We start from the raw sequence: 72,089 nt of genomic DNA, 5'->3' as shown, positions 1-72,089 counted from the left end.
TCGTATCAATTAACGAGTCAAAACCAATCTACCCAAATAAATACTGCTTGAAACTGTAAGATTGCTGTTTTCTTCCCGTGAGCTTTTTACTTTTTCAGAATTCAGAACAAGAAGCAAATTCCCCCAACGAGGAGAACCAAAAATCAGTTACAACCAACATAAACAAACATTACTTCAGGGCCCAAATCTCTGTTGTAGGTGTTTTGTACACATGTGCCAGTGTCTTGAAATGGCATTGAAACGACCCCCTTACTGTGGTATTCAAGTTCAAAGGTTTAGGGAAACAATTCCCCAAATACCAAAATTATCCAATTAAAGAAGGGTAAAGGCCATGGCTTTGGAAATATTGAGATTTTGTTTCAATGTTACAATTATAAACAAAAACCAGAGATCACGTTTAACTTCTTTGGTTTGTTATTTTTCACGTTACAAGAACAAAAACATCTGTTACAAAACTCAACTCAGACCCTCATTCTAATACCCATGTAACATTACAAGGAAGGAGAAGCTGCAGCCGTGGTATGTGTAGAGGAAGACGCAGAAGGTGAATTGGAATGAGCGTCATCATCCCTCTGCCCGCTGCTCCTCCCTTCTGACTGTAACGACGACTGTGGAGACTGCTTTTGCTTCTTCTGCTGCTGAGAGCACGATTCCGGCACCGGTTGTGGAGCCACCGGAGCATATATACCATTAGCAGCAACGCCATTTGCCTCCCTCTTCGTTGCCGTTACTGCGGCATAATCAGGGGGTGGAACCCATAATCCTCCCACCACCACAAACTGTGGCGGTTGCTGGTTGCCGTTGCTGTGAATCGCCGGACTCGGTCGTCTTGTATGCAACCGATATTTCTGAAACAAACAGTACCAAAAAAAATCAATATTCCCCTTTTGCAGTAAATGGTAAATAATCAAAACTAATTTCAATAATTAATGGGTGATAACTTGGAAAGATAGTAATTTATTGAAATATTCCCAGGAATCTTTTGTGTTCTGTGAAACCAAATTGACCGCATCAACAAATAATGGCGCTTTCCAAAGTAGTAATGCATTTCGTTTAGCTTGCAAAAAACAAAAAAAAACAAAAAAAAAAAAAACAAATTATGGCGCTTTAATTCTCTGTTAAGCAATCCTATATCATAGACATTTTACTATTGAGAGAAAATCCATGGCAAAGATCAAGTGGGTTAGAACTCCGTGCCATACGAGGACCCACAAAGGCTGGTTAGGTCGAAACCCACCTATTGGATAATCCCAATGATTCGATCCAATTCCCTCCCAATCCCTATAAGCGACTGGATTCAATTGTTTAGTTCTCTTCCATTTTTAAGCCATTAATGGCTTATCAACTAACCTTGCTACTGCCTAATAAAATAAATCTGAAATATAAATAAACAGCAACTGGAAGGAATCCTATGTGTATCTTTCCCTTAGAAGTGAGAGTATCAAAACACGTTCGATTCTCCACGCTTTTCTTCTGATAAGAAACGTTAATTAGAAGATGCTTTGTGTTTAATCTAGAATTTAGAGATAATGAATGATACAGACCTGTAAATGGCTTTTGACTTCATCGTTCGTAAGCCCGTCTACCTTCATCAGTTCCCTGATCTGCTTAGGCGTTGCAGCTGAGGACAGATAAATTAAACATTCAACATATTAGTCGTTAATTCACATTTACTCGGGAAGTTAAATAATAGTTTGTTTAATTGATTTACCCACCAAGAGAACCACCGAGCTCTTGAAGGGCATTCAAGAACCGCCGGTGTAGCTCCGGCGACCAACACCGCCTGGCTTTCCTGTGCGACTGTCCTTCTTTCCCGTCTCTTCTGCTGTCGTCAGTGATGGTCTCGGCAGTGGAGCTTGTCGTAGCAGTTGCTTGGGCTGTGGATGGTGCCGCCACTACAGATGTCGCTGTGGGTTTTGTAACCCGCATAGTATCCCTCTCAAACGGATGAAATGCGCCTCCACTTTTCTTTGTCTCCACGACTGATAGCTTCGGACCCAGATCCTACAAATCCTTCCGATTTTAGTTTGATCGATCAAACAGGAAAAAAATAAATAAATGGATGCTTTCCATAAAGATCGTTTTCTTTAACCTGTTTGAGGGGTGGATCTGGCGCTTGATTCCATAATTGGGCAGATTTCAACCAGTCCGCCTTTTTGTCATTCCTGTCTTTGTTATTGGGCTTGTTTAATTCTTCCTCCTCTTCAGAAGAGGAGCTCCGTTTTAATGGAATGAATTCCTCCAACACAGGACCTTCGCTTGATGTCTGTTCTGAACATTCAATCGGTCCGGGAAAATACTCAGTGCTGGTCGCAAGCTGCTGTCTGCATGTCTCAATGGCTACAACACAAACAACCCAGAAAACAAAACATCGTTATATTAAGAACCCACCTCACAGAAAAGCTAAAACAAGAACAGTCGCAAGCTGATGTCTGCACGTCCCAATGACCACAATACCAACAACCCAGAAGAGAAAAACATCATTGCATTAAAACCCACCTCAGAAAAATGAAAAAACAAGAATACTAAACAGATAATCTCTCAAGGATAACCCAAATCCACAACTGGGCAATGTATGGTGAGATGGGTATGAGATTACGAGAGAGTACCTTGAGTAACAAGCTCCAAACACAGCGGTAGCTCGCGCTGGAAGACCTGGATCTTGCGACGCTCTTCCTCCAAGGCTTCCATGTAAGTCTGGCATCTCTGCATTTTCTCAGCGAAATTATCCATGCTCATGGCGAATTAGTTGGTGACTTGGTCCTCCAATGGACCAGTTTCGACGAAGAAGCTTAGAAGAAGAGAGAAGATCTGACGGGATGGAAAAGAAGAGAGAACAACAGGTCATTAAAAGGAGGGCTTTGTTTTACAGCATCGGCAGGTCCGTAAAATTGGAAAGATCGAAGACGGGGATCGAGGTAGTATCAGGAATCCGAGAAAGAATAATCTTGGAGAACACAGAAGCGATCAGAGAGAGAGATGAGAACTCAGGGGTAGGCTTAAGAAGAGATCGGAGGGCGTAAGAGGGTCGAGGTCGGGGCGTCGCGTACACAGCGAATCTTTGATTGATGGTGGGGGATGGGATATTTAGGAAAGAAAGGTTGAATATTCGAGGAGGCGGTTCCCTACCCTCTTCGCCTCTCTCTGTGTGCTGGCACTGACGTCAGAAGATAGAAGAGAGAGGAGAGAGAAAGTGGAGATAAGATCGAAGCGACGAGAAGGAAGACCCATATCTGTCTGTCGAGATGTGAGTTTCTCTCTCCGAATATCCTCTCTACCTCTCTGAGCGAGGAGAGAGAAAGTGCGGAAGAATCATCGGTCGACGGTTCCAAAGAAAGAGAATCTTCCTGATGTGCGCACTGCGCACCCGCCAAGTGCCAACCCCACGTATGAGGCGCACGAGACTTAAATTAATGCGTTTCGAGCGAAACGAGCCCATAGCATCCTCTAAGAGCCGCGTACTGTGTCGTCTGTAGTGTATCCGCGGTTGCTTTGCTTGGTTATTACTTATTAATGAATAGCAGCAGCCGTGGAGTTTGATTCCATGGGATTTGCATCACGTGAGACTTGGATTCTGAAAAGTGAAAACCCCTCGATTGGAATATTCTTGCTCCTGTTCGGGGTGGACCCGGATTTGGCTTCTGGTGGTGGGACAGCTGCATCGAAGTCGTATAATCATGAGATTCATCCAATACCTGTAGTTGGTCCGATGTCAAATCCATAATACCGTGATTGGCGCTCACGTAAAGCTCGGATTTAGACCAGAGCCCAACAAATCCCACTTTTTGAACCAGTTCTCCCTGCAGATCAACTCTTGAAAGTAATTTCCATTTAGAGCATACAGAATTAATTCGCATGGGTGCATTGTTCTTGGAATATAACTAACTATAAATTAACCTTTGTGCCTACAATGTGAATGGATTGGTGAAGTCTAAGGACTCGTTTGGGAGGTTTCTGACAGTAGCTTTTGATGTTGCACGTATCATGATATCCGGAAAGTTGTAAAACCCCTTTTGGTAAAAAATCAAAAAGCCTAAAATAAGCTTACATAAGCCTAAAAATAATCATTTTTTTTGGAAAAGTTATGGTCGGTGATGAAGACGGATTTGGCCCTCAAATGACATTATGACACATGGCACCTCAGAACAACTAGATGACACTCGGGACTACTTTGGCAACAATTTATCTTTGCTAAGTTGATGGTGTTTCACCATGCGTAGCCTGGCACAGGCATGGTCTGGTGGCATGGCCCTCGCGCGATCTGGCACTGACACGAGTTGGTAGCCTGGCCCTAGCATAACGTGGCCCTGGCACGAGCTGGCAGGTTGGCCCTGGTGCGACCTTGCCCTGGCACAACCTGGCGGCCTGGCCTAGGCGCCAACCTGACAACCCCGAGGAACTCACCACCGTACCCCGCATTTTATGGGATTGTGACTTGTAACGGCTATATTAGCTCACCAACTCCCTGAGTCAGGCGGAAATGGGCAACCTTACCAGTTGGTGGCTTTATCCCAACCTAACACGAAAACAGGTCCCATCACAGTGAGAATCCAAGAACTACTCCACATAACCCACGATGACTCCAGTATAAAAAGACTTCACCCCCCAGGGTGAAAGAATGATAGGTAACATCTGCTCTCTAGCTCTCCCATTCTCTAGTATCATTCTCATCTCTCCACTAAGTGCTAACTTAGGCATTGGAGTGACCTCGTCGGGTTAGCCACCCCAGGTCCTCTAACATTTGGTTCCATGCAGGCCTCTAAAAGAGCAACACAGCTTATCAAGGTAGCTCACCACCAGGCAGCTCACCTCCAAGCAGCTCATCAAGGTAGTTCATCACCGGGCAATTCGCCACCAGGTAGCTCACCACCAAGCAACTCGGCACTAGGCAGTTCGCCACTAGGTAGCTCGTCACCAGGGAGTTCCACTTCAGCCTCTGAGTCACAAGCCACTTGGGAGCAGACGAGATGACGAGGTACTTGGCCAAAAAATTGGCACATCATGAAAAAATGATACGTGATCAGAAATCGTTACATCAGTAGGTAATCATTGTATTAGCACTTCAAACCAATGAAATTTATAAAATTAACCAATTGGACCCAACTTGATCAGAGATTATCGGTTTTCTAATATTTTCAATCAGTTTTGGTTTACAATTTCCCCAACCCGATCAGGTCGGGTTGATTTTTGGTTTGGTTGTTTATAAACTGACTAAAATCAATCCGAGCCAATAATAGATATATATTAGTATTTTTATATTTTAAATTTAAATTTTTTAATATGAGAAAGTGGGCAAATTCCTATATTTCCTAATTTAAAATATTTTGTATTGCATATTTAAAATTTTGGGTAAAAGATTCAAACCTCCCCTAATATTCATGCTAAATACTAGGACCTCCCCTCAATTAGGATTTCGTTAAACAATGTTCAAAAATTCAAATGGACTAATACTTCCCCTCTTTTCATCATGTCGACCTCGTATCGCGACCATATTGAGGGCGTATCGAACCTGTATCGGGGCATATCAAGACTATATCGTAACTGTATTGAGGTCTATCAATCGATACATTACAATTTCTTATAGGTAAAAAATGAATTGATTTTTTTTTTGAGAAAAAAAAAAGGCTTATAACTCCCTCCAAAAGCCCTATTTCTCTCCTAAACTCACTAAATCATCACTACACATTCTTGGAGTGTAAAATCTTAAAGAAAAAAAACTCTAAAATTCAATATTTTTATAGGTTTTTTCTTCAACTTTTTACAAAAAAATGCAAAAATATATACCTTTTTCAATTTATTCTATAGTACATTACAATAGTTTGTGCTTTTTTAATGATTGGAAATGCTTTATATATACACATTCCTTATGTTGAAAATCCTATATTTTTTGTGCTTTAAATAGATCTATTTAGTTATTTGAAAAAAAAAAGAAAAAAATAACAAAAAAACAAAATTTTATATTTTTGGTGCAATCTTCCCATGGAGAATAATTGTGTTATACAACTATAGATGATCTACCATATCCATAGATGTATTGAAATTTCTGAAAGTTTCATTTTTTATTTTTTGTAATTTTTTAATAAAAAACATTTATTTTTAAATTTTAGTATAAAAAATATTTTTTTTTTACTTTTTGTAACTTTGAAATAAATTTTCCAAATTTTAGTTCAAAAGTCTATTGAAATTTATTGTAAAATAACTATTTTTTTATTTTTTTGTAATATTTATTTTGTTTCTAATTTTTTTGTGTGATCTAACCATAATGTTTACCATGTTGTAAATCTATGGATGTTCTGCCACATCCATAAAATTATTTTTCTATTACATTTTTTTTTTAATTTTTTGAATAATAAATAAATTTTTTTTTTTAAAATTATAGAAAATGTTTCATTAAATAATTATTAAGCTTATATTTTGTAGTTATAACCTTATTGGAGAATACCCTTATGTTTCCATATGTTGATTATGACATACTTTTTCATTAAATAATTATATACACCTCATTTTATACCCTGTATTTAATGTTATTGTTGTATATTTATGATTTATTGGAGTATTTATAGTATTTTCATGTATATCTTAATTTTTCGTTTATATCCATATGTATCAAAGGTGTATCCCAATTCGTCTCTTAAATATACACTATTCTTTAAATATTATCGTTAAAAGACCACCATATGTGACCTCAAGTATGCGTTAAATATTCCCCAAACCCAATTTTGCCCTTTTTAAGGTTGGGCTAGTAGGCTTTAAATACCTGTGTGAATTTCATTGGACAAAGACCCACCGTTGTCAACATCCAATTCACCAGTGCAAAAGTACTAACAAAGAAAAACTATTGCTTTGTATCATTATTCCCTCACTATATTCGTCGGTTTTATTGTTTACCCTTTCTACGACCAAAACCTTGTTTATCACCATAGTCTACTATCCCTCCCATCAATGAGCAAGCACAATATTCTTAAGACATGTCTTTAAAGTTACAAAGAAAAAAAAACTACAAACAAAACAAGTAAAAATAATATTAACTCTCAGGTACAGGTACTGTTGTAAATGAATTGAAAAATCAAATTGAGAATTTGGAGGAAGAATACAGGGAACGCATGAGTTTTCAACCTCATTGACCACTATAAATGAACTCAAACCCGGGTTAAGCACTTGGAAAAGGAAATTGAGAAGTAAATGCAAAAATTTGAAGTTGATCTAAAGTCGTCATATATGCAATCAAGGAGAAGCAAACAACCATGGATGCACACTTCGAGGAGAAGGAAACAACCATGATCCCTATAGCTTCAACTCCTTGAGGAATGCAATCATCATGCAACATATTCTTCAACTTCTGAAATCATGCTTCAACATTTTAAATATGAAAACAACCCCAAGATTTGATATACAAGATGCACATCATACCACTGTCGCATTTTTTTTATAGGGGTGTCAATGCTATTCGAAAATCTGATTTCAAATTCGAGATTTGATATAATTGAATTGAATTCGGATATGACCTGATTCGATTCGATAAATATCCGAATTCAACCAATTATTTAATTTTCGTATATAATATATAAATTTTTTAAATGTTTTATATAAAATAATTAAATTATATAAATAATTTATTTGTTTATATACTTTATATAAATAAAATATTTATTATTACCTAAAATAATTAACTAGTCAAATTCGAATCGAATCGAATATTCGAATATTTAATTGGATTCGAATTCGAATATTATTTTTCAATATCTGTTGGATACCGAATCGAAGTCGGATATCAAATTTTTTAATCGGCTTCGAATTTGGATATTGCATTATCCGATTTGAATTCGATCTATTTATATCCCTACTTCTTTCTTCTTTCGTCTATCTCTTTATCCTCCATTCACTTCTCAAATCAATTAAAAAATTAGAATGAGACACTCTACATTTTATTTTATTTTGTAGAGCTTTACCAATTGGTTTTGAGTTCTACTTTTTATTTTTATTTAAATTATCATTATATATATATATATATATATATATATATATATATTTTTTTTTTTTTTTTTGCAAAGTGTTATTTTATATATTGAGTATAATCGTGAGTTCATGATGGAGACACAAATTCTCTAATTTTGTGCACATTAATACTGTAAGAGTATGCTTGTCTTTTTTATCATTCTGTTAAACACAAGAGATAAAACATTTAACAAGGGAGGCATTAGTCCATTTTAAAAATATAAGGAAGATCTTAGTATTTAGCATGAATATTAGGGGAGGTATAAGTTTTTTATCCTAAAATGTTATGATTTAATGTATTAATAATATCATTGTAATTTTTAAAATTTAAATTTAATTTGTAATTTTAAATCTTTTAAACCGACCAATCAAACCAAAAACCAATTCAAACCAATACAACCCAAACTAGCTGATTTTCATTAATGATCAATTAGTTCCGAGTGACTAACTCCCCAACTTGATTAGATCGATTCGGTTGGCCAAATATCGTACAACTGACCGAACTAACCGATGAACACCCCTACTTAAGAATGGGCTCTTAACTTCAGTGTAAAATCGATTTTCAACTCAATACAATCGTTTTTGGGATTTTTTTTTTTTCAAATATAGTCTCACAACTGTCTATGTGGAGCCTACTTTGCAACACTACAAACCTGCGTGAAAGCCCTTCCAAACGGGCAGTAAAATAGTTGCTTGATTCTCTACAAACCGACCTGTGAACTAAAAAATTATTCCCACTTCAAATAATTCAATAAACAGGATTGATTATTCTTGATGGTCAAGCATTGGGTGAACCGGGCCATGTGATACTGTGATGTAATCAATCATTCCAATTGGACCAGGCTGGTTTATTGACTTGTCTCGGAAGCCTGGTGCATTAAAGGCAGTCAACGGTACCTGATTGTCCATGCATGAATTCGAAATTCAATTCGATCGAACTGGATTTGGGTTCAAAATTTTAGTTTAATCTGTAATCGGATCAAATCAAGACCCACCCCAGTCGGATCAATATTAAAATTGGTGAAGTAGCGCGTGTTTATTAACAAACAAAGTTGGGTCGAATATCATCATGTTTACACTAGGGCGTCACAAGTTCACGTCTCATGAAATTATTTTTAATTCATTTTATTATTAAAAACCAACATTTTTGTCATTTTATTTTAGTTTATTATTGATATACAATATTCGAATTTGATCAAGTCTTACAAAATCGGTCGAATAAAATCCGATTCGTATTTGAATATTAATATGATCAAATTCAAATCTAGGCAGGCTTGATCGAATGCACCAGTGACCAGTCTATTGACAATAAGTGATGGACACAAGTTAAAAGAATTGACTCCTTAAATGCAACAAGCCCGATTTTTGGGCTAGGGGGGCATACGATCAAATTCAACTAGTCTCTGGTAAGCTCAATAAAAACTAACACCCTAAATGCAACAAGCCCGTTTTTTGGGCTAGGGGGGCATATGATCAAATTCAAGTATTCTCTTGTAAGCTCAATAAAAATTGACACCTTAAACAAGCCTGGAGGGGCATATCATCAAATACAAACAATCTGCATGTAAATTCTAGTTTTTTTTTTTTTATTTTATTTGGATTTGATTTTGTATTTGTTTATGATAAGTAAAAGGGTGTTTGATTATTTATCAAATAAATAATGAAAAACATAAACATATCAGACATTTGGAGAAACGTTGAATTATTATTAAATGATTATGTGGCACACTCTTATGGAGTGTTAATAATCTGTAATGAAAAATAAAAAGCGTTTAAAATAATGTCCAACCAAACAACAAAAGCAAAAAAAAAAAAAAACATTTAACGTTAAGTTATACAAATAAACGTTTAAAATAATAAATGGCCCATCTATAACTGCCCATGAACCAAACATATACTAAAATATGAAGTGAAATGAAAGAATTCTTACTTTATATGAAAAACATAGAGGTAAGAGTAGAATTTATGAGTTATTCCAGTTCAGCATGCGAAAAATCTTGATTCAGCTTGGTCTAAACCAATTTTCAAGTCAAGCTTCATCCCAATAAAGCTTGGTTCATGGGACTACTAAGCTTTTACACATAAACACACACACATACATGGGTGTATATACATTCTTTTATTTGTATATGAAATTTGGTTCACAATCGAGTTCAAACTTACGAGCTTTTTGAGTTGAGTTGAATTGGAACACAAGTATGTAACTTGAATCAAGCATTATAGATTTTTGGCATATTGAGCACAAATATCCAAATATTTGGCTTGGCTTGACTTGAATCCAGCCCCAATGAGGTGGAGAGTAAGATGATTCAATCCCTATTTAAATAAATTGAGATAGTAAGAAGATGGTGCAGATTTTGCATCGTTTTTAATGCAAAATTTGTACTGATGGTGAGTGCAAACAAGGCAAAATGCATGGAATTTATATCAGAAAAGTGCTAAATTAAAATTACAAATAAATGGAGATGCAAAACCGAACTAGTGCAAATTGTGTATCTAGTCCAAATTTGCACTGCAAACAAATAGAGCCAAAACATAATTTATTCACCCTACTTAGGACTCACCGGCCTATCTATGTACTGAGGGTGAGGGTGGGGGTGGGGAGCGGCTAATTGATTGATATCTCAATATGACTAACTAAGCAATGTGACTTAGGTAGTTCTACAAAATCATCAACCCGTGGTCCTAAGACATCCATCGTATTGAGCACCTTGTTATTAATCCATTCCTTTGGGTTAGGGGTGCAAATGGATTGGATGTGGATCGAATTTCAATTGTATTTGTATTCGATTATGAAATCTCTAAATTTATATCTGTAGATTTATCTTGTAAATATCTTATTATTTTTAAAATAATCAAAAAGAAAAGTTTTGAAAATTTAATTATTTTTAAAAATATACATAATAAATTATATAATTATTATAAAATATTAAATTTATCAATTATAAACTTTATGTAATTATACATAGCATCTATATGTATACATAATTATAATGCATATATACATAAAATAATAAATTTTTATTGGACTAAGGTTTTAATCGGATTATTAAATCCACATGTAATCCGTTTATTATTAATTGGATGCAAATTCTTAATCCAAATCCGGGATAATTAGATTTGGAGTCGACCATGTATAAGACTTTTGGAGTCCATTCATAGATGGCTTAATTAGGGCTATGTTTGATATCATTGTTTTTTTTCTATATAAAATATTTTTGAGATGATGAATAAGAATTAACATATATATAACATTGTTTTAATTAAAACAAGCATACCTAAAAAATGAATGTGTTAGAAGTTGTGTGCATGGTTTTCAAAACAGGACCGGACCAGATGGCCAGACTAGAAAACCGAGAACCAGTCAGGCCGTTTTCCCAAAAAAACTTATTTTCCCCCAAAACCATTGATTTTGGTCAACGAACCGCTGAACTGGGTAATTAACTATTTGAGTCGTTTTAACGGTTTTGACCGTTTTTATTTTTTTTATTTTTAATTTTTTGTCAAAATGGGGTGAGCATTTGGTTTGAACGATCTGACCGTTCGACCCGGTAACTAGACCCTTGTTCGGTCTCCGGATCGGTTTTAAAAAGCATGGTTGTGTGTATAGATGCCAATTTAACATTTCAAGTAAAAACAACAAATTACTAATTAGTTTAGCTGAAGTGACTATCATATTCATGTCAGGGCACCAATGTAGACATCATATATGTAAGGACGCACATGTTTTAAAACATTCAAATCTTTGGAATTGAATAATAAAAGACATCACTGTAACACTTTTAAAATAAAAAATAAAAAAATAAAAATAGCATTGATCATATCAATATGCAACTTTTAATGGAAGTTTTTATTACAAAAAAAAAAATGCAACTTTTTGGTATTGGATGTATCAATATTTTGATCCTTGAACACAACCCATGTCCAGCATATAGCAGTACCTAGCCTTATGGGTGCCAAACAACCAAATTTTCTTCACTAACACTAAAAAAAAAGTATATTAAAAAGAAGAAAAAGAAAAATCATCAGCCTATCATCATAGAAAAGTTTTTTTTTTTTTCATTTTATTACACACACACACACAATACACACACACACACACACACACACACTAGCAGGGACTTGCGCGATGCACGGGCTTTGTTGAGTGAAAGTGAAATAATGGAAATACATAATAGTAAACACATTTTTTCTATTTTCCATTTATTGTAACACTATAAACTAATATCATAGGCAAGAATTGTAATGTTTAAATTATATAATTTATAATTTATATGAAAAACAAATGGATTTTAAATACACTACGAACTAATTACATTTATTTTTTGAAGATTATTGATAATTGGTACATATTTTAAAAAAAAAGTAGTTTTAATGGTTATATTCCATTTATTGTAACACTATAAACTAATATCATAGGCAAGAATTGTAATGTTTAAATTATATAATTTATAATTTATATGAAAAACAAATGGATTTTAAATACACTACGAACTAATTACATTTATTTTTTGAAGATTATTGATAATTGGTACATATTTTAAAAAAAAAGTAGTTTTAATGGTTATATATATATATATATATATATATATATATATATATATTAAATTTTGGTAATTTATCATATTTATTAGAAATCATTTTAATCCATTTTGGTAATTTATTGGATAATTTTTGGTAACTATGACAAAATTATTGGTACTTTATTTTTGGTTTTGGCTAACTTTTGTTCATTAAGTGTAATTTTTTTTTATATTTATATCTTAAATTTAATTTAGATATAATTACTTTTAATTTCAGTTTAACATTTAATTATATTACTTACAGTTTGAAATATAATTCAAATAATATTTAAAATACAATTTAAATTGTAACTTACATTAATTAGTAATTTAAAAATGGTTAATTAACGAATTAAAAAATATTAATATTTTTTAATAAATACAGTATTTTACTAAAACTATTAATTTATAAATATTGTAATTATTTAAAATACTATAAAATCTGGTTAATTATTATTACTGTTAATAAAAAATACATTATTTTTAACAAATAATGTTAATTATTAAAAGTGTAGTAATTATTAAAAGTACTATATTAATCAAAATTACTGTTAATTAATAAATTTAGTATTTTAATAACTACTTTTAATTAATTAATAATACCGTATTAATTAAAAGTACAGTTATTACTATTAATTAATAAAATACTGTAATTATAATTATATTGTAGATTTTAAAGTGAAGTAATTATTATTACTCCCTCCCTCCCTCCCTCTAATAATGTGTAGTTTTATTAATCTAATCAAGATAAGCAACGATTACTTTTTATAATTTTAAAACAAAAGAAAATAAGAAAAATGCAAAATATTGAAAAAATAGATGAATAACTTCTCTCAAAGGAGTGGCATCCTGATATAGACGAAAATATAAATAATATGTAGCACTTTTATATTTTTTTCCTGGTAAAAACATCAAGTAATTAATTCATATGTAAAAGGAGCTGAACCTGCACTTTACGGATAAAATATAAATATAACATTTATATTTATTTCCTGGTAAAAACATCAAGAAATTAATTCATATATTAATGCAAAAGGGTGTGGCAGAGATTACTCGTCTTTTTTTTTTTTTTTTTCCTGAAAAGAACTATAGATGTAGATCCACATTTTTAAAAGTTTGGTAACCTTATCGGATCATATCTCAACTAATGTGATAGGATATCCAAAATCAATCCAATCAATAAATTGATACAATATTGAGATCTATATCCACTTAATAGGATCATGATCTAATCCATTCACAGTGCAGTCAATTCTTGTATCCTTTTCTTTGGCTATCAGCATCAACCTTTAATTGACTGTTCGATTATATGCTAAGAACCAAACACAGAGAGGGATTCGGGAAGAGTCTTACAAAGATGGAGATTGAGATAGAATTTGTATCCATGTGAGAAAGGAAGAAGAAGGTATTGATAAGAACAATGGAATTATTAGTAGAAAACCCTCAATAGTCAATAGTAATTTGTATTTGTTAGAATGATAGAAATAAACAGTGCTCCATTATTCACGACTTTGGTTGCATTTCTGAGCTGAACTATGGAAAAATTTCCTGATTCTCAATTGTCAAGCTCTCTTCCTACTCAGAGACGACGAGGCTTTTGTCATTCTTATCTAATGTTTGTCTTGCTTGTCTTTGTCTTTGTCTTTATCACGAGCAAATTGATGCAATAAGAGTATGAATTCCTGTATTATATTGCACCTCTCTTTTTTATTTTTCTATACGAAACAAAGAAAACAAAAACAAGCTTTGAACGTAAGATAGCAATCCAGGTGGGCAGGTGGCACATTGGGACTTAAGAAACCCGTTGCCCATGAGTTCTCATGATATGATCTCACCTCCCATGGTGGTTATTAATGTGCATGGTGGGCCATGTCATGAAAGCCCAGTAATGATGTTAGCACTGCACGGCTAGGAAGATAGCTCCCTTTGAATTGGATTGATTGATGTAAAAAGGATCAGTTACGTTGGCTAAAGCAGATCATTACGCCCTCCGACTAAGGGCTTAAGGCTCTTTTTGGAAAGAATATAAATATATGCAGTGCAAAATCTTATATTTACATGTGTTCTTTTCAAACTGAGCTTAAGGTCAAGTTACTAATTATAAATCTTTACCTTTCGCCAGTTTTATTTTGGAGAAGCTGAATGCTTTAGTTGCTTCTGATGATAGATAGGATGTTTGGTTCTATGGGCATTTATTCAATAGATGTTGTCACATATGTGTCACTTCAACAGTTTTCCTCCTTTGTTCTCTTGTATAAAAGTGAATTTTGGTTTTTGTGCAAATTTCTCATTTGGGGAAGTTTTTTTTTTTTTTTAATTTTCTACAAGTAGTTAGGCATTTTTTCACTATTATGTTGATGTAGAGTCTAATGGTACCTAATTGTCACAAACAGTTCTAATTATTACTTTTTTCGATTTTACAAACAAATAAAATAGAAACATTAAATAAAAAAGTGTAAATAGAACCTAACACATACATAATGGAAGCAGCCCAAAGATAAACGTTTATCCAAAATAATGGAATAGAAGGAAGAATAAGGGATAAAAAAGGAAATGAAAATGTGAAATGAGTAAAGAGATAAAAAGAAAAAATAAGACTTGGGGCATTTAGCCCGATTGGGTACAAGTCAAGTTAGCCCTTTATTACTTGATCACCAAAATACCCTTGATTACTAGGGGTACAAGTCAAGTTAGCCCGAATTAACAGTTTACACTATTTTAGGCTCGGGCTTCAGGTTGGGCCTATTAGAATTTTGACAAAACCCCAACCCTAACCTGGAAAAATTGCACCCTTATTGGTTACTTGTTATGATGCCTTTGGGGTTGTTCCATCCATAGAGGCATGTATTAAAAGAAGGCCATTACTTAATGTTGGTCCCAATTAAGTATGTGTTCCCTAAGAACAGTGGATCGGATACCTTAGTAACCTTTGACATTTTTTGCACAAAGTGACTGTCCTTAGATTCAAACTTACGTTCTCAAACCTATCAGGCCAATTTTACCTTTTACACCAAACAATGGCCCTTCCATTGAAGCATGCCCGACAACCAAAAAGCATGGAAGATTAAGCTTTAGGAGTCGTACACATGTTAAAACTATTCTATTTATTTCTACTGGCTCTACATGTGCATTGAGCTTGCCATCTTCACAACCATTTTGTTACAAGCTAAGGTCTCCTATCCATAAATTATTCTCACATTCTTATCCAAAAGACACTACAAGCGTGTATTGATATTATCTCCTTTTATCATTCATGAAGAGTAGGGGTGAGCATGGATCCATTAGTTTCAATTTTATGGCAGAACTTGAAACCTATTATATTGGGGTCAGTTCCAACTTTTTTGAACCAGAACCTAACCTGTGAAGGTCAGTTCTGACCTTAATGGTTTTGGGATCTATCCATGGAACATGTTCTTTGTTTATTCTCCACCTTTAAAAAAAAAAGCATATTCTTTAAAAACTTGATTTTCAATAAATAAAATATATATAATTTAAAACTTATATTATTTTTATTAATTAATTTTAATAAAATTAATATATAGGCTATCATTGTATGGTCCAAAACTTTACGTGTGGTGTCAATAATGTTGGAAGGGACGAGGAAGAGCACTTAGTTCTACTTCAAATGTGTTGCGACATGAAAGAGAAAGCTGGAATGATGACAAATAATGGAAACATCTAGATAAGGGCGCGGGATTCTCTGTTTTTCTATCCTGTCCTCTTTCCTTTTTTTATTTTTTACTATAAGGGAGTGACACCTGTTCAAGGCCCTACTCTCAAGAGTCGACATGCTGATCAGAAGAGACAGATAAATCCAATCCGTTTGGGCCCATTGGATAAACTTGTCTTAGGCCCCGTTTGGTTTGTAGGAATAGGGGTCGCGAATCAGAATATCTAACTGTTTGATTGGGTGGAATTAGAACTTTATTTTCATTCCTGTTGGAATGGCGTTCTTCTATTTGAAGGAATGGTTATTCCCTGTCTCACCTTTGATAATGAAATCTCATCCCTGTTAAATTTAATTTTTATTCTCATTTCTATCCGAATCAAACAGACTGTAAAAATAAATAATTCCAATTCTAATTTTGAAGGATTTCAATTCTGATTCAAACTATAAATCAAACGGACCCTTAATAACATTAAAACCCATGAAGTAAGTTGGAGCCCATCGGCAAATCCATCTATGGACCCAATATGGTAAGTAAATGAGTTATGAGGCTGCTAATTTGCTAAATGAAGAACGGATATAACAGCTAAATGGTATCTACATAATATAAATGCTAAGAATGGACTGAAAAACTTGCTGCTCAGTCTTTTAATGAATAAGCTTTTAATTAAAGAGGTTGTGAGTTCTTTAACGGCTGTCGGCTGAAGTTAAGTTCGGATAGATTACTATACCATTAATTAGTTAGTACTCATTTGGTTTGCGGGAATAGAGTTCAAATCAGCCCCCCACAATGTTCCACGGCACATTTCCATCGTGTATTGGAAATAATTCCCGATGATGATATCGACATTTCTGATATTATCTTCGGGAGATGTTTCCAAAACACGGCGGTAATGTGCTGTGGGACATTGTGGGAGGCTGATTTGATCTCGCGGGAATAAGGGTCTGGAATCAAATGCCGTTTTGATTCCAACTATTTGGTTGGACAGAATATCCCATTCCCATTTCTGATGGTATGGCATTCCCTTCTCTTTGCTTGGGAATGATGTCCCATTCCAGCTGATTTCAATTGTTACTCTGATTGCTCTGGTCTGTGAAACAAATAAATCCCTAGTCATTTAATAATTGTATTCATTAAAAGGCAAAGTATTTCAAATCAACCATTTCACATGTTAGTAGGTGTTTGGCATCATGCGGTTGATTAATAGCCATTTTATGAGAAAATGGTGATGTATGGATGAGGGTCTGTTGCACCATTTTTTCAGAAAATGGCTCTTTTTTTTTGGCATCAGTGCTGCTTCATATGATGTTTTATGGGGAAACAATACTGTTTTTTTTTTTTTTTTTTGTATCAGTGCTGCATTATCCAATGCTTTAGATAATGCCACATTGGTGCCATGTCATTGCACCATTGGCAGCAACGCATTGAAACCTGAGAAAACATTGAATTCAAAGTTTCCTCATACCACACATTCTCAACTTTCTAGGTATGATTTGGGGCAATGTTTTTTTCTCTAAAATAATGGAATCAAACATGAGGCCATTTTTTTTTTGTATGGATGTAATAGGCACATTAGGTAAGCACAATGCGTGAGCAAGTAATAGCTGTGTGATACATGTCCCAGTTAATGTGCCTTTCATCCAAACGGTTTTGCTCTGTTAGATAGAAATGATCCATTATTTTATTATCTTTGTCAAAATAATTAAAAATAAAAAACAATGAAAGAGGAAAACATAAATGAATCCCAACTCCCAACACGTTTACATGCTCATTTTTTATTATTTTGACAAAGATAATAAAATAATGGATAATTTATGTCTAATGGAGCAAAACCATTTGGGTGAAAAGCACGTTAATTGAGACATGTGTCACATAGCTAATACGTGTTCACTCATTGTTCTTACCTAACGTGCCTAGTACATCTGAACCCCATTTTTTTAGGGCAATGTTTTTTCTGATGTGGCACCAATAAGGCATTAGTCAATGCCATCCATTTTTGGTTGAATGGTGATAGAGGATGATTTGACATGACCTATGAAATGATGACATGTGGAGCTGATTCAGCACGGGCAACAGTTCAACATCATAGCCTAATCACGACTAAGTAATGAATCCATAAAGCAGCTCGCTATATCATAGGTCGCTGTAGGAAGAGCTCGCTATAACACGAGCTACCCCAAAGGGGATACTCCAAGACTACTTTAGCTTGCGAGCTAGGGAAACCAGCTCGCTCTAGCCCCTAAGCGAATAAGTCACCCTAGAGAACAGCCTTAGTAAGGGTAACCCCGAAGTATTCCTAGGCTCGCTACAAAGTAGCTCGTGAATGAGTAGCGCGAACGTTTCTTAGGAAGCTTCTACTTGACAAACCATACCGATCAAACTGCGTCACGTCTCTTAACTGATAGCGTAGTCCCTGTCCTTTTGATAGTCTGCACCCACGTCTCTCAGTAGGCGGAGGCGTGCCTACCCCCTTTAAGACGTGTCACTCATCCAAGCAAGGGGTACATTGCAACGATCACCTGTGCAGCCCTGGCAGGTAATGGCTGCGGCAGGGGCCCAGTGGTGGTTGCACCCGATTTGACAGTAATTCCTCTATAAAAGCCCTTGAGACAAAGGAGAAAAACTCTCTTAGATTTTTTAATACTTCCACACTCTCATATTCTCAACCAGAGTCTTTACTTGCTCGTGAGCTAATCTCTTGAACACAGTAAAAAAGTGTGACCTACACTCTTAGCTTTCGCACTCTCTTTTTTCTCCTTCTCCAATGTTATGACTTAAGCTTCGGAGTATTCCCACCAAGTAAATCCCCGGGAATCCTTATTTCTATATTCTCAGGTGCTATCCGTTGCCAACAAGGAGTCAGTCAGCAGCCAGCCAGGAGTGCCCGGATCGTGCCACATCAAATGATGAAACCATGACTAGGTTTCTTCAAACAAGATGTTGCTGAGTCTTCGATGCATTGAGTCAGTGTTTGAGGTAATAGTTGAACATAGTGGTTTTTTTTTTTTTTTTTCTCATTAGACAGGTACTAGACAAACAAGGTTAAGACCTTAACCATAAGATTGATTGCTCTCGTTGTAGACTTTGTTTCATTGTTTGTAGCAATGAGTCTTTGAGCGCTTGATAACGGTTGAAGTAGCTGAGGCAATTAACCCAACATGTGAATCTGTAACTGAGGAACTTTTAACCTCTTTAATAATTTATTTGGTTCATAGTCAGACTTGAATCAGAATCGGAATCAATATCCACTGGAATTGAAATCGGAATAGTCTATTTCTCCTACCTATTTGGTCCAGACAATAAGAATTGGGATCTGTTGAATAGATTTTTGTTCCAAAGTGTGGGTGAGGGAATGACCATTCCCTTAGACGGGAAATGCCATTTAGAATGAAAAATGGGAATTCAAATCCATTCAACCAAATAGTTAGAATTATAATAATCTAATTCAGTCCCCTAAATCAAACGGACCATTAATGTTTTTTTCATAAGCGATATTGGCTGTTGAAAAATTTAGATTATAATATTAATCTTACCCCAAAACCAAGTTTTATTGCGTCTCGTTCCCAACTTGGATCCTTTTGAGAGGGCTTCTGCATAGTTACATTGATTGAGTTGTATCGTTGAGCACCTCACCTAAGTTTCGGACAAGCTCTAGAGTAGCTTTAATTCACAGTAGTATTTCTTTTGTTCGGAACACTAATATTCGCTTTCCAGATTTTCACTAAATACAATTTCCATGAAGTCCGTGTGAAGCCAACATCGAAATGCAAGAAGCGGCATTCAAAAAACCCTTCCAAACGGGCACTATATTGGATCAGTTAAGTGAACTCTTTTCATCATGATTTTAAAAAATGATCCGGAAATATAACTATTTTTGTCACCGGTTTTTGGGTTGATAGTTCGACCACCCGATTTGAATGGATGGTCCGTTCTAACAATAAAAATAAAAAGCGCCCAAAACTGTTGAATGGATTAACGGATTGATCGCCTAGTCAACAGGTCATTGATCGATTCAATAGTTTTTGGCTAATAACCAGGTTTGGGGTAAAGTGAAACCGATTGTCTGAACAGTTCCTAGACCAAACGGTCCAACTGTTCGGATTGTTCTGATTTAAAAAATAAAAAAAACAAGAAAAATATTGTTCGAATTGATGGTTCGACCATCTGAGTCAGCGGTTCATTGATCAAATCAATAGTTTTTGGCCAAAAAGTGATTTTATGATTAAATGAAATCGATTACTTGACCGGTTCTGTATCAACCGGTTTGACCATCCAGTCCGATCCAATTTTCAAAACCATGTTTCTATTAGTTCAATGTCCTCAAACGAAAAAGGATTTTTGTCGGCCTCTATTCCTAACACCCCAAACGTGCCTAAGAACCTTTCACATGGCAAAATAGCTTGGAATCTAATGAATTTTACACAGTAGGGTGCAAATGGATTGTACCACGATTCAATCAAAATTAAAATCCAACCCTATTTTATAGAGTTCGGATATCCCCGAAACGTATAATAAGATGGGATCTAGTTCGGACCACCCCTATTCAATTAATAGATATTTGGCCCTTGGTTCCAGAACGTGTCTCTTTTTTGACATCTCTCCTTTGGTTGAGATTAGGGGTGAGCATTCGGTTAAAAATCGAATTGAATAAATTGATTTTTATTTTAAATCAAAATCGAAACCGATTTTCAATAAAACTGAAATAACTGAACCAAGATTTTTGGTTTGGTTTTCGGTTAGTTTGGTTAAAAACCGAATTTAGTTATTATTATATATAATATTATATATTATAACCTATAATATATTATAAAATTTAATTTCATTGTAATGGATTATATATAATATATTAATATATAGATATATAACATATTATATATATTAAATATTATATAATGAATTTTAGTTAATTTGGTTTTTTCGATTAATTGAATTTCTAAATCTGAAAACCAAAACCGAAAAATATTAAAAATCGAATTAACCAAACTGAATTTCTCAGAAACCAAACAAAAAAAAAAAAAGAAACCGAAATTTTCGATCGATAATTCAGTTTTAACTGAATAATGCTCACCCCTAATTGAGCGATGATGGTGTAGGACTATTATTCGAGCCTTTGTATGTTTTCTTTAATTCAGAGGGTGGAGTAGGACTGTTACTTGAGTGCTGGTGCTGTTATTATCCAGTATCCTACTATTTTTCATATTGGATTCAATAGGGGATTGGAATGAACATGGGACACCTGCTATAAGGTTTGGTTGTTTCTCTAGATTTTTAATGCTCTTTGGTCATCTCATTTTGTCTTGGTACTCGCTTAAGAATTTATATGCTTGTAGGGATTCATGGGGTGTGGTGTTAATGTCGGAATTCATAGTTTTCTTGACGAACCAATGCATTTAGTTGTCTCGTTTGTTGGCAGTGTGGTTGAGGCCTGATGGTGAATTTTCCGAATCCACCATATGTTTGGGTGTGAAAGCTTTGTAATGGGATGATTTGATGATTGATTGGGGTATTTTGTTGTGGAAGTTTTATAGCAAACTCAGAGGGGTTTTTGTTTGTATGTTTCACATGGAGAAACCCTTGGCCTTGGCCTCCCCTAAAGCTTCACCATATCTGTTGTTATTGTTTTCCATTCTTGTGGGAGATTTTTTCATTTCAACTTTCTATTGGAGGCATGTATCCTCATTTTATTTGACGTTCTCTAGAGGATTCATGAATTTTCTCTCCCGATCCTCGATTTCTTCTTCAACATTTTGTCTGCTGCTTAGTGACGGATTTTTTTTTTTACTGTTTATTTGTTTATTAGTCACTTTGCACGGATGACTTATTTGTGTATGTTAGTTACTTCATGGTTGTATTACGAGCATTTGTTTGGATGAATTTTGCCTTATTCAGGCTTACAAGAAAGAGCCATTAATCAATATTGATCTCGATTATCAGGGTCTTAGGGAAGGGTGGATTGAATACGTTCTCACCATTGACATTTTTTTTTTTTTCACAAAGTGATCGCATCGCCCTCAAATTCATACCCATATGTTGATGCCTGTTGGGCTGAAAAAAATATTTATATTTATTATTGTTCATAAATCATTTATGGTGTTTTTATCATTTTTTAACAGTTTATTAAAATTCAACAGAAATTAATCGGATCAGATAAGATTCGGTTATGACCCCGAATCTAAATCCGATTTCATCCGTTAGCATCCCCGTCCACTGCTTTCCATAGCATCCGTTCATCATTCGCTCCTTGCTACGTATTCAGAGCAATCCCTTCTTTGTGGTCTCAACACGTGGAGCAGAGTCCTCCGGTAACACACTTTCCACGTGGCAAAATTATGAGTGGTTGACTTGAATAAGGGTTTATAATCTGATCTTCATTTTTTTTTCTTTTTTTTCATTGTTTATGGATTAGAAAAATAATAAATAAAAAGGAAGCCAAGTCTACAGGTGTAAAGTGGGGCGTGTGTGGGCTGTGCGCCCTCCCCAGTGAAAAATTTGGGGATTGGCCTGGCATGGCCCACGACCCAGGCCAGTGCAGGCTCGTGCCATGCTGTGGACTGGGTTAGTCCGCACGGCCTGCATGGTCGTGCCGGGCCGCGGGCGGCTCGACTCGATTTACACCCCTAGTCAAGTCCCGCGGGCCGCGGCTTTGGCCTTCGGGAATACCTTCCGTGACCGATACGGCAATACAAATAAGACCGGATATTCCATCTTCCACCTGTTAAATTGACAAACCGCCAGAAGGCGCGAAACGGCAAAAGTGAAATTTTGCCGCCAGATCTGATTCAGTCCTCGTAAGACGTGCTTGTACAGTATTCACAGCCAATTTCAACCGTCTATAGAGATTATCTCCGTACTTATATGTTGTTATTAATGAGAGATATTCTTAATTAACGGCTGCAAGTGGCTGTGAGCACGGTGTATGCACGGCCTTGTAAGGATTGGATCCGAGTTCAAAAAGAGGCCCCATCCATTTCACAGTTGCTTCGCGCCTCAACAACCTTCCAAAAAAATTTTGATTAACCCCCTCCGTTCTTATTGAAATTTCGTCGTTTTCAATCCAATTTTCCATCTCCCGCCAATCCAGAGACATGAAAACTCACTGAAAATTCCAAGCCGAACTAATCGGAAGTCCGAAAGTAACCGAAATCTGTTCCTCTCTCTCTCTCTCTCTCTCTCTCAACTATGGCGGTGTCCCAGACCTCTGCTTCCAAACCCATCGTCTCTACCAATAGTGAGGCCAAGAAGAAGAAGAAAAAGGCACAGTCGGGTGATGATCAGCAGCCGCAAGAACAGTCGTCGGTTCCTCAGCCTCCTTGTTCTTCACCATCAAAGCGCGCGAAATCCCCAGGGCTTCGTGTGGTTGGAGGTCGAATCTATGATTCTGAGAATGGAAAGACTTGTCACCAGGTCAGATTAAATTAAACCCGGAATACTCATTAAGGAAAATAATTTGTTTCTTTTATGAGTTTTTGAGAAGTAAAAGAAAAAAAAAAATATTGCAGTGTCGGCAAAAGACTATGAACTTCGTTGCTTCCTGCAAAAATCAGAGAGACAATAAGCCCTGTACCATTAAGTTCTGTCACAAATGCCTCTTGAACAGGTAAAATTATCAGCAAATTTATAACTTATTTTTCTATTTCTCTCTCTCTCTCTCTCTCTCTCTCTCTATATATATATATATATATATATATATATATATATATATATATATATATATATATATATATATATATATATATATATATTTCTCACTTAGTTTGTCGGTCTTGGTTTAGATATGGAGAGAAGGCAGAAGAGGTGGCTTTACTTGGTGATTGGAAATGCCCGAAATGTAGAGGAATCTGCAACTGCAGTTTCTGCATGTAATTGTTTGTTATCGTCGAAACTTGAGTTTCTCAAATTGGATTTTCTTGTTTATCATGTCAGCATTCATTGATGAATCCACACATACGCTTTTGCAGGAAAAAACGAGGCCACCAACCCACTGGCATCCTCGTGCACACTGCCAAAGCCACTGGTTTCTCTTCAGTTTCGGAAATGCTGCATGTCAAAGGCCCAGAGAACGTGGGCGCTGAGAAGATACTTAAAAATGTAGTTTCTTCTCCGAAAAAGCAAGATGCTTCAAACAAGGTATGGATGATAGTAATTCCATCCCACACGTTGGCTGATTCCAAATTCACTCATAGAGTGTATTGTTTGTAAACATGGTTTCCTTCCTGTTTTTCATGCTTTCTTTGCTCTTTTTTTAAATAAAATTGCACTCGCTTTTGATAGGTGACTGTCGCAGCTTCACCAAAAAAAATGGGGAAGGAAAATTTGTTTGCTGGAAAAGTTGATTTGAACTCGCAACCTAAACCTTTAACATCAGATGGTGACGATAAGAAGAATGGAAAGAGCAAGAGGAAACAAATATTGCAGAATGATGCTACCGACAGTGTGGGTGAGGTCATTAGGGATGATGGTGCCCCTGCGGAGAAGAAGAGCACTAAGAAGTCTCGGATTTCAAAGGAAGTCTCTGTAACTCCCACCAAGAAAGAGGTAAAGACAGCAAATCAGAGTGGTAAGAGCCAACCTCCGGAGAAAAAGAAATCTCAGGTGCAGGGTTCTGAGGTGGTTCCTTCAGACCCCATTGCAAAAAACGAGAAAACGGATAAAAGAGATGGCAAATTGGCAGCCCGCAATAAGAAAGAAGTGCCGGATAGTGGAAATGCTGATAATATCAGTGCCAAGCAGAAGCCGCTGTCAGCATCTCGCAAACTTAAGAAAAATTGTACAAGTATCCACAAGGATGATTCTGATGCTGATGTCCCATTGCCTAATGGCATTGATGTGGCAACAGTAGCTGGAATTGATTTTTCTCCTGAGGATGTTGGGCATGCCTTGCAATTCCTGGAGTTCTGTGAAGCTTTTGGACAGGTAAACACAAAATTTGGTTTGCTAACTACTTGAATTAATGCAATTGGGAAAAAACAAAGATGTTGAAGGTTTTACATGCTTGAATTGTTGAGTGTTTAAATATGCTTTAAATGCTATGCTTGATTTTGTTTCTATAGCTTAATTTTGAACATGTTTATTATATTACGTCATGTATTTTATTTTGAGCCATTAGGCCTTTTAAAACATTTAGTTTTCCTTTTAAATTTAAAATTTCATTTCAATTAATATTACTTTTTTGGTGCTTTGCTTAAAAAAGGTTATGTCTCACCTTGTATCTTGCACAATGGGCACCAAAAGTCCCTTGTGCTTTTCTCGTGTTGTGCTTCTAATTTCTAAAACACTGCATGCGATACTATTGAAGTGAATAGAAAGTGTTTTTCATTCTAAGCAGAGAACTTGGCAAATATTTCCCTTCTTGCTTTGTGTAGATAATTATTACATCTTGAATGATAGTTGTGTTATAAACTACATCTTCATTGATGTAAAATTGTTCTTAATTGCAAACCATTGATTCTGTGAAGGTAATATCTGAAAGGGTTTCATGATGCAGGGGTTAAGCCGTGGTTGGTAGGTGGGAATTTCAATGTGGTAAGGAGGATATGGGAGATGAACGGGGGAGGGATAGGAGAATGTCAGGGGCGATGAGGAAGTTTGGGGACTTTACAAGGATAAATGAGTTGGAAGAACTGGGGCTTATTGGCTCTAAATTTGCGTGGTCAAATGGGCAGGATTCTCCTTTCTTACTGAGGCTGGATAGGTTTCTCTGCAATGGGGCCGGGAGATGGTGCACATTGAATTTCAGCTGATGATTTACGTTTTGAATTTTATTCTTTTGAGGTTTTTTTTATGTAATTTTGTCAATAGTTGGTGATAACTTGTCACATCTTCTTGTACTTTTTATTATTATTAATGAATTTTCATCTTCAAAAAAGTTAATGACTATAACCTTCTAGTTCGACACTTGAGTCACTTCAATTGTGTTCATGTATTGGTTTTGAAGGAAGAGGAGCTTGAATTTTGACATTAAAATTTGTACATGAGGAGTGATTTTTGAAACTTGAACAAGCAAGTATGACATGCTAGTTCATTCTAAAGTTTATGGTGGAGTTGCAAAGGCATTTCTTTGAATTTTGAATATGTTGCCACTAATTATGTTTAATTCAGAACCAGTTGTTTAGCTAAAACTTTGGAGTTATCTTTCTTGGTTGAACAAGTAGGTTTTGTCAACTAGAACCATGTGGTAAAGCAACACAGACTGGGTGTTTTGCTATTATCTATTTCATTATGGTTTTTCAATTGAGGTGTTTTTTTTGTTTTAGGTTCTTGATCTGAAGAAAGGGCAGGCTGAGTCAGTTCTCAGAGAATTAATGCGTGGGAGAAGTGGGCGTCGAGGAATGTATTCTTCAATTGTTCGATTCCATATCCAACTGTTATCTTTGATACTGAAAGATGCAGGAGAAGAGTATGCATTTTCTTCTAAGTGATTTTGCATGAGGGACAATTTCTTCTAGTTATTTTTCTGGAGTTACCTGTTGACTACCTGCATTGTTTTGTTGTTAGGTCCCTTTTAAGTCCAACAAGGAGTGGGAATTCCTGGTTGAAAGCTCTTGGGAAATGCATCTCTGAGTCCCAGTGCACAGTGCAGGAAATTCCTTCAGATTTTTTTGATAGGGGTAGTGATGGGTATGACAAGCTAGATGCCTCAAAAAAGTTGAGGGTTTTGACTTTTCTATGTGATGAGACTCTTGGTACTGCGTAAGTGATAGCATTCTAGACTGTACAATTCCATTTCTCCTTCTCTCTTTAGAGTTTGATATATGATTTTTTTTTTGTTGTATTTCAGAGAAATAAGGAATTGGATTGATGAACAGAATTCAAAATTTGTAGAAAAAGAGAAGGAAGCAAGAGAGAAGGTTATTGCTGCAAAAAATAAGGTAAATAATAATTGTGGTTAAATTTTTACCTTTAAGGCCTTGTTTGTTTTGCAGATTTTGGAAGGGGGAAAGTTGGTCAATGGGATTTTGATTCCTATTGACCAACTCTCCCATGCTCTTTTTCAAGATTTAGGTGAGATCCACAGTAAATCCCTTTCCCTTGGGTATCACTTACTTGGGAAAGTGTAACCCTTCTCCCATTTGGGAAAGTTTCCCAAGTGGAGAGTAAATGCTCAAAATATAATAAGTCAAAAATGTCCATTAAAAAATATAATTCAAAAAGCATGGACCTGGACCCAAGGGTAAAAATGACAAAACATAGAAAAATTAACCACTTGGGAAAGTGGGTGAGGCAAAAGAACATGGGGAAGTTGAAAGGTCTCATTTACCCAGGTAAATTTAACAAAAAAGAACATGGGTAAATACACTTTCCCAGGTAAATGTTTCCTGGGAAACACTTACCCGGGTAAGTGCACTTACCCAGGTAAATGGCCTCTTTCTAAACGAACTAGGCCTTAGTGGTGCTTTTCTTAAAATATTAGTTTATCTATTTATTTCCTTGTTAAATAGGAGAAAGGCATGAAGCAGAAGTTGCAAAATGAGATAGCAAAGGCTATTATTGAAAAAAATGGTGCTCGTCTTTCTATTTCTGAGCATGATGATCTTGTTGCAAATATAAAAACTGAAGCAGCAAAAGCTCATTCTGAGACACTAGAGGCAATGGAGATGGCATCCAAGAGTATGTGCTTGGTCATCATATAGTTTGTTCTTTTTCTTTCTCGTAATATATTTGTGGATAGTTTCTTTTTAATGCTTGACAATCAAATGTATTGTAAACTCTGAGCCTGACAGCCTGTTGCATTAAGGGCTGTCATGACATGAGGTCATGAGCTAACTTCTCTTGAGTTGGTCATTCATTGGTTCTTGTAGGGATCTTTGTTTCAATTTGGAAAGCTAACTTGAAGTGAATTGATACTCTTTCTTTATAGGGAGCTCACTCCATTCAATGAGGTTGGTTCCTTCTTGGCCAACAAATTGAATTTGGGCTCTGTTGCTTTCCTCATTCTTAGCTGAGCCTAATGTCAATTTTGTGGTTCACAAACAAACCCCAAGCCTTTAAGCCTTGGTCATTTTGCTAGGGAGCCTTGAAGGGAATATCACGGTTTTGGATTGGTTAGGGAGGTTATTCACAATTAAGTATTTTCCAGATGTTTTATTATATATTTGAACATAGCCAATTAGGGATGCAGAAGATGTATGATGGTATATGTGGTTTGCAAATGAACTGTATTGATTGATGAGTTTTTTTTTTTTTTTTTTTTGAGGGGGGAGGGTAATTGAAAATCTAAGCATTTGAAAAATGCTTTAAATTATGTAGATTTTGAAGCAATCTCCATTAAAGTATACTATATGGATTAAATTTGGTAATGGGGATAAAATTCAGTTTAGATTTGGACCAAGAGTTTACTAAAAGCAACCGATTTTGCTATTTTAGGTCAATTACATGAAAGAGATAGAAGATGTTTCCAATAGTATTAGACTATTAGAGTAAAAGGGTAGAGTGCATGTGTCTTAGGTGTGTATTGCAATCAACATGTGGTTCAAACTAAAAGGTTTTATAGGATGCTTGAAAATGAGGATTTTGAAAGCTAAGATGGACAAATGATTAAACAAGGCATTAAATAAAAATCTGTATATTAATGGAGCATGTTGGTGTTGTCAATTGAACTGAAAAATGCCTTCTCCCAGTTATATAGCTGTATGAATCCTGTTTTGCCCTTCCACCTTATTCAGTGCCTTTGGGGTGTTATCAGGTGATGACAGAATAAGAGAAAGCAGAACTAGAGAGTATGGATATGTGAAGCAAGGACCATTGAATTTTCTAGTGAATGTGTAGTGTAACCCAAGTAAGCAGCAGGGACTTGTATAGTTGTGTTTCCTGTTTCCTTGCCTTACCAGAAGAAAAATATCTCTTAGTTTTTGCGTGGGAGTACAGGGCATCCACATCGGAAAGGTTATGAAGATGTCTTTGTTCAAGGACAAGGAGCTAGCTGGCTTCTTTTTTGACTTAACATGTATTTGTGTATAAGCATGTAAGTTCACATTGTTCTTTTGTTTCCTAATTTGCATTAGGGTATAGGGGATATGATGAATTCAGCTGTTGAATCAAGCCTAGTGGAACACTTGTTCTTTTTATTTATTTTTAATGATAGGCACTGAGCCTCATAATCTTTCTGTCTTTCCAAGGGGTCTCTATGAAATTATTGATATGATGAACTGCAGCATGTTCAAAACTAAACAATTAAAAGACTTGATAAATCATGCACTTATACTCTTTGGAGTTGGTGAGTTTTTGCTCACCCAGAAGAATGGGGACAGGCACCAGACTATATGCTGTTAACACTTAACAGATAAATGGTTGACCACAAATACTTCTCAGGCTAATATAGTTTCTTAGTCAGACAATAGGGTTAAGTGACAAACCGATAGCAGGAGGAATCCACTTGCACATTGTCTGAGGCTTTGACCCTTGTGATAAAAAAAGATGGCATCATCATGCGCCTATATGGGAGTTGTGAAGATATTAGATACATGGCAATGGTATAGCCTTGGGATTTGTTTGGGCAGATCACAGATGATTACTTAGTAGTCTGACACATGGCTTAGCCTTTTATGGTTGTAAGCAAAAGAAAGTTCACCAATAAGAGGACAAAATGCACATTTGTTGAAGAGATTTTAAACGTAAAAGAATGAAATTTCCAATGTTGAAATACAATAACATGACTCATACCTCAAGAATCCCAGCCACTTAAGCTCAATGTTGACCACAAAAATTAGAGCCAAGTGCTTCTACATTAGTACTATATTTGGATGAGCTAATGATCACCTGGCCTTGTGATAGCTCTTTACCAGGCCATGAGATTTGTAGTCTCAGTTTAGGTTTCTGTTAAGTCTAACTTTCCAGGGACCAGGCATTGCAAAATCATGGTGACTTTTGTGTGATGTCACTTTTTGTCATATTATATAATAACTTTTATGAAGCTCTTAGATGTCTTTCACTTGGTCTTGTTCTGATTCCTGAATACCTGTAAAAGAGTATTACATTGTGTTGGATACTTCAAATTCTAATGTAAATTCTTCATTTGGCATATTGTCAGATGCATTGTTACCATACCTTGGCAATATAGGCTTTGATGAGAGTCTAATTGATGAATTGATTTTTGGTTATGTATTAATTTTTTGGCTAAGTACCTTGTCATTTGGTTTGCTTCCAAGTGGTCGGTGACTCAGGTCGAAGTGGAGAACTTTGGCTATTGAGCTGAGTCAAGCTGGGCAAGCTAGGTGGTGAGTTGACCAGGTGTCGAGTTGCCTGTGAGGTGCCTAGCTGAATTGATGAGCTTTGTTGCTCTTTAGAGACTTGCAAGGAACCAAATGTCAGAGTACCCGGGGTGGCTAATTTGGTGAGGTTGCTTTGATGCTTAAGTCATTACTCTCATAGTAAATTGCGAGCTAAAAATCACAAAGTTTGAGAACTAGAACTTGCCTACTTCCTTTGGGGTTGGTGCCTTTATATAGGAATTGCTCACATACTGCCCCCAAGATCTCCGTGAGGTTGTGTCTAATTAGTCCGAGATTCTTGGAGGTAATCGCCATGCATGTTGACCACCCTCTAGATCGTTCGGCACGTGGGCCAATTTCCAAGGATTGTGGGAGTGTTTGGATATGCATGCCAAATTCCTCGGCGAACACGTCTTGCGAGTCGCCATGTTGGACACCATCAACTTGGCAAGTTGTTGCCTGAGTGGTTTTGGGTGTCACCTAGTTGTTTTGAGGTGCCATGTGTTGCAATGTCATTGGAGGGCCAAATCCACCCTCATCACTAATGCTGTCAAAGGTTTAGATTCCTTCATAGCCAAAAATACACGATTATTTGAAAATGAAAGAAATGAAAAGAGAAAAGAACAGCAAGATGCCAAAATGAAAATTATATTGGAGCTTTCTTATACTACATGCATGTTTATCTATGCTTTTGGCATTTCAAAATTGGTCATGATAGAATGGAATAGGGGTTGAGTCTATGATACCCTCATTCAACATTTTTTAGCCCATTTGTTTACTATTTATATGGATCAGGACAATTGCAAAAATGCCCCTTCATAGACAAGTAAAGAATATAAGTAAGACAGTAAACAACTCAATACAATAGGGCAAAAATAACATCTTAGCTTATATGCTAAATGATGATGATGAGTTTCAACTTGTTATACCCTCTTATTTGATGGCATCAGTCACCGATTACTTTGAGTATTCAAATTAATAAAGATTAGATTGCCAATCCATTCCCTTCCCCTACCCCCATACCTGCCCCCAATGGAAGATGATTAATCCTGATGAATGTGGCAAATTTCGAAGCCACCATGCTCATCTAACAGGAAGCATTTGGCCATGTAAAAATTGTTTAGATACTACTCTTATCCAAAATATTTTTGTATCATCTTTTCCTGTTGGTTGTTTTTAATTGTATCTCCATGGGCTTCATAAATACCAACAAAAGGTTCTCTGAAGAGCAATTTATTGAGTCTTCTATTTAAAATATATTGACAGAGAAACAAAGATCAGACGCTGTCAGGACAGAGCCTACTCTTAGGGATGAAAATGGTCATGCATTTTGGAGATTAAGAAGCTATTCTGATGGGCCAAACTTTTTACTACAAGGTCTGTTTTAATTGCATTCTGCTAATGTTTTGAAGTAGTTCAGGGGATTGGATTGTGTCTTTGTTCTTTTTTTTTTTGATAAATATTGTCTTTGTTCTTTCTATCTTTATTTATTTTATATGCAGATGTTGGAAGCTGGGATTCTTCTCCACCTCAAGAAAAGTGGTTTACTTTTGACGATGAACTGACAAAGATGATTGGGAATTATATTTCTTCTGTAAGGTAAATGCAATTATTAGTTTAGTTGTTGGTGTCAAATAAGTTGAGTTTATTGGCTTTTAAATTTCAGATACACTTGAGGTTTTCTGTTTGTTCTAGCTATAATCAGGAATAATGTTGTAAAAATTAGTTAATAATTAAATCTTCTGTGTGGAAGTGCATTGCACATATTCTTGTATTTATATGCTGTTAATGACAATTTATTTGGATGGTTATCTCATATTTGTAATCGATTACTCCCATATTCCCATGAAAATGAGCTGTATGGTTGTGCTGTAGTAGTATGGTAGCTCAGTCCTTGGCTCCCTTGTAAGGCTGTAACCAGTGTTTTAAAAGGTGTGCCTAGGTGCTATAGGTCCTAGGCATGCCCCTGATGTGCCTTAGCCCATGCGTGCACCTTTTTAAAATTTTGCACTTTTTGCTTTTATTGAGTCTAATGGCTGGGCCGGGGGCTCTGTCCCCAGATCCCTGACCACGCCCCTCGAGGCAAGTCCAAACAAGTCTATGTTAGGGTTTCCGGAGCTCTGAGAACCCCCTATTTGCTCATGTTCATTCATTCATTGCAATAAAATATCTTCTTAAAAGGCAGTGAAAGTTGTAAGATCATTATTTTTTATGTGAGAAACAAGAATTTCAAACCCTAACATAGTCTTGTTTGTGCTTGCCTCAAGGGGCGTGCTACAAAGGCGACTCATAGAATCAAGAATGTAATATGTTTTACATCACATTAACTACTTGAAGCAATGCAATTAAGGAAAAAAAGAGATTGTGGGTTTTACATGCTTGAAAATGCTTTATATGTTTGCTTTTATTTTTAAATTTTCATTTAAATACACTTTACATATTATGTTTATGTATTTTAATTTTAGATAATAGGTTTTTTAAATCATTTATTTTAAAATTTAAGTTTATATTTTTATTAACATTATGTTTAATATTTTTTAAAATTATTGCATTAAAAAAATTGGCATTTTTTTTGGAATTTTCTGACTTGTTTTTCCACTTTTTATCTTTTTTTTTTTTTGTAATTTTGCACCTTTGTTGAAAAGGCGCGCAACTCGCCTTGTGCCTCAGGCACAAATTGGCCCTTGAGCTTTTAAAACACTGGCTGTAACTAACATTTAAAAATATTTTTTTTTGGGGGGACTCCCCACCTTATGACGTTGCTCTGCCACTGTTGTCTACTTTCGTTTTGACTTGTTTTTCCCCTTGAATTTTTTGTTCAATGATATTATGTTATGGGTTTTGTTTAAATCCTATGATAAGGTGTACATTAAGTCTTCAACTTGACAAGTTTGCAAGGACCCTTCATGATCCAATAATCGTTTATGCTAGGGTCAAGTTAGTGTTTATGATGCCAAAACTACTTTCTTGAAGAGGTGCGAGGTAATTTGTTAGCAAAACTCATGCATTATGATGACCTTTCAAATTTCCACTAGCAAACAATAAATTGTAGTATATTTTTCATTGTATTTATTCTTATACATCATTCAGTTATTGTGGATAACATTGATTCCTTCTATGTTAAAAAGGCAACAGGAAGGCTGAGTACTTTTTCCTTTTCTTTTTTGCCAATTTTTGGAATGTAGAAGGAAAAGGCTCAGGATGAGGAAGGTTCCTGATGTATTTCCAAGTGGCAGTGATGAAGCTAAGCCAAAGCATGACAGTTCAGATGATTTGCCATCTCTTGTGATTGCAGGTACTGCATAGTCATTTCCTTCACAATGTGGCTATTTAACAGTACTTATTCAGTCCTTATATTTTAAGTAATTCACGTCTATTACTTGCCTATTTGAAGTTTTGAACATCACCAGTATGTAAAAGCTATTTATATTCAAAACATAGGTGTGGCTGATAAAGGCCAAAACGAGGAGAATATAGGTTTAACAGCAGTATGGGTGATAGATGTGCTACCAGTATGAAGAACAATAGAATAGTAGAAGGCAAATTTTTTTTTGAGTGCATAGTTATTTTCACTGATATTGTGGAATTAATTCCTTGTGGTCAAGTATTCGGTCACAGAGAAAAGGTGGTTGTCATATACTGTTGACCTGGGGGGTTGATATTATGATTTTAGAATCTAATTATTGGTTTAATGTGTATCTGACCTTCAAAAGTAACATTACTACGTGTTGTTTTGGAGCAGACAGTGAAGAAGAGGGATAGGGGACTAAGCTACTGCTATGCTTCAACTGTTGCACTAGTGCTAACAGCTTGCCCTACACCAAATGGGCCTCCAGATTTTGTGGATACAAATCTCTAAATGTATATATGGATGTTGGAACCTGCTGCTAAGCTGTGTACAAGTCATATCACATTGTTATCCTGCACATTTTATGTGTTTTCACTATTTTGAGCTTCATTCAAAACATTGGCCTAATTGAATCACATTCTGTTTTTGGTAGATCCAGATTCCATATTAAATGCAGACGGAATTTTCTACCAGTTTCATCTTATTATATAAATTAAAATCTTCCAAATGGAAAACTCACTGCTGATTTATATTAACTTAAGGAAATGATAAGCGTTGGGTTTGCATCTGAACCCAAAATGCACTTTCAAGAGCCAAGCTATGAAGGATTGTTCGAGCCGAGAGAACGAGTTTGGTGAGATCGGGTAATTTGCCACCCAGGCAGAGAGATTCTTCCACTCAAGCTTTTAACATGTTTGATTGTAGTTACAGTCAACTGCAATGAACTTCAGGATTAAAAGTATCTGTATTTGGATAAGCATCAGGCCTCAGGGTTTGTGCTTTCAAAGCCCTAAAACAGACCTACAATTTAAAATTTTGGGGCTAAAAGCATTTCTGTCTCTAGTTCATGTTTTTAAAAGCAACTCTTACCAAACGCTCAAAACACTAATCTGGTTCATTTTTGTTTTCAAAAACAAAAGTTTATGATTGCCATTACACATGGAGGGCTTAACAAGAATGATATGGATTCTCTTTATTCTTCAGACCAACCTAACTCCACCAAGCTGTTGATGGAAAATTCATTTGGATACAAAGTATACGATGTTGGAGGGTGAGGAATCTAATTAGGAAGGTGTGGAAATTGCATGTTCCCTCCCTCCCTAGGTTTAAGTTGTTCTTGTGGAAAATTTGCAGGAACTGTCTTAGTTAATCAGGATTTGATTCTTAGGGGGTATTGAGATTGATGACTTGTGTCCTTTGTTGTCAACAAGAACCTGAATCAACTATGCATTTGTTTTGCTTTTGTTCCTTTTAATGATATTCTTTTTAACAATGTTAAGCACTCAGTTGTAAGCACTCTGAGTGCTTACATATGTGATATGTCTAATAATTGTGTTTGTGAAATCCGTTCCTAAGGTCCCCCCAACCTTGAACCCCACCCAGCCCACCAATAGACTCCCCCATTTCTTGGTCAGGTTGGTCCCTGTTCAATACCATGTTCCCACGCTGGGCCTGAGCAAAACCCAACAGAAACCCAGTTGCTTTGGCCATTGCCTCATTGGCCGCCCTCCCTTAGCTCCAGGAATTTGGCCATGTACCAGCTACGAAAGCAGCAGTGAAAACTGGAAACTCCCATGCAACCAAATTTCCTATCAGATTGCAATCACAAAAGGTGAAATGGCTAATCAGATGTCCTCTCTCTCTCTCTCTCTGAGTGGCACAAGTTCTTGTCTTATGTGGTGATTGACACATGACACCACCTAGACCTCTAGCTACACAATCGGACTATCTCACTCAGTGCAGTGATGGGTACATGAATATCAATCAGATTACAAGGCAGGGCTGTGGGAAGACGGTTCTCTCCACTTGGGGCCTGCCAGCACTAGTAAAGACTCAACTTTAAGGCACCCAACCAAATAAACAGTGGCCCTGGGAACCGCCCAACTGGGCCAGTATTTTTTCCAATGTAGGTGGTGGTGCTGTCTGTCATCTCTTGCAGGGACGACCCCTCCACTCCCAATCCCAGCTACCTCCCTATGGTCTATGGAATGAATGGATGTGAGAGTTTGTGCAAATTGTACAACACAAAGGAGGCATCGCATCACAGCATCAGTATTGAATAGTACCTGCTGATGAGGCGAATGTTGTCCGGCCCAACAACAGCAACAGGACCACCTGGTAAAATATGTTGGAAGGGAAATGACCATGTTATGTAAAGGAGGAGGAGAAGGAAGAAGAAGAAGAAGAAGAGCTAAGTGAAAGTACCTGTACCACGTGATGCTGTATTAGTGGTAGGTGTTATGACTTGTGTATGTCTAACAGCTGCAGCTTCACATCACTGATGTGATTCTGTGTAGGACCCTTCACATCAGCTTTGTACACCACTGAATCTTCACCGTGGATTGGTCCCTCCATGTGCCAGCTTCCTTTCCTTTATTTTTAGAATTCCAATCAGGCATGCTTGGTCGTACTTGTAGACAAAACGAAGTTGGGACTTGGAATATCAGTACACGTCGTGGCTGAGGTGGCTGACCAAAAGGTGTCCACATGTTTCACCAGTCTAAGATGAGGCCAGCTTTTAGTTTTGGATTTTACACTTGAGCCACGTGGCAAAAAAAAAGCCATTTTTGTAAGCCTATGGCTTGGATTTTTTCCCTTGTTATTTCCCACCCGTCACATCTATCTAATGCTCTTTTGAAATTTCATATTTACATCTTTGCGGTGCACTACCATGCCGGTGTTAAAAAGATGTGGGAGTGGGAGTGATTACGTTCTTCTTGGCAACTTGGAGAGTCATGACATTCACTTTTCTAATACAAGGAAATTGAATTGGTTTGGTTGTAGCCTTATGGGTGAGTTTAAATAGTATTATGTTTGATTTTTTTTGTTTTTAAATTCAAAAGGCCACAAAATCCCAAGCGGCGGAGAGAGAGAGAGGGTTTGATGATGTATTAGGTTTATATTTATAATGTTTTTCTTTTTCCTTCCTATTTTACAACTTTTTTGTTTCCTTTGCACATTTTATCTTCTAATTATTATTCTAAAATATTTCAGCACTTTATGAAAATGATGAAAAGTTGGTCTAGTATGACTTTGATTCACACACCGGGTCAGCCTGGTTAATGTACTTTTATAACCCCACTGTTAAATATATAATATGGAATTAGTATAAGGAGTGTTGTTGACCCGGCCGGTTGAACTGCTCATCAAATCATCATCCAGTCAAGATTTTAGGTTCGGTTTGAGTAAAATTTGGAGAAAGGTTAAAAATTGTTTGAATCATACGGTTGGATTGTTGAGTAACTTTTCAAGACATATGTGTCCATAAGTGTGACTTGTCCTACTATTTTCGTCAAAAAACTCGTTTTTTAGTCTCAAATTACAAATTTTAATATTTTTTATAATAAGATAATTAAAATTGAATTAAAAAAATATAAATTAAATATAAAATAATACATATATTTATGTAGAATATAATTTTACATTATTTATTCATAAAATACATGTTTATATATATCTTTAAATTTCTATATGGTTGATGTGGCACAGTCTGACCTGTTCAACCCGAACGGTCGAACTAGTGACCCATGACTTGGAGGCAAAAATGGTTCAACCTCTGGGTCAGTTTTCAAAACATTGGGTTTAAGGCCTATTCATCTTTTGAATTTTTGAGATGGGGGAAAGCTGGGTAATGGGATTTTGGTTCCCATTGATCAAGATACCCATGCTCTCTTTTCGAATTTGTGGGGTCTATAAAAATTTTTTTTCCCTAGGCAAGTGATACCCATCTCCCAGGTGGATAAATAATTTTTCCACATGGAGGAAAAGTTGCTAACACTTGGACATGACAAAATTGATCATTTTAAAATGATTTTTTCTGGCTAAAGTGGTCACTGTGTATTTACTTGAGAAATAAAAGAACATGGGTAAATGCACTTTCATGGGTAAATAACTTCCCAAAAGCAAACATGGCCTAAAAACAGTACTGAGCTGGTTCTTAGCGGTATCATTTCTGGCAGTTGGTCCGTAACATCTAAAAACCTTCAAAATATGCATGAGAGTTCACAAACACCACAAAGTAGGGGTGAGCATTTGCTTTATTAGGTTAAAAAATTTTCTATTTGGTCTAAAGCTATTTTGGTTAAAACTGAATTTTCAATTATGAAAATGGAAAACTGATTACTAAAATACTCAAAAAAAAAAAAAAAAACCAAATCGAAATTTCCTAAAACCAAATTAATCAAATCGAAAAACTGAAACTGAAAAATTTTATTTGTTTTTTTTGGTTTTAACTTTTAACCGAATAATGTTCATCCCTACCACAAAACCTTACTCCTTAGGCATGTTAAATGGTTAAGGGGCTATTTGCAAATTATGTAATATTGTCAAATTTGGATCGAATTAGACTTAATTTTGGGTCATTTAATAGAATGCCTCCTATAATTTTTATTTTACTAAAATACCTTTGCAATCTATTTACTTAATCGACCTTTATTTTTTTTAATAAACAAGCTGGGGGATCTCCGCAACCCTCAATGCTCATGATTCATGGAGGTGGGATTTGATAACAAGTCCCCATTAGGACAAGACAAAGACCACTTTGAAATAGGATTAGATTGGGACTGATCAAAATTTGGTCTAATTATAAACATAGATGGCCTTTATTGGATTGATTTCGATGTTAGAAGTGACTGAATATTTCAATGATGCATACAAATTAAAGGGGTGACATGTTTGCATCCACTGAAGGTGATATGATGATAGTGTTAGCAATAGAACAAAGGGTGACTTCACTTGACAGTGCAATGTCTAAGGTGACATATGATAGCGATTACTGTAAAACATGGAATATGAGCCCCTGCAAGGTGGAGTGGCTGAAAATATGGATACTATTTTGCAGAGCAGGAGCAGTCCTAATAAAATTTTCTATGAACAACCCAAAACTCTTGTTGAAAAATGATCCTAGATGCCTGTTTGTGAATGTTTAAAATTAAAAAAAGAGTTCTATCACAAATTCAGATATATCTATATAATGCCAATTTTGGGTAGGAACAGAACAACACTAACACTTGACGGAACCACAGAATATGAATATGCAAGGTGTCCCAAAACCACAACTTGGGCACCTCTCCCTGCTCTAAGACCAAAGTCAAATTACACAAATTGAAATGGTTTGAACAAAGTAGCTTATGGTCCAAGTTACGGTCCTGGAATACAGGTAAGATGAGCAGTGATTAGTCGTTAGAAGGTAGAACCCATTTTGGAAGTAAAGTGTGTCGTACGAACCCTCACACACCCACAGACACTTTCTTTAGCAAATTGTGCACTCATCATCCGCATGGATCAATGATGACTCCATTTTTCTTTTCCTTTTCCCCCTCTCAGTCTCTTTTACCACGGAACTGTTTTTGGGGTAAACGACCAGTGAAACTTTTCAATATAACAGCTTTAATTTGGAGTTTATATTCAGAAATCAAATGATACTTCTGAGCTTTGGAGAGAGAGAGAGAGAGTTTTGGTTTGTTTGCACGTGAACCTAAGCTGTCAGCTTTTGCATCAAAGCAAGAACAAAACATTACAACGCTTAACCAAACAGAAACAAGGATACCACCCTACTCTGCCCTTGCTTGATTGCCCTTAATTTCTCTATAACTCACTCACTCACTCCTCCCTTGGAAATTTCGCATATCCCTGCCAAAAAGAGAGGGGAATCTCTCCAATCTTTTCTTCTCTTCCCCCAACTCCTTTCCATCTTTAACTCCTTACTTTTTACATATATTCCTCCTTCCAAACAAAACCTGCCATCTCGGCCTGATTTGCTTTCCTCTCTGCCTTTTTCCCATCCACAAGCTCGTCCACGATAAGCACCCACTTTGCCTGCACTTGTACATCTGCTCCTCTGTCCTTGTCTCTGCTTCCTCTCTTGTTTCCTCCTCTCTCTCTTTCTCTTTCTTCTCCTTCCCTTCTTCAATCTGCACCATTATTACCCATGTTAGTGTCAGAGATGTAATATGATGCTTTTTTTTTTTTCTTAAATAGAATTCAACTACTTGTGCTTACTCATGCATATATATGTGGAAAGTTCAACGAGAGTATTAGCATGGTTGGGCTGCTCCTATTCATGAAAACAATAAAATACAACCAAAACCCTAAATGGGTTTTATTTTATTTACCCCCTCCCCCCAAACAGATTGGACCCACATGGTATCTGGGTCTTTGTTTTGGCTTGGTTGACAACTGAAAATTACAACTGTTCCTTTGACATCTTTTGTCCAATGGACCCACACTACATCTACCACTCCCGGTGAACAATCACTTGGCTGTCTTTTGGGAGGGACCTGGTTGGTACATCTGCTCTTGAATACTCAAGTGTCAGGATATTCCTTTGGTGGGCCTTGGCCCAAGCAACGCCAACAGGGGATTCTGATTCTTTGATCTAAAGGTAATATCTAGAAACTGAAAGGTAATGTCGAACATACTAGTAAAAACCTATGTGAAAGATGGTCCATTTTGTCAAAACAATCAGGATTGTTGATGGGTGGGTACTACGTGATGGGCCTGATGGTCCATCCATGGAGTAATATCTAGACTTATTGCTGATTTTGTAATGTAAATGTGCCATGTGTTTGGCCTAGATCCCATTGGATGGCTGGGGCCAGGTGTCCAAATGGCAGCATTTAATTGGGTGTTTTTTGAAATTTGTCCAAATTGCAGCAATGGTGATAGTGACCAATCCAGGTTCCAACCCAACATTCGAAATTTATCCAAATTGATCACCATAAAATTTTGAGGATCTGGTGGAGAGGCTCCTGATTGGAGAATCAAGATTGCCCAAAATATAGTGGGCTTTGGTTTTGGGATGGGTGGTCCACATTGATGAGTCTTTTTGCCATTAATGGGGTCCATATATTTGCAATAGGGAAGTTAATAAAGAACAATGAGGATGATCTCTATTCTCTGGGCTAGAGTATCTTCCAATTGGATGATGGTCCACATGGATGAGCATGTGAACATGCTTGTACCAGAACCAGAGACCCTTAACTGATCTATGAGTACTTAACCTGCAGTTTGATGCCCTCCCTCCAAGGAAAAAAAAGGACAAAAAAGAAGTATTATGATTTTTCTTTCTTTCACTCTTCATTGAATAAACTTCTGATTGAGTTAAAATCTTTGAAAGATCATCAATGAGTTTGGCTTCAGAAAAGAAAGATTATCAACCCCAGTTTAGTAAGATACAAATTTAGTATTCATCGTAAACCGATGAACAAAGACAACTTCATGCCATGCGTGTAGTTTTCATGGACATACCTCTTCCTCAGGTTTCAGTTTTGTGCCGCAGTTGTTGGGTGACTCTCCACCTTCAACTTCACAACGCTTTAATGATCTCTCTTTGATTGGAGGAGTTGAAGCCGGGCTTGGACTGCTTGAGCTAAGATCAGGTGGTGTACTTTGAATGCCCACATCCCTAGTTGAATACTCAACTTTCTTCTCTGCAATCCAAAGAACAAGAAAATTATTAAGTTTATTAATTCAAGCAACTCGCTCACAGCAATTAATGCATGCAACTGCAAACGAGAAAAAATGAGAATAAGCTAGCGGTTTGGACCTTGAATTGCAGGTTCAATGTGGTCATCCTCTGCTATGGTAGGCTTTGTTTGGATATGGCGTGCATGAGAGTAAACAAGAGGTCCTGACATTGTAGCTCTGCTTGTTAAAGTTGGGATAGACCTTCCACTGAGTGTTTTTGCAGACAAACACTCCATTGGGACTTCTCCTGAAAGTGGGTTGCAGATATACTTCTCTGCATCATTCCATTTGGAGTTCAAAGCAAACCCATCTGGTGATAAACATTCCCAACTGTAACCCGATCTCATCTGCAAAGCTGCATGAAGAAGAAGAAGAACCACCGGGTTCATCGACGGAAAAAGCGATTAATTTAGACCAATCGATCGTCACCTTCACCGTTGAAGTTTAATCTTACCTTTGAGAGCAGTGGTGAACGAGTAAGTAGCTGGGTCAATCTCATCTGTGGAGAAATGAAGATAGAAATTGAGAGAAGGAAGCATTTGATCAAATGCTATATATATATATATATGGAATCAAGCTAAGTTAAACAAGCAATTAATAATACCTCTTAAAGTGTAACCAGGAGAAGAAGCAGTGCTAGAGATGGTCGCGTTTGATCTGAATGACCTTGCTTCCTCTCTGAAGCTTCTGATATTCGAAGCAGAAAACCTTCTTGAATTGGTGTTCTCTCTGCTGACACGAGCCCTGTGAGCCCATTCTCTTAAATTGAAATCAGCTGCTGGTTCATCTCTCCGCCGGTAGTTCAGAGAAGCTTGCTCCACGGTAGTGGTCATGGGGGTGTTCTACGATTGTAGCAGAAGGCCTAGTTCTCTGTCTCTTCTTCTTCTTCTTCTTCTTGCTATTCTTCTCCACCTTAGTACACTGTTATGGATATATGGACCTGAGGTCAATCATTATCAATAGACTGTATACACTACTAGCTAGGCCAATTTGACATGGCTAGGCATGGCCCACCAACTCATGCATAAATGAAGACCGTTGGATTTGTGGGTAAGCAACTTGCATGGGCACTTGATGCACATGATCATGAACATGCCTCATTACAATGCAAAACAATTCTACTATTACATTGAGGGCCCACATGAATTTGAACGGTCCCGATCAATGGATTGAAGGGCCACGTGTATCAGAACAAATTAATGTGTGTTGTGTTGTATGTGGTAGGATTCTCATTGAGATAGAAGTTTTATGGGTTTCATCAAGTTGATGAAGTTGATGTCTCTGTTGGGTTGTTTTCAATGTGGGTTGGATAGGGGATTAGAGTGGATCGACTGAGGGGGGGAGAGGGTATGGTTCCTGTGCATGTCATGTGGTTGTCATCATCATGTGAAAATGAGTGTAAGGGACCGACCTTCCACATAATGGAAGTGGTGGGGTCCAGTTTAGGTTCATCTTGGCCGTAAGATTTTGTCTTGGTGTGTGTGAAAAATGTAGGTTTCACGGAAGGGAGAAGTCAGTCTTGGGGTTGGCTACTTTCTGGCTTCATTTAATCGGTAAAGTTTTCTTTTCTTCTTCTTATTTTTCTCCTCCTCTCTTCCTCTCCCGCTCCCTCTCCCAACTTACTTACCTTTAGATATTTATCTCTTCCCTTTTACGTCAGTTGTCCTATTGTTGTTATCTTTGTTCGATGGAGTTGGTTCGTTCTCTTTCATATAAAAGTTAGCTTGTAAACTCAAATGGAATTTAATTTGGTGTTTTTTTTTGGGTAGTATAAAACGAAATTATTCAAAATTTTATTAATTATATACATATTTTTCAAAAATATAAGAAGGGGTCATTGATGGGTATTGTTTGTTAAATTGAAGGGTTTAAGAGATAAACTAAAAATGTTAAATAAAAATAATAAAAAAATGATTTAAGTACTCATAATTTAACAATAAATATAACATTAAAACAGGATTCACATAATCGATCCTATATAACTTAAACATACATGGCTTAGATGATGATTATAATGATATTTGGTCACCATGATTTGGCTGCCGCGACAACATATATAAAATGCCATCACCATTACCTTTATTTTCTTATTTTCCTTTTCTTGTTGATAGAATGAATGACAAAGCATGGCTTGTGTGGGTAAGACTTTATTGAATTGCATTATATCCAATGTTGTATTATAGCTCAAATCATTTGTTAGAAAGAATATATATTCTCATAAAATTTGTATTAAATCACCATGAATCAAAGAAATGTAAAACAAATATGATTTTTTATTAAATACTTTTGTCTCAGACAAACTTTTGTGACTTGTGATCTGATATCATTCTTTCATCCCAAATAAGGCTGTAAGGAAATTATAGCAGTAACTAATGGAAGGATACAGAAGAAAACATAATATAGTCCAGTGTATTAATACACACAGAAATAGAATTTCTCAGAGAGAGAGAGATGAGGCCAGCTGAGCCCAAGATATATAAAAGATAGAGAGTAGCCCATTGGTTGAACCGGTGGGCATGCAGATGATACACATCATCAAGCCATCAATAAGCCTGTGACAGATGATGACGCATGAAGTCAAGTGAAACCTACTACTTATATTATTTACTCTTGACTGTAGTCTGTAATTTGCCCGAGAAATGGCTGATGAAACGTCTTTTCACTATCAGATCAGCCTCTGATGATGTTCTCATTGGAGGCCCTACACAGAAGTATTCTCATGACTAGACTACATTAATAATTTGGTTCTAGTATATATATCTCAGCTTAACTCTCTTGTCTACACTACCCAAGATTGATTATTGAAGCAGATCTTCTTCGCTATTGCTTGATCGGACTCCTGATTCATTCATTTGGGGAGTGTTTGTGTGTGCTGTGTTGTTCACTCTCACACGACATCTGCCCCAGAATTCCAATCTTCCTAGCTTTCAGAAAGAACACGTGCGCCAACCCACATTTATTGAAGAATCAAGAAGCTCTGGAGTTTTGATAAGATTGTCTTTCATCAGCCTTCAATAATCAGTGGAGGGGGTGGGGGGTGATTGATGAAGAGATGCATTAATGGTGACGATGGGGCTTGATGGAAGACAGTAGCAATACTCGGTACATACGATGTGAATGGATCGAACCAAGACCCAGATGCCATTTGATTAAGTGGGCCCGGGTTTTGGATGATATATTTGACTGGTTGTGCTACTAGGAACAATTCTTGTGTGGTTTCAGAAGGGATTGGACCAGGATCCAGATGTCTTCTGATCACAGTGGTCCGAATTTTGGCGGACATATTGACCAATTATGCTTCCAATCGCTTCCTCAATAAGAATTATAGCTAGAGAGGTTATGTTGATCCAATTCATCAAGGGTTCCAGTTGTCGAGGACCGGTGCTCCCCTAAATCTGACGTGTAAAATTCTTGGGTGGTTTCTGATTCTTTTATCTACGACTCTACCGATTTTGTTTCATTTACAAGAAACTTATGGTTAGCGTGTAAATTTTCAAAAATATTTAACCTGCCTTTGATTGCAGTGCAATTTTATTTGCACTAAATACAAATACATGCATGAGAGTGCAAACGAAAGGAATGCAAATTCTGATTTATTTTTTGTTTTGATTTTTGTCTTGTTTTACTCTATTTGTACTGCAATAAAACAAAGTGAGATAAAATTTTAAACAAAAATAAATCAAAATATGCATCCAAATCATTTGCACTATCATAATTTTGCATCCATGCACATAATTTGCAGTTTTGCACTGCAACTGAAAACAGCTTTAAAGCAAAAGATAATGGGACCTTCCATGTGCATGTCAAGTCATCATCCGGAGGTTTTCCTTCAACCAGTACAGAAAAATGCATTCCATCACATTAATGGCTTTGACTTTGAAGATAGTATTGTTCTAATCAAATTCATCAAAATCATGGAGCCATCTTAATAGGAATTTAGGTGGGTGAGCATGTATCATTCCAATAATAGTTATCTTTTTTTTATTGAAGGATTTCAACTAAAGGTAAGGCATCTTGATTAGACGTTTGAGATCAATGATTTGGTAAAGTGATATGGTAATTAATGCTAGAAAAATTCCATGGGCACGTCCATGTTATTTTTACATTGTTGTATAATATTTTATCTCAAAGTTTAACTTATTTATTCAATTAATTATTAATAATATATATGGTATGATATTTAGATTTAACTTCTACGATTTATACCTAAATTAAGGCAAATATCTGCTTTATATAATATTATTGAAAGTATATGTTATACATGTATGCAAGTAGTATATAGTATTTGGATTTAACTTGTAGGCTATGTTTCGCTTTTGGTAACTCATTTATCTAGATAAGTGCATTTACCCATGTTCTTTTATTTCCCAAGTAAATAAACCAATAACCATGTTAGCCATAAAAATCCATTATTAAAGGGACATTTTTGTCTCATCCAAGTATTGACAACTTTCCCCTACGTGGAAAAGTTATTTACCCAGGTAAATGATACCCATGAAAATAAACTTTCCATTATCCCCACATAAATTTGAAAAATGAATATAGGTTTCTTTTCCCACTCTCAAAAACCCCAAAACGAATGCCCTATAATTTGCATGAAGCTTGAGGGAAATATAGATAGATATATGAAATATGTATTATTTATGGCAAATGTTTGTCTGTGCAAAGGATTTTTCAAATGATATGAAACTAACTATAAACCATACATTAGCCCTGAAAAAGAGAATGGATATATATGTACTGGTCTGTATCTACAGATTTAGAGGGTTCTTGTATGTTTAAACTCTAGAACCCCTCCTAATTTATCGATCTCTAAATGCAAGTTTTGCATTTTGCTTCAGACTGATGTGTCAAGAACCCTCTAAAGTATGTTTTGTGCTTATCTATGGTTTAAGCACTCATATCATTGTGATATTTTAAACCTTATGTTGTATCGTAAGTATTGATTCTATGAATCATGTATGTATATCAAATATGTACTTAATATACAATTGGGTACTTTTGATCCATTTTTTAAGTATGTTTTGTGCATGTATTTATTCACATACACTTGTTAACTGGATTGCTTACATTTACAGAGTTACTATAGGATTCCTGTAAAAGTACATGAATCCCTCTCTCTCTCTCTTACACACACACAGGCTCTGCAGCAACATATGCCATATGTATTGGAACCTTTACAAGTAAAACTAGTCGCTGAAATTTAGAATTTGTGGGAAACAGAGACCTAGGAGAAAGAGCTCTATTTTGCCATTGGACAGATAGGAACAGGTTGACGGTGTAGTGAACATGTGGAGCCTTTATGGGCCACAAGGAAGTATCCTAGGTTGTCTAGGAGCAAACCAATCCAAATTTGCAGTTGTTCTTTTCATGTTTTTATCTCTAGCAAACTTGAGCCCATATCTTCCAACCCAGCCCTTTAAATAGGAATGGCAACAGGCCCCGAAGTCATGATACCTTGCCCCATACCCGCCCCGTCCTTGGTGGCGGGGCATCCATTTCCCATCGGGGATGGGGAATCCTTGAAATTTTCTCGCTTTAAGACAATTACTTAAAAATTATCTATTTTATGGACAATTTATACATATGATATAGGAATTTGGGGATATTTTAGAATTGAAGTATAATATTTTAGGGGTAATTCAAAACTAAAATTATGGGATCCTAGGATTTTAAAAATTTAGGAAAAACTTAGAGATATTTTAAATATTAATATTAAATCTAGAGATATTTTACTAATTTACCTTTGGGTTCGGGGAATTATATACAAAATCCGTCCCAGCCCCGTATCCGGTTCGGGGAAAAATTATTTTCCCCATCAACCCGCTCTATTCGGGGTGGGGCGGGGCCCTGGTTTTACGGAAAAAGTTGCCATCCCTGAACTTTTTACTGTGCCTGTCGGTGCCCATATTACCTCTCATCCATGTTAGGTTCTTGGAGCTTGTACTTAGATAACCCACTTCTGCATTAGCCTTCTAACACAATACAACTAGTTATTGTCCTTATCAGGCGCGTCCATCAGGACCATCACCAAGCTTCCGATGCGTGTTTTATCCAGGATGCTCCATGTCCTCTTCTTCATTCTCGACTAACTTTTCAGAGAATGTCATCCAAAACGGCCAAAAGGAAAACTAGATCTAGAGCCCTTCTAAATTATTAGGTAAACCTTGGCACATCCCAATAGACTCTCAATAAAGGTTTGGACTGTAGAGGTGATCCACATAAGTTGAGCTGTATGAGTTCTATTTTTGTTATTTTTTCTCTGTATTAAAAATCCCTATTCTCCATGCTAAGGAGTAATTGGGCTTAAAATTTCACAAAATGGGAGGAGGCTGATATGTCAAACATGATCCCTTTAGGCCACTACCCACCAGATCAATTGTCATTCTCATACATGATAGAACTTTTTCCCGAACTTAAAGCGACTTATCATACTACTTTGCTTTGTGAGAGATCAAACTCTCAGATCAGTTGTAAGAGGACCACTTTGAATTTCCCTCATTCCAATTCCCACAAATCACATAATCTGATACATCCATAGTACCAGACTTGTCACGTTTAGATGAAAAAATAGACAAGTTTAATGAAAGACACAATCGAGCTATCTGTATCACTGTAAGCTTTTCAGAATTGTAATGTTCATCAAAATCTCTAGCAAGGTAGACGCAGACGTAGACTCCGTTAAATTTGAATGGTCCAACTGCCACGAAGTGTTCCGTGTGCGCAGGCACAGGAAGAATAAACCCTGCAAGGGGGATGGAATCATGGCTCTAATTGCCAATGGAGGCATCCCAGTTTACTTTGCAGTTACTGGTTGTTTACCTGTCCCAGTTCTTGACGAAGCATGTTCACCCATCACCATTCGTGTCAAACATCATCAAACCACGGCGGCATTTGTCCTCCAGCTACAAAGCTCAAACAAATTACTAATATTCGTACCCATTTGAATTTTATCTTGGCTTCATCTCAATTAATACAGGAAGCTATCAATTGAAAAGTCCACTCTAATCTACCCTTAGGTATGCATACAGAGCAGATCCATGCCGTACTAAAAACTATTATTGACTCCAATAGTGCGCAACACATTCAAAGAGAAATCAAAATTGTATAAAATAAAGCAGGTAGAATAGAAAAAAACAATGGTTTATCTAGCCTTTCTCCAACAATGGAACAAACAGGACTGAACAGTTTAAGAGGAGCCTTTTGCTCTCTTATCATGAAAATGGAGGCAAATTTTGTTTTCATGTTTTCAATTTAAACTGGTGAATTTTCTGAATGTCACTAATCCAAGAGCTTGAGTAAAATGTTTCTATGGGTGATAACAACCTCTTGACAAATAGGCCAAGGCTATAAGAATTAGTTTGTAATGCTTCCCATCTTTCCAATTGATGGCACAAGGGAGTAGGTAACTTCTGCATTCATTGGATCAAAAAGCCTTTATGTGGCATAAAAGCAACCGAGGCTGCATCTGACCTTTGTAAACATGGTTGTCTGCAGGTACTTTATCTTCCAATAGGTGATCTGCAATGTAAAATTATATCTTGAGGCAGCTAGCAGTATCCAGCTTCGAAGTCCTGAATCATTGAAGCAGGATGGGCATGACAGGTAGCTTGTAATATTTGTAACGCCCAAATGGTGTTGAAGGTTCAGGATTCCTGTGACAGACATTCAACATTTAAACAAGGAAAACAAATAGAACATATGATATTGTGTATAGATTCTATTCTCTGGCCTGTCCCAAAAAAAAAAAAAAAAGAAAAAGAAAACCCAAAAAAACAGAAGGGGAAACAATCCCATATAGGTACAAGAGCAGCAATCTTGTAGACAGTTTGCAAGGGAAGGGATGCCGGGATATTCTCTAACTACAGAAAAAAGACTCTTTGATAGAGTGACATATTAAAGGAGAAGTTTGATTTCTACAGATCATCATATAATTAGTGGATGACAGTGTATGGCTTCTTCTTCAGCTTCTAGAGATGTGCCATCATAAACATGGATCCCACCTTCACCAGGTTATAAAACAGAAGTCAGTGGGACCCAGGAGTGTCAAGTATTAGTGATCTATTTAGAAAATACTCAAGCAAACATCATGTCAGTACTCAAGGCAGATTTTTGGTTTCCAGAATGAACATATGGTTCAGACAGGTTCCAAGGTCCTCTAATAGGTAGAATATGAGCTCCTTAAGAGTGGAGTATCGAGGGCTGATCTTTATTGAGGGAGACTGGTCCACTTTACTTCTTTGCTTTGCTTTTGTGCTAGTTCTTTGGGTCACTTTTCTAGTACCTGGTTAGCCCAACATTCCCTTTTTCTGGATATTGATTGCTGTTACATCTTACGGAAAGAAAGAGAAGCAACTTATAATTAGAACCCATTCAATCTATTTATCCTTTCCATGCCTAGAAAGTAGAAACTTGCTGCCATCAGGAATGCAAGAGGACAATTGGTCAAAGATGGGAAACCCATGGAGTCTAGGTTTTTACCAATACAAAACTTTCTCCTTTTCTTTTCTTTTTTTCTTTTTTTTGTTTTTTCTATAACATAGAAATAAGCAAATTTCCAATGCAGAAGAGTAGGGCTTCTCATAATCTGAGGAACATACCAATAAACAAGGATTTAACATCAGTGGCTGGAAAAGAAAATCAGATTATTGGCTTGATCCATCATAGAAACAGTAAATCAGTAATAGGACAGTTTTTTATCAATGTCAGTAATCAAGGAGTAAAATATCGACACAATACGCCTGATACAGGGTGTATCGTATTGGTATCAGACCAAACCGATACAGGATTTGCTACAAGTGGAAACATATCCTATCAGTCGTGCGTATCAGTCTGATATGCCACCGTATTGGCATGTATCGTATAGTATTGGCCGATACACACTGATACAGAAGCGGATTGAACCTGAATTCGACAACAAAGGTGATTCATGATTAAAAATTGAACCTGGTGTCATTTGAACCCAGGTCGTCTAGTGTGGCAGTGCCCAAGAGAGCATGCAAACCTAACCACTAAGCCATCATCTATTTCATGTCAATAAATGGAATAAATTAAAATTTAATAACATTAATGTCTACATGCAATCTAAACAAGCAACATACACTTGTATTCAACAACTCCAACTACAAATTAGAAAAAATAATATTTAAAATTAGAATTTTATAAATCGATGGGATAAATAATTTATCAAATCCACATATATATCAAAAAATAAATTTTAATTTCATAAGTTTATACAAATAAAGAATGTTAATAATAAAATAAATATTTTAATACTTAAAATTTAAAAATTTACACATGATATGTGTCTTAAAATTTTTATAAATTATTAATTAATATTTTAATTTGCATTAAATAACATTGCATTTATTATTTACAAAAATAAAAATATTGTTTACAAAATATTTGAGAATATAATATAAATAGAACATTTCAAATCCACTAGTCTACATTTATATAGAAAATTAATTTTTTATTTTATAAAATTTATAAAATAAAAATATTAATAATTTATGAATTTTCACATGATATGTATCTTCAAAATTTTCATAGGTTTGATATATTTTAAGTTAAGATTATTTGTTTGTATAAATTATTAATTGATATTTCAATTTACATTTTATAATAACATATTTATTGTTTACAAAAACGAAAATATTGTTTACCAAACATTTGAGAGTTAACTTTTTAGTTGATCTTTTGTTAATGTTAAAACTTAAAAATAGTAAAATAGAAAAAAATTGATATAATAATTCAAATGTAACAGTTGCATATATTTTGTGCCTTGGACTTTAATAGAAAATCAAATAATATTGGCTTTGTACATGTATTAATTTGTAAAAATCCATATAATTTGTGTCTTGGACTCTTGACTGATGCATTATCAATAAAATTGTGTAATATTTATGCATCCTGCTATATTAATTGTAATATATTTCTTCATATATACCATTAAAATGTACAATTCCTATGTATTTATACATTATTTATAGTTATTCTGACATTAAACTTATTGTTAATAATATATTTATGGAATTTGTATACATTTTCCTACCATATCCAAGCATTTCCATATTTTTCATGCGCATCCATGCATTTCCTAAGTGTATCTGTATCCGTATCCAAGTTGCCGGATACGATACCCAATACCGATACTTTCATCCTTGTCAGCAATAGGACATTTATAGAATGTCTTTTTTTGGTTTAGATAGATTAATGGCCTGTTTAGACAAAAATATATCAATATAGAAATGAATTTGTTCATGCCTTAAATAACTATCATTTCATAGGAAAACGGTACATCTATTAGTATTCAAAATTTTCATTAATTTGTACTTTGAATTTATCTGGTTCAAGTATCCATAAGGGGAAAGGTTGAAAACGGTGTCACCCATAAAATTAGGGGAGGTTAGATAAAGTGGTAACATGCTTTGGGGTAATAGTATGAAAACTAGTACTAATAAAGCTTAATTGAAAGTAATGTATAATGGTTACAAGGTGAGGGATGCTTCATGAAACAAAATGTTGATCAATAAAAATGAAGGAACAACTTCATGAAATGAGGTTAACAGTCGATAAAAAAATGACGGAATACACTATAATGAGTGTATTAAAAAAATAGGAGTTGCATCAATAAGGGAAGGTCAACTGAAATGGTCTGGCTATGTGAAAAGAAGACTAGTGCCAAAGTGAACAGAGACTATCTATCTATCAAAAGAAAAAAAAATGAAAAAAAGTTTTTAGTTATTTACAAAGCTAAGAGTAGACCTAAGATCTCAACACAAATCACCAAAGGCCAACAATCACCCAGGACAAACCTTCACGAATCCCAATCAGTACAGTTACCAACTTACCATCATATACCTGAGACTTTCATTTAATGAAGATAGTTCATCCCTTGTATCATTATGATGTGATTATAATGATACAAGGGACTTTCACTGGTGAAAACTGGATTATTAAATCACTGAAGGCTCTTCAGGCAAATTCCTCTCCACCTAGAAAGAACAGTTGCAAACTCTTGGCAACTTATACTTCCTTATCAACCACCCCATTTAAATCCAATTTTCTTTCTACTGGAGAAACTTCCTGTATCAAGAATGAGTTCAGAATCATGATGCCCCCTCCTACTCTCCATGATTCTGACTTCACCAAAACCACACTCATAGTATCTTCAGAAACCTTGATGCTTGAACAGGTCCCATGTTTCAAACCTTGACATCTATCTCCTACCTTAGTAAATTAATTTTCCCCTACTGAAGGCAGAATCTCACCATTGTCATGAGACAAAGCATCTATCTGCTCTTTTTCTAGATACCTCTTGGTCTTTCTCCATAACCCTTTCCAATCTTTCTTTTGGACCCCCAACCAAGATTGTATCTAAGATGCTCTCCATATGATTTGATGGCAAACCACCAACTAGCAGCTTAGGCAAGTGGCTACACCTCTTCACACCATCCATCTTGGTCTTGTACACCCTTTTAAAACTCTCAGACCTCTCCACAAGCTGCCTCTCAACCAAGATAAGACTATAGTGACATGAATCAGTCTAACATTCTTGGATCTCTTAAATCTTTTCACTGAACTTTCTCTTCCTTTGCAATAGAATCTTCTATAATCGAAGACAATCTTTTTATACAAGTAAAAAAAAAAAAAGAAATTTTCATTAAAATAAAATAAAATAAACTACAATCTGGATAGGTGATAAGGTTAGCACCTAACGACAATAAACAGAACAAGAACAATACAATTTCAAATCTCCAGTCCACAATTTTGAAACCCCACCACCTCCCATAAGCTTTCTCCTAGATCTTCTCTCTTGAGCTGAGAGAACTCTGGCAATATCAAAACCCAATCTGAAACAGATTTGCCAACAGTCGCCACCAGTTTATCCAGCTTCCATTCCTTCTCTTCAAAGATTCTTCTATTCCTTTCTTTCTAAATTTTCTAGCAGATCCAAATGGAAGACAACCCTAAAGAGCTGCCCAATTTACAAAGGGAACAAAAACTTTCAAGTACATAGGCCACCCAGTTTCTTTTTCACTGCAGCATGACAGCTTAGCCCAAAATAAGGTTGGTCTATCCACCCCCTGTTTTGCTCAAGCATCTGCCATTCCGTTTGCTGTTCTTCCTACCCATCCGAACTCTGCATTAACCTTTCTTGCAAGATGATCAATCTCCCTGAACGTAAATCTGTATTTCCAGGGTGCTGACTGTATATTCTTTTCCCAAGAAATCACCAAAAGAGCATCTCCTTCCACTTCCAGATCTCTAACTTCTAGTTAGAAAGCTATTTTTAAACCTTACAGCAGGGCCATAATTTCAGCCAAAACTGAGTCTCCAAAGCCTACTGGTCCTGAGAAGAGAGCCTTTACTACTACTTGATGGTTTCTGATAACTCCCCTATGCCTGCCCTTCCCGGATTGCCGAAGGAACTACCTCCAAAATTTAACTTTAGCTTATTTACCTCTGGTGGTTTCCAATCCATTCTCACTACTTCTTTATGCATATTTATCTGTACCATTTCAGTCCAGTTCTATAATATGTCATTTGTAGAAACGTCTCTAAAGAGGTCTAATGTTTTCACCTGGTGTGTTGATCTAACTTTTATAGATTCAATCACTTCCTCTTTAGATCTTATCTTTTCATTGAAGATCCGGTTATTTCTTTCCTCCCAGATAGTCCAGACCAAGACTGCCCTTACTGTCTTCTACAAACATCTTCCCCTTTCTTTTCTGTTGCCTCAAGAAGTTAGGATTGAATAAACTAACCACATCTTGCAAGGGTTCCCATTTGCAACCAAAGAGAGAACAGAAAAAGTCTCAAATGCAAGACACAAAAGAGCAAGAGATTAGTGAGGAAGGGTCTCACCACAAGCCTTACAATGCACATGTGAAGAGAGAGGCACTTATTTGACCTTCTTTTTTGTAGCACATCACAGGTGTTAACTTTTTCCAAGGAATACTTCCCAGCAAAGAGTTCGAACTTTGGGAGGAATTGGTTTGCACCAGATTTCTCTCAATGAGAAATTTACCTACAAAGAGCCTGAGTGAGTGAGTATGTTGAAAAAAGGCCATTTGGGGAAGCCAAACCTTGCCATCTAGAGAATTTTGGTCCAGAAACACCTTTTCCAACAAAGAAAGTAGCAGGATAAGTGAATCATACTCATTATCCCTCAAACCCCTTTTGAAGCCAAAATCCTAGTTTAAACCAGAGTCTGATGGCACCCCAAATCTAGAAACAAGTTCTGCCTTGAGGTTTGATAAAGAAAAGAGTCTAGGGAATTCTAGGTTAAGGGGGGTATCCCCAATCCAAAGGTCCTCCCAAAATAAGACTCAATCTCCATACTCCACCATTCAACCAGATAAAATTAAGGAAGATTGGTAATACCTCTTAGATTGCCTGCCACGGGGAGTTTGAGGTTGCATGAGGCGTTAGCTTTGCATCCCAGCCATTGTCCACCACACTGAATGATTTCAAAGCCTATCTCCTTCTAAGGGGAATCTTCAAAGTCATTTTCCTAGAAGAGCTGTGTTCCGTTTAACTAAGTTCTCAATACCTAGTCCTCCTTGCTCCTTTGATTTACATATCTGCTCCCATTTGACCAAATGATCTTTCTTTTCATCTCCTGGTTCCCACAAGAAATCCTTCATCAATTTTTCTTAGCTGTCTTGTTATTTTCACTGGGATACTAAAGGTTGAATAACAGGACTTAACAGTAAACTTTCCATTTGAGCATTCTTTCCACCATAACTCATCCCTAAATTGGGTTGAGATCTTCATCCTTTCCAACTTCTCCAGCAGATTTAAAACTCTTCTATTTCCCTGTCAAGGAGTGGCCTTCTGAATCTTGGACACCATACAATCTGCTCCCTAATTCTTTAATAACAGATTAGAATATTCACTCCTGGTTCTGACAGCTTGAGTGATCTTGGGCAAACCTCACACAATCTTCCCACCCCACTCGAATCATCCTCCCAGAATCTTATTTTAGCCCCATCCCCAACTTCAAAGCTTGTTAGAGTTCTGAACTCCTGATCAGATTAGAATATTCACTCCTGGTTCTGACAGCCTGAGTGATCTTGGGCAAACCTCACACAATCTTCCCACCCCACTCGAATCATCCTCCCAGAATCTTATTTTAGCCCCATCCCCAACTTCAAAGCTTGTTAGAGTTCTGAACTCCTGATCAGTGTTTTAAAAGCACAAGGCACAGGGGTCAATTTGCGCCTGAAGTGCAAGGCGAGGCGTGCGCCTTTTTAAGCAAGGCGCAAAAATTAAAAAAAAATCATAAAATTATAAAACATAATATTAATAAAAATATAAACTTAAATTTTAAAATAAATGTTTTAAAAAACCTATTATTTAAAATTAAAATACATAAACATAATATGTAAAGCATATTCAAATGAGAATTTAAAAATGAAATCAAACATATAAAGCATTTTCAAGCATATAAAACCCACAATCTCTTTTTTTTTTCTCAATTACATTACTTCAAGTAGCTAATGTGACATATTACATTCCTAATTCTACAAGCCACCTTTGTGCCATGCCTCTCGAGGCAAGCCCAAACAAGTCCATGTTAGGGTCTTAAATTCTTAGTTTCCACAAAAAATAATGATTTTATAGTTTTAATTGCTTTTTAAGAAGATAGTTTATTAGGATGAATGAATGGACAATATTACCAAATAGGGGGTCGTCAAATTTTCAAAAGGCGCACGCCTGGGTTGAGGCGCAAGGTGCACCAGGCGCACGCCTAGGCACACCAGGTGTGCACCTTTTGAAAGGGCTGCACCTAGGACCTAGGCGAGGCGTCTACCCTATAATGCGCCTCGCCTGTGCGCCTAGGTGCACCTTTTAAATCACTGCTCCTGATTAAAGTTCAGAATTCTTTTCCAAACACTCATCCCATATGAAGAGCTAACTTCCCTTGATTCCTAACCAAATCTCATCACCCCATATCTGCTAACCACCACCCTCCTCTATAAAGAGTTTTCCTTGTTACTCAACCCAAATCTCCATAACCATTTCCCAAGTAGGGCTTTGTTAAATAATCTCACCCTTCTAAACCCCAAACCCCCTCCCTCTTTGGGTCTACACACCTTATCCTATTTAACTAGATGGAGCTTTTTACCCCACACTCCCCCACTCCTTTCCATAAGAAATCCCTCTGGATCTTTTCCATTCTCTCTGCAATTTTGGTTGAACCCTTAACAAGGACAACTAATAATAGTAATATGTAGGCGGACTTGATAACACACTTGTTATAAGGGTTACCTGTCTCCCCAAGGATAAGTATCTTGCTTTCCACCTATCCAGCCTCCTCTCTACTCTTTCAATGACTTGACTTCCAGATTGTAATGGAAGCAGAATTGCCCCCAACCAGTAATCCCACATAGTAAAGTGGGAGTTCCACGATACGCTGGTAGGGGCGTATCGGCCTGTATCTTGGCTCACCTTTTATTTATTTATTTTTTTTTAGTCTTTCTTTCAAACTGGTTCAGATGGGTCGGTTTAAGGCCTGTCTACCCCCTGAACCAGGTCAGACCCTGAAACACCCCCTGTAGGGGTGTATCAGGAAGCCACCGATACGATACGTATCGGCTAATATGGCCCGATACATATAAAAAAATTGAACCTTGCCAACCCCTATCAGGACACTATTAGATAAATTAATTTTCAAACCTGTCAACAGCTCAAAGTTAGCAAGAATTGCCCTCAGATTCAGCACCTCATTCACAGAGGCAATCAAAAAATATAAGGGTGTCATCGATATATTGTAAAAGAGAAATAACAAGCTCTCCCATCCCCACCCTGAAACCTCAATCAGCCCCAGCTGCATATTTCTTTCCAACAACAGATTCAACACCTCCATAATTAACACAAAGAGGAGTGGGGAGATTGGATCCCACTGCCTCAAAACTCTAGAAGATTGAATTTTTTTTTGAAAATACACCATTCAAAAGGATTGAATATGAAACTGTTGACACACATGCAAATATCCAGCTCCTCCACCTCTCTGGAAACCTCATCAACCTTTGAATTTCCTCTAAGAAACACCATTCCATCATAGGCCTTTTCAATTTCAATTTTACACCTGCTCTCCCACTTCTAATCTAGAATCAATACATTCACTAGCCACCAAAACTCCATCTAATATATGTCTCCCTTTCACAAAGGCCATTTGAGTCTCCCCCACCACTTTGTGGATTGCCTTTTTAAGTTCCTTTAATAACACCTTTGCCAAAAACTTATATGGACTGCTGATAAGGCTAATCGGTCTGAAGTCTCTCAGCTCCACTGCTCCTTCCTTCTTTGTGGTTAATGATAGAAAGGTGCCATTTGTCATATTCTCCAGTGCACTTTTATCATCTGTTACACAAGCCACCAGCTAACAGCTTAGGCAAGTGGCTTCATCTCTTGGCACCCTTCCTCTAGTACACCCCATAGTTTTCAAGGCGCCAAGGTGAGGCTAGGCGACTGGGGGGCACCTTGTCGCCTGGTTGCCTAGGCAATGGATTTTTTTTATGTTAAAAACATAGGTCCTAGGGTAGTTCCCTAGGTACCATAACAATACTTCTTTAATAATTATTCATGATTTTCATAAAAAAAGTATAAATTTCATATTAAAGTATAGAAAATCAACATATTAATAAGAAAAAGAAGGAAAATAAAATTCAAAAAATATAGGGGCTGAACCCTTATTTTTGTTATAGGAAAAGAAGAAAATAAAAAGTATTGGTAGTAGTAGCAGTAGTAGTAGTAGTAGTAGTAGTAGAAGAAGAAGAAGAAGAAGAAGAAGAAGAAGAAGATATGGAAGAGGAAAATGTGCTGATTAGATAAAATTTTAAGTTCTTCCTTATTGGTTCAGGTTTTTAAGTCTTTCAGGGTTCAATACAGCATTTAGCAATATTTGTGTTGATTAAACCCCAATAAATAAGAAATTAATAAAAAGAAATTAGTATATAAACACACAAAATGATTATTTTAGTTTAATAATGTCTATTTTATAATTATAATCTCAAAAAAGAATGAATAAAAAAGTATTTTATAGTAGGAAGCAGAAAACTGCTTGGTGATTAGGCAAGGCGAGCCTCAAAGGGCACCTTGTCGCCTAGGCGACGCCTTGGCAACTATGGTACACCCTTTTGAAATTCTTACACAGACCTCCCAAAAAACTGCTTTTCAATTGAGAGAGGACTTCAGTGACATGAATCAGCTGAATATTATTGGAGTTCTTAAATCTTTTCACTGAACTGATTTTCTCCTCCTTCACTACAGAATCTTCTAAAATCAAAGACATAATCTCTTCAATACTACTTTTTAAGGTAAAGCCCTGACTTGGCTTTATAAAATCAAAGATGTAATCTCTTAATGTCCTTCTTTCAATGTTGTCCTTTTCTTTTTCTTAATTTTCGTTAACTTTTTTAACACATAGTTGATCCTACACCTTTTCCTTCTTTTATACCCTCAACATAGGATGTACCTTGCACGCTATCTCCTGAATGGCATGTTTGTACTTGCCCATGTGCATACATTGTTTTAGGGTATTGTAAGAGTATCTAGTTGATGACTAATATAGGATAAGGGAGGCACCATAATGGGCTCAACCTGTTCTTTGGCCTGTTCATTTAAAATTTCCCTAGGGTTCTTACTTTATCATAAGAAAAGGCAGATAATGTTGTTGATGATGATTAACAAATAAGCACCGGCATAGAAGGTGTTCATATATATATATATATATATATATATATATATATATATATATATATATATATATATATATATATATATATATATTGCGTGTGTGTGTGTGTGCGCACATGTATATTTATATTTGTGTATGTATATATGTATGTATGCATGCATGTATGTATTGGGAAAGGCTTAGTATATTGTATTGATATCAAAAGTATGATTCTCTGTACAAAGAGAAGCTGTACATGACATCCAATTAGGGACCCCCCAAAAAATCCACCTTCAAAAAATGATGAAGAAAAAGTATCATATCGAATTCGAAATACATTATGGACAGACAGCCATCCCTTTAAAAACCCTACTGCTGCATTAATCACCCCTGATTCTGAAGCCTGTCTGCTGTTAAAAAATTCTGTGTTCAAAAATTTTTTGAAAAGGTGTTCATAATTTCAAGGTAGCTTATAGCTTTTTTTATTTTTATTTTTGAAAAGCTAAAGTATTGTATTAATATTAACAAAAAAACGTCTAGGTAGTTCATAACACCATTACACCAATGCATATACTTAAATAGCAACCATATGAATGTGGAGATCACTCTAGCTTCTAATTTTATATTCTCTTTATGCCCTTTCTATAGCTCACAAAAGACTTTAAGGATTCAAAGTCACTGCATGCAAAAACCTGCAGCCCAGCACAAGCATCTCCATACATGTAAAATTATATTGATTACACCATTTTATTCTTTAACTAAAGGTGATAAACTGATAACGAGCATACCTTTTAGAGCCCAGTGTTCTTGAATCATACTTTGAACACAAAATGGAAGAAGACTGCAACTCATGACTTCAATATATTGATAAATGGAGCCATGCTATAGCCAAACTGAAATTCATGATAATCAGGGAGAAAGCATACTGGCCAACTGAAACTCATAAAAAAAGAACAGGTATAATCAATTTCAGCACAAAAAGCACCTAATAAATAAAGGCTTACAAGGCAGCAGCAAGAATGCATGCTACATATCAGGGAACTCACTGCCTAAACAATTTGATTCAGGGAGCCAACTCCATGGACAAATATCATTTAAGGTTCTAAGCTGGCTTGGAAGAGAAATGTTCTGCAAAATGAACAGTTACATTACAAGTCAATTATTAGGAATGGCAACTCATGATAACCCACAAAAGTATTTTTTATCAACTTGACAAGCAGCATCTTTGTGATCTTGTTCTTTTTTGTCTAGTAAATGTTTCTTTTCGGTAGCTTTACTAACATCATCACCACCATCATCATCCAAGCCTCATCCCAACTATATGGGTTGCAATTTTATTTTACTAAGAATAGAATGATATTTAAACATCCCGAGATAGAATACAGAAATCAAATGCATTTATGTAGTTTTAACATTCAACAGTAACTTAAACGTCACTGGTCTTACCACTACAGAATATATAACCACCTATCAAGTTCAGGAAACTGCATATGCATACATGGTTCCTGCAGCACAGAAATAATGATTATCAAGTATTTCATCTAACAAAACAAGAAGTGTGCATCTGGGAAAAAATAGTTGAAATTTAGTATAAAAGAACAAAAAAGGAAAGAGATAAAAAATACAAATACAAGGCCAATACAGTTTTTTTTTTCTTTTTTTGCAATTTTATGAGAAGACCAAAATAATGATACTGCTAATCCAATAGCATAGGAAATTACAACAAGCATGGTGTACACAAAAAGAAAAGGAAATGTCCAGCCATGACAGATTCCCATGGCAAAGAAGAATGACAGTAGATTTTTTTTTCCAATTTATTGTTCCTAACAGGCTAACACCAAGAATTCCATCCTGCTAGGCCATTGACTATGGTATTCAGCCCCTAAAATTCCATCTTAAGACAGGAAAATAAGAAATAAAAGCTAACCCCAAGAAAACCAATATACTTTTACTGACATTGCTTCATGATATTGTGTTTTTGGCATTATGTTCTGTTGTTGCCACTTGCCAGGTCTTCTAAAGCCTACACTTGGTCACAGGGGTATATGACATGGCATCCCAGACTATCCAACAGATGAGGAATCCTCTAGGTGAACCATTTTTGTCTGGATTGACCACTTGCATCACATTGTCCATGTCTGCAACATTCCTGTTCATTCATTTTATTTCACCCTAAAAATAATAATTCTTAATGGTTATTTTAATGACCGAGGAAAATTGACTTGTTTTATTATCACAAGGCCATTGAGTCTAAACTTTCAGAAGCAAGGTGACAAGAAGAAGCATGTTAATTTGGGCTGCAACCTCAGCTTTTTTGTGTTGAAGTCCTTTCTTCCTATAATCTTATTTATGGAATAAAATGGTGTAGAAAAATTTCAGCCATGTCATGAGAAGGTGAAGAAACTACAGATGAAAACAAAAACACCTCACCTTGTCCAACAATTAGAATTGCGTTTGCAGCAAGAAGAGCAATATCCTGAATCTTTTCACTTGCAAATATTGCCTGAATGGCTAATAGATTAAACCGAGAAGATGTCAGTAACATAAGATGGATGCTGGAAACAAAAGAATAAACTCAATAAGAATGAGAATGTCATTGATAGGAAGAAAACAAAAATAAATGTTTTACAAAGTAGCCTTCATGATATAACTTCATAAATACCAAATAGGTTATAGATATACAAATGCATCTTAAGCAACCTCAAAGAAGTCTGAAAAGAAAAAATAATGGTTGGCTTCATCCAAAGCCAATAAGCAACTTTTTATATGCCAATATCTCACATATAAATGCTTAACTCAGCATAACAATAGAATGTATAATAAACCTGAGATTTGTATTGGCTTTTCTATGCCATCAGCTTTCCCATTCTCATTGATAGGGATGTCCATGTCAGAAACTGATATAATGTGTACAGAATGGTAACCATCTGATACCCAGACAATTTGTGTTCCTACAAAATGATAACAACTGTTTTTAAACTTGAAACCATCTGAGAAGATTCTGATAAAATAAATAAGAGTAGCATACTCATGGAAATATCAGGAAGCACAGCCAGCATTTGCACTTTCATGGTATGATTGAAATGCTTCATGTGACCATTGATTTCTGATCCAGGGACATTGTATAAGATCAAGAGGTGTAAATCTCCAGCTGAATCCAAAACTAAGAACTTTTTTGAGGACAAAGCATGGATTGAGACAGCTTTTAGCGACAGCAATGCTACTGTCATGGGTTGTGGACTTTGGACCTCCAAACTCCTAAATGCTATGAAGCATGAGCCTCCTTCACATGCATCTTGTCTCAGTTTCAAGGTCCTAGTCTTCTCTGCAAGTTAACAAGGAAAAATAAGCTATCTATCAAATGCCAAAATGAACATATCCCAACATCGAGACAATTGGATTTAAATTTTAGGGATAGAGAACCAAGTTCTTTTTTTTTAGATCATAAGACACCAAGTTTTGAAAGCACAGAAATGAATTTTCTTCACATAAAAAAAGTGCTGCAAGCACAAAAGAACAATAAAAGATGAAACAAACTAGTGATGCCATTTGAATGTAGGATAACAGTGGAAATATGTAATCCAATGTTTTTTTTTATCGATGAATCATCTTTATTAAATTATTTAAAGAATTGGTATTACAAATCTACCGATAGGTGCTATTGACAATACAATTTGTGCCCTAGCAGGCTAGCACCCCAGAGTTCATTTTTGCTTTGCCCCTAATCTGACTTATGGTTGGCATTTAGAGATAGTCTTACATTTTCTTTTACCAATGTTTCCAAGTTAAAGTCTCTCCAAATTTCTTATCAAGTAAGAAACTACTAGTTGTTGTGCATCTTACTGTCTTCTTGACACCAGGTTCAACCATTTCAACTATCACAAATAGTGCTTTCTATTTTCTCTACTCTATTGCTACATCTAGCAAATGGTTAGCATGAGAAATTTGATTAAAGACACCACTTGCTAGAACTAATTCTGATAAGCAATATGTAGAATCTTGAACATCCTGGAGAATAAAGCCCATAGGTGAATGGTAACTTGCAGCCTACAATAGTAATTTGAAATCCACAAAGACCATGGAGCAATCACTAGTTACTGGTTCCCAAACTTAACAGCCATTGTAAGCTTATAGATTAGTGGCAAAGAAAGGGACTTCTGCACTTGTTCATTCAATTAACTTTGCATTTTCAGTTAACCAAGCATTTTTCTTTCATGACAAAGTATTGTGGATGCTTTAGTTGGAAAGGAATACAGCCACAGACAGCAGCAGTAATGGGCGTTAGATTCAGTGTTCCTATCTTATCTCTTAGCTAGATTCAGTGTTCCTATTAATTAGGCAGTAGCATTATTATTTCCTAGGTCTTTTAGAAAGTTTCTTAATGTTTCTTTTAGAAAGTTTCCTAATGATTTTAGAAAGCCTCTTTTTAGAAAGTCTCTTAATGTTTTTCAGAAAGTTTCCTTAAGAAAGGGCTCTTGTAATTCCTATTTAAGGAGCTGATGTTATTCGATAAATCCATCCAGAATTTCAGTCAAGAAAGAGTAGAGGAGAGTTGGTGATCTCTTTAACAAATCACCATAAAGGTGCTAAAGATAGGTTCCTCGAAAAAAGGGAGAAACAAGGGAAAACAAGAAGTTTTCCCGTTAACTGACCTGTGACGAGATCCTATTCACGGGCCCTTAACAATTTGGTATCAGAGCAGGGCGTCATGGGTGACTTTGAGTAATTGAAGACTAAGGTTCATGATCTAGAGCACAAGCTCGTGGAAAACAGCAAGGAGGTGCGCGAGATCAAGGACGATGTCTGAGAATTAAGGCGCTTGATGGAGTTATATTTTTCCAGCAAGGAAAAGAGTTCAGAAGGGGTTGCAACCACAGACGGCCGCCGACCAGACATGGCAGAATCGTCCGGCGAGCAGCAGGTCGTTGCCCAGGGAACCGTGATCATTCCCAAATGCAGCAGGCTGGAATTTCCTTCCTATAATGGAACTGGAGATCCTTTGGGATGGCTGTACAGATGTGAGCAGTTCTTCCGCAACCAACGGACAGAGGACAGGGACAAGGTAGGCTTAGCCGCATTCCACATGATAGAGGAGGCACAACTCTGGTTTTATATATTGGAGCAAGAGGAACCTGGGTTCAGTTGAACCCAATTCAAATCCTACTGCCTTCTCAGATTCAGGCCCCCATTAACAAGCAATCCATTAGACGAACTAATCAACCTCAAACAGACTGGAACTGTGGCTGAGTATCAACGCCAGTTTCAGACCCTCCTTACAAGAGCGTCTTCGGTACGACTAGACCAACAGGTTGACATGTTCACCGCAGGGTTAGCGGAAACTTTAAGGGTGGATGTGGAGATGCAAAATCCCCCCAATCTGGTTACTGCTATGAATTTGGCTCGCGCTTTTGAATGCAAATTGCAACTCAACCGCGGAAGTATCAGTATAGGGCCACTTCAAACAACATGGGCAGCCCCAAAACCACTCGGAATGGCTCCATCTTCAGCAGCCAGCCAAGAACAGAAACCACAGACGAACAACAATTCCAGATCGACATCCAGTGTGGGAAGCAGTGTTGTTGCACCCCCTATTAAGCGCTTGTCCGGGGCTGAGATGGCGGAACGCGGGGCGAGGGGACAATGTTTTAATTGTGATGAACTTTACTCAGCAGGGCACAAGTGCAAGAGACTTTTCTGCCTCCTGGTGGAACAAGAGGAAGATGAGGATGAACCCTCTTCATTGGAACCCGATCCAGGAGGGCAAAATCATTCCACCTATCCTGGATTCCTTTGACTGTGTTTCAAGACACCTATCCTGAATTCGAGCTTGAGGACAATCTCTTAGTCCAGGAGGGGAGTAATATTGTGGATGCTTTAGTTAGAAAGGAATACAGCCGCAAACAACAGCAGTAATGGGCGTTAGATTCAGTGTTCCTATTAATTAGGCAGTAGCATTATTATTTCCTTGGTCTTTTAGAAAGTTTCTTAATGTTTCTTTTAGAAAGTTTCCTTTTAGAAAGTTTCCTAATGTTTTTAGAAAGTTTCCTTAAGAAGGACTCTTGTAATTCCTATTTAAGGAGCTGATGTTATTCAATAAATCCACCCAGAATTTCAGTCAAGAAAGAGCAGAGGAGAGTTGGTGATCTCTTTAACAAATCACCATAAAGGCGCTAAAGATAGGCTCCTTGAAAAAAAGGAAGAAACAAGGGAAAACAAGAAATTTTCCCCGTTAACCGACCCGTGACGAGATCCTATTCGCGGGCCCTTAACACAAAGCATCTAAAAGGATCTGAAAAGAAAGCTCTAAAAACATTATTAAAAATGAATTAAAAGTTGACCTAAAAATACATGCTATGCATGAAATAAGTGATGTATTTTGTACTTTGAATACATTTACAAGAGGCTGGCGAGTGTACAGAAATCCATAAAAGATGAGGGGGTTCTGTTTAGGCCAATTTGCTTAGAGAAGTGTATTAAGCATGTTGAGGAAATTTACTGTCATCAATTGAAAGAAAGATCTTTCCTGATTGGGGACAGAAGATAACAGAAATAAGATCTTGTTGCCGCCGTTGCCACTGAAATGGAGAAGAAAGATATACTTGCTACAAGTTCAGACACATGCACAGTGGACCACAGGAGCACGTTCTCTATCATCCACAATTCCACATAAAGCAGTGGAATCATCTTTGGATCCAGTGATGCCTAGGTATATCAAAAGCCCAAATTGATTTTCATGGGATGGAAGAAACCCTCACATAAGGAGAGATTTATATTTTTTGTTACATCCTTGTTTCTCATTCTTTCCATGTTATCTCTATTCCAACCTTCTCTTCCCAATTCTGTTGCATATCATGTTTCATATGCATTTTGTCCCCAGTGCCCTAAAAACCAGGAAAAAAAATTAGATTTTTCAAAGATCCACACAAAACCTTACTTCTTGTTTTATATGGAGCTTATAAAGGTCTTTCCATGACTAAGGAAATAACATTTATGGTGCATCACTTGGGTAAATGACATGATAATTGCAATCATGTTTATGAACTTCATAAAAAGACCATTACATAATGTTGGCCCTGGCTATTTGGGGCCATGGGAGGGGTGAACCAGATAAAGTCATACAGAACAACCTTTGACATTTTGTTTATGAGCTTCATCCCTATGGCAACATTGATCACCTGGTGTTTTGATGCCAGTTGTTCTCTGCCTTGTTAAATAGAGTTTCTGATTATGCTAATTCACATATAGAGAACTATGGAATATTTGACTTTTAATATGTAGGAGAGATTTCAGATGGATGATTAGTCGATAGATAAGAAGAAAACCAACTGGGTCATTCCAGAATAAACCCATATGGATAGGAACTACAGGTGATGGGATTTCTTGTTGCAGATAAACTTGCAGTCCAATCAGTAGTAGTTTAATTATTGCTAAAGAAATCAGCAATGGTTTAATGTTATAACTTGAATGTACAAAATGGTATTTCTTCCACCCAGCAATAAACATAAATAAGCAAATAAGAAGTAATGAATAGGGTTTATGGACTTACCAGAAACACGATGAACCTCAGTCTTTATGGTGTAACCATTAGCAAAGATCTCGGAGGTCCCTTCCAGTCCAGCAATTTTACCATTCCGACCACTGATCCCATGCTTGGAGTATGTCACCGAAGTACTATATAAATCGTTGCTTCCGTTCCTAGCCTGAATCATCTCATTCTGTAAATGCAGTTCCCCAGTCTTCAGCACATCACCATTCAAACCACCACTTTGGTAGTGTTCTCTTCTCCTGGCCAATTCCCGCTGTCTACTAGCCCGGCCTTTCACTAGCGGCGTCAATGGGAAAACCCGAACCCCATTATTCTCCCCCAGAAGCAAAAACCCAAATGAAACAGTAATAGAACAAATCGGCATGGTACAATCAATAATAGCACACTTCATCAAGTTCACGCCCAACCCATCATCCGCATCACTCACAGTATTCGCGGCAAAAACCCAAATTTTACGAGCAGAGATCGAATGCAAAGCAAAAACATTCACAGAACCAGAGAGCTTAACGGAAAAACCATGTGACAGATCAACGACAACCCCCAATCTATGACCACAATCCAGACTCTTTTGAGTGCAATTCACTCGAGCTTTGGCGAATCTCTGGCTCTTTCCAAGGATCCAGAAGCGGAGAAGAATTGAAGAGCCACCGTTATGAGGTCCAGCGACGACGAACAGGACGCGGCCGTCGGTGGAATTAGGGTTCGGAAGGAGGCGTAGGAAGCAGGCGGAGGTGGAGTTTGGAGGAACTAGGGTTTGATGAGGAAAAGAAAAAGAAGGAGAGGGAGAGAAGAGAGAGGGAGAAGAAGTGAGTAGAATAGAGGAATCAGAGTGCATCAAAGCTAGAGAGTTGGAGAGAGGCTCGAAGAGAAGAGAGGTTACCTCCAATGAGGGGTCAGAGTTGGGAAGTTTGAGCTTGCAAGCCAACGTAACCATCACCACCCGCTAAAACATTCAAGATTCAACCCAGACCAACCTAAACCATCTCTCCTCTCTCTCTCTCTCTCTCTCTCTCTCTCTTTTGTTCGTGAATTTTCCTCAGTGGATATGATCGGAACTCGGAAGGGATCTACGAGCTCCACACAGTTGACGAGTCTTGTTTGTATGCCCGTATACGGGGCAACGCCCAACGGGGTGGTGGTCTTTTCTATGTTCCCGTAACGGGTGACGACAAACTTTGGCTGAATAGCAGCTGAAGTGGCTGAATACGAGGGCAGAGTAAGAAAAAACGAAAACAACTGTTCTCTCAGAAAGAACAATACAGTTTTACTGACGTGGCAGTTGTTTTTGGTCTAGAAAACCACTATAGGCCCGTTTGATTCACGGGAATAGGGGTTTAGAATGAGAATTAGGATGGGTCATTTGAATTCCAACAGTTTAATTGGTTAAAATTGAAATTCTATTCACTGGCACTCTTCCGGTCCCATTTAAGGGAATGGCCATTTTCTCTCTTCCCATTGAGAATAAAATTTCATTCCAACTGATTTTAATTCCTATTCAATTTTCATCTAAACCAAACAGATTGTTAGAATAATCATTCTCATTCCAATTCCACTTCTGATTCCATTCCTATTCCGATAATGAGTCAAATGAGCCCCATATCATCAACGTTGAAAAACACCCCAAAGTCATTGGCTCAGCCACTTCAGCTGTTACGGATCTCATGTTACACATCTTAATTACATCTATCTAATCTAAAAAATTTTAAAGCCTTAAATTTAACTTTACTTTAGGGCCAGCCTAGATGGGCCCATCTTAATTTTTTTTTCTTAAATAAAAACATAAATAGAGAAATTTAAGCAATTTAGGGTGGTCCGGACTCTGGAGAATCTCATTTTTATGGACTTATTTTTTGTAATTTTGCAAAAATAAAGACAGCCATCCTAGTTTTGTGTATACCCGCTTTAGTGCTTTACCATTCAGCAGGAACCGGATGGGCTGGACTCTGGAGACAAGTCAGTGTTGCATATACCTAACGTTTAGGCCCCCAACAGTGATCTCTAATACATGGCGAGTCCCAGTTTTATGGTGAGGTGTGCAGTGTTGGATCAAGTTGATAGGGTGTTGGAATATACTTTGTTGGTAAGAGATTCCAATTGAATTCAATGTATGTTAGTTCATGAAAAATCCTTGTTGTAAGATCGGGTCTGGTCCCAACAGCCATTTCATTTGTACATTGAGAACATCTCACCAAAAGAACGATGGAAATGTTTCTGATGTATGATTACAATGGCTGTGGACATGATCTATGTCCACACATCTCACACATGGTGGGTCCTAATATATGAGATGTGGGGACACAGATTGTGTTGTAAGTGCGTTGGAACAGTTTTTTGATGGGAGAGATCTCAATTTGTGACAATATCAAATGCACTTCTGGATGAATGAACATGTTATACAAGGAGAAAAACCAGATGGCATTGAGGCATGCTCCCAATGCATGGTTGGGATGTGCTGTGAGGCGTGCTCTGTGGGAGCTAATTCAAAATTCCTGTTAACAGGCTGTCAAACATGGACAACCAAATTTTTCTTAACTAAGAATATATTCATGACTTCGCCAAAGCAAATGTTTGTGAGATGACCACAAAATCTAATCCTGTTACGCACATGTAAGAGTAAGACTCTGTTCCACAATTTATTATCATCCATGGGAGAGAAGTTTACAATGTGCTGTGCTGTCTGATGCATATAATGTGGCCAGCGTTTTGTGTTCAGCAGATCCGAGTTGTATGTTCCTTTATCTTGGTCAATGGTGTGAAGAATCGGCTGTCTGACATTATTAGCTGATCAATTTTCCTTTGATAGTGGACTTAACAGGTGAGGTTTTCATTCATGTGAACCTGGACCCTTGTATGTTTCAGGTTCTGGTACTAGTGGCAGAGGGAAAATCATATGCCTGACTTATTATGGGCCCTGGTCCCAATGTTTTTAGGCCCATGCCATCTATGTTTGGGCTAAGTTGGGTACCCAAGTATTCGGTAACCCATTCATCCTCTTCTTTATCAACAGTGAATAGACCAGGCTTTTTGGTTGATTAATCCTGAAAAAAAAAGCTTCTACCTGTTCAAGTTTTCACTTTTTTTATACCAAATTTCAATTCAAAATTCTACCAATAACTTTTCTTTTTTAATTAAGAGCCTAAATTTGAAACTGAAAATCCAATCAAAAGCAAAAGGCAGTGTTCGAGTTGAATTGCTTCAGATGAGCTGCTTAATTAGAAGAAATTTCTATGAATGACTGAAAAATATAATTGGTTCAGGTTGCCTGGAATTTTCACAAAACATTGCTTATAAGCTTTTGGATGAGGTGGGTCTCACCTCACAAAGCCAAGAGCGGCAACATGAAAACCCTGCAAAATAAAAAGAAACAAAAAGTTTGAATGTAAGAATATACTTGAGTACTAAATATATGTACTCTCACATAGAGGGTGATCATTACTAACCTGATGCAAAAGGCCCAGCATGCAGTAAATTACCAGGCCTGGGCCTAAGTTTTTGTTCAGGCCACAAACACACAAGAAGTGATTGATATAAGCCTTTCCCTTTCCCCCCTTTTAACAACAAAAAGGTTGCTGTCTCATGACAATCAAAATATATACAACCTAAATTAAAAAGAAACAAAGTGAAATTTTGGGTGATATATACAGGTCAGTGAAGCTTCACTACTACTTACCTATGGAGAACCCAAAGGGGTTCCCTATCTTATTAATAGAGAACCTTGACAAATAGTACCTATGTTGAGGGTTTTATCCTCAATAGATTATTCAACTAAGATCCAAGCACATGAGAGTGGAGGATATTGGATGCAATTATTCGAAAAAATAAAGGCGTAGTAAATGTGGAAGGATGAGTAACATGAGTCCATGATAAAATGTTTTCTTATGAGGAAATAGGGTTGCCTATTCCAACCAATTAAGCTTCAAAGTTGGAAACACAAAGAGTATTAGAAAGACAAATTTAAGAGACATATTGAGGTTTGGATACGTATGAATATATCATTAAAACTCAAAAAAATAAAAAAACCATCAACAACAATAAATCTAGGTTAAGATGTCTATAAATAAAATATATAAAACACATAGTATATGTGAAGTATGAATATATATATATAGTAATAATCAATTATTTTTGGACTTCATTGATAAGCATGAACTAAGAAAAAATTAAGTTAAAATCTAGAACTAATGTAATTGTGATAAGTAATTTCAGATGGCCTTGTGGTAATTAAGACAGCTGGTCTCCCAACTTACTTGGGCTCAAATCTCCTTGATCCTTGTTTGTAGGTTTCGAATTTTGAGGTAAGAAAACTCCTAGAGGGTGTCTCTAAAGGTTACTGTTTGTGATTAAAATTTTGATTCATGATGTGCAAATATTGAGTGTTTGACTCATGTCATATAAACATGTACTTTCACTATATAGTTTTGATTGTATGATGATCATTGAGGCTCAAATTACAAATGCATATCTGTAGAGTGCAAAACCTTATATTTTATATGTATTTACACTGTATATATTAGCAGTTATACTCTTTCCAGATTGAGCCTTTATACTCCTTCCAAATTGAGCCTGAGTAAAAAAATCATGACCGGAGAGCTTCATTGGTATGGGAAGCACACATAAATATCATGTCATGCTTAGATCAGAAAACCATATTTTTTTTTGTTAGAACATGATAAATCAACATATTCAATGGGGGGGCGCTCTTTGTCCTGCAGTCCAGAAGGTGGGTTTAGTTTAAATCTTATGTCTCTGTTACAGTCAAGAGGAGACCTTACCCAATTACTAATAAGCTAATTAACTGGCACAAAATTTGAACATTTGTTGATTTTTTTTGTTCATGAACACACATAACAAGTTCATACTTTTATATACATGGGTTTTGTAGTAAAAACCAAATGTTTTCTGTTCCAAAATAGGTGGGCCCACTGTTTGCTGTTGTGGCAATTGTTTTTGTTTTGAAAAATAAAATCATACATATTTCTGAACACCCCAATTAGAACGTGGTTCCATCGGCAAAGAGCTAGCATATAGTTTAATATCTTGGAACAAGGCATATCTGTACTATATGATGCCACGTTTTTCTTGGCCTCACGTCAAGATGACCATCCCATAATGCCATATCTTTACTACCTTAATTGGTAAACTTGTCATTGCTTTAGCTCTAAGCAACCCTTTGTATGCAGACAATAGAACAAATAACCCTTTGACTCAAGTACCTTTTAAACAATTTTTTTTTGTTGCATATTTAGCTTCTCAAATGAGTCCAAATTGATGAATGCAGACTGACTGAAAAAGAATTAATTCAAGTAGATTTTTTGGAAAAAATAATATTGAAGATAATTAATAAGGCTATACATATAACCAGATTATGAAATACAAGTTGATATATA

General features: G+C 36.5%; 4 protein-coding genes across 8 annotated transcripts; 1 reads left to right on the top strand and 3 right to left on the bottom strand.

Annotated features, from left to right (window-relative positions):
- Positions 1-371: 371 nt before the first annotated feature.
- Positions 372-3,305, bottom strand: LOC148854752 (transcription factor HHO3-like). The gene is made up of 5 exons (XM_088982245.1): positions 2,610-3,305; positions 2,093-2,340; positions 1,716-2,004; positions 1,545-1,621; positions 372-848 (listed from the first exon to the last, which is right to left on the bottom strand). The coding sequence occupies exons 1-5, from the start codon at positions 2,737-2,739 to the stop codon at positions 492-494; spliced, it is 1,101 nt and encodes a 366-aa protein (XP_088838371.1). The 5' UTR covers positions 2,740-3,305; the 3' UTR covers positions 372-491.
- Positions 3,306-23,202: 19,897 nt separating this feature from the next.
- LOC148854751 (uncharacterized) lies at positions 23,203-34,473 on the top strand. Of its 3 annotated transcripts, XR_016113048.1 has the most exons (14): positions 23,203-23,629; positions 23,725-23,822; positions 23,998-24,084; positions 24,184-24,352; positions 24,497-25,138; positions 26,479-26,621; positions 26,720-26,914; positions 27,003-27,093; positions 27,664-27,832; positions 28,908-29,186; positions 31,699-31,809; positions 31,935-32,031; positions 33,618-33,727; positions 34,175-34,473. XR_016113048.1 is itself a non-coding variant. In XM_088985195.1 (13 exons), the coding sequence occupies exons 1-13, from the start codon at positions 23,405-23,407 to the stop codon at positions 34,192-34,194; spliced, it is 2,157 nt and encodes a 718-aa protein (XP_088841321.1). In that variant the 5' UTR covers positions 23,203-23,404; the 3' UTR covers positions 34,195-34,473. The 3 variants fall into 3 exon arrangements, 1 of the variants encoding a protein (XP_088841321.1); XR_016113049.1 differs by lacking the exons at positions 33,618-33,727; positions 34,175-34,473 and having other exon boundaries at positions 28,908-29,000; positions 29,090-29,186; positions 31,935-31,951; XM_088985195.1 differs by lacking the exon at positions 28,908-29,186.
- A 4,898-nt stretch (positions 34,474-39,371) lies between these two features.
- LOC148854750 (uncharacterized) lies at positions 39,372-42,430 on the bottom strand. The gene is made up of 5 exons (XM_088985194.1): positions 42,072-42,430; positions 41,922-41,966; positions 41,547-41,822; positions 41,249-41,430; positions 39,372-39,912 (listed from the first exon to the last, which is right to left on the bottom strand). The coding sequence occupies exons 1-5, from the start codon at positions 42,298-42,300 to the stop codon at positions 39,703-39,705; spliced, it is 942 nt and encodes a 313-aa protein (XP_088841320.1). The 5' UTR covers positions 42,301-42,430; the 3' UTR covers positions 39,372-39,702.
- Positions 42,431-48,552: 6,122 nt separating this feature from the next.
- Positions 48,553-67,913, bottom strand: LOC148854749 (uncharacterized). Of its 3 annotated transcripts, none has more exons than XM_088985191.1 (8): positions 66,703-67,913; positions 62,185-62,481; positions 61,982-62,107; positions 61,587-61,667; positions 60,603-60,661; positions 60,203-60,284; positions 59,945-60,089; positions 48,553-49,122 (listed from the first exon to the last, which is right to left on the bottom strand). In XM_088985191.1, exons 1-5 carry the CDS (start codon positions 67,634-67,636, stop codon positions 60,633-60,635), a joined length of 1,467 nt encoding a protein of 488 aa, XP_088841317.1. In that variant the 5' UTR covers positions 67,637-67,913; the 3' UTR covers positions 48,553-49,122; positions 59,945-60,089; positions 60,203-60,284; positions 60,603-60,632. The 3 variants fall into 3 exon arrangements, with proteins under 3 accessions (XP_088841317.1, XP_088841318.1, XP_088841319.1); XM_088985192.1 differs by having other exon boundaries at positions 59,945-60,049; positions 60,161-60,284; positions 66,703-67,816; XM_088985193.1 differs by having other exon boundaries at positions 61,982-62,083; positions 66,703-67,816.
- Positions 67,914-72,089: the final 4,176 nt, after the last annotated feature.

Source organism: Nelumbo lutea, chromosome 4, assembly GCF_056320005.1.
Source record: "Nelumbo lutea isolate HS-2025 chromosome 4, American lotus-T2T, whole genome shotgun sequence".
NCBI lineage: Eukaryota > Viridiplantae > Streptophyta > Magnoliopsida > Proteales > Nelumbonaceae > Nelumbo > Nelumbo lutea.
The sequence above is the reverse complement of the archived record's forward strand: the minus strand, read 5'-3'. Positions and strand labels throughout refer to the sequence as shown.

Bases quoted from the DNA above. Each gene is read 5' to 3' on its own strand.
- LOC148854750 (XM_088985194.1), bottom strand. From the start codon at position 42,300: ATGACCACTACCGTGGAGCAAGCTTCTCTGAACTACCGGCGGAGAGAT. The intron at 41,431-41,546 runs GTCCAAACCGCT...TTTGGATTGCAG, and splicing joins CATTGAACCTGCAATTCAAG to AGAAGAAAGTTGAGTATTCA. The intron at 39,913-41,248 runs GTATGTCCATGA...ATAATGGTGCAG, and splicing joins AACTGAAACCTGAGGAAGAG to ATTGAAGAAGGGAAGGAGAA.
- LOC148854749 (XM_088985191.1), bottom strand. From the start codon at position 67,636: ATGGTTACGTTGGCTTGCAAGCTCAAACTTCCCAACTCTGACCCCTCA. The intron at 62,482-66,702 runs GTAAGTCCATAA...GTTAACTTGCAG, and splicing joins TGAGGTTCATCGTGTTTCTG to AGAAGACTAGGACCTTGAAA. The intron at 61,668-61,981 runs GTTTATTATACA...TTAATCTATTAG, and splicing joins AAAGCCAATACAAATCTCAG to CCATTCAGGCAATATTTGCA.
- LOC148854751 (XM_088985195.1), top strand. From the start codon at position 23,405: ATGGCGGTGTCCCAGACCTCTGCTTCCAAACCCATCGTCTCTACCAAT. The intron at 23,823-23,997 runs GTAAAATTATCA...GTCTTGGTTTAG, and splicing joins CACAAATGCCTCTTGAACAG to ATATGGAGAGAAGGCAGAAG. The intron at 32,032-33,617 runs GTAAATGCAATT...TTTGGAATGTAG, and splicing joins AATTATATTTCTTCTGTAAG to AAGGAAAAGGCTCAGGATGA.
- LOC148854752 (XM_088982245.1), bottom strand. From the start codon at position 2,739: ATGAGCATGGATAATTTCGCTGAGAAAATGCAGAGATGCCAGACTTAC. The intron at 2,005-2,092 runs GTTAAAGAAAAC...AAGGATTTGTAG, and splicing joins CAGATCCACCCCTCAAACAG to GATCTGGGTCCGAAGCTATC. The intron at 1,622-1,715 runs GTGGGTAAATCA...ATCTGTCCTCAG, and splicing joins AGAGCTCGGTGGTTCTCTTG to CTGCAACGCCTAAGCAGATC.